This window comes from Hylobates moloch, unplaced genomic scaffold (genome assembly GCF_009828535.3).
Source record: "Hylobates moloch isolate HMO894 unplaced genomic scaffold, HMol_V3 SCAFFOLD_2, whole genome shotgun sequence".
In the NCBI taxonomy this organism is placed as follows: Eukaryota; Metazoa; Chordata; class Mammalia; order Primates; family Hylobatidae; genus Hylobates; species Hylobates moloch.
Window position 1 is genome coordinate 135,455,510 of NW_026652277.1, and position 72,089 is coordinate 135,527,598.

Here is a 72,089-nt window from a genome sequence, read left to right on the forward strand (position 1 = left end):
CTAGTTGAAAAAGTGACAACGTTAGAAAAATTAAGTCACATAGCCAAGACGTGAACAGATGTTTCCCAGGGGGAAAGAGGCTTTAGCGAACAAAGAATAGGTAGATATTACAAAAATGCAACTGTTTACACACACACGTGTGTAAATGTATGTATACGTGTGTGTATGTGTACAGCTGCATTTTTGTAATACCTCCCTAATCTTTATATATGTACTTATATAAATACAAATAATGTAACTATTATTATTGCACACACGCATATATATGATGATAGAGGATGTAGCATGTAGGATGAACCTTGAGAAATGGGTTGGAATGTGGGCAATACCAAGTTGGCAATCAGGAGTTCAGGAGAAGAGCTTGAACAAAAAGGGCAAAGACAGTACAGACTTACCGCGGGGAAGTACAAAACCATTCTAGAGGACCACTTCGAAGTCCAGACGGACAGAAACATTAGAGTGTTAAAGGGGATGATAAGGCTTGGATGGGCAGTTTACTTCAAATAGTGGCGGTGATTGAAGTCAGGCACAATGTCTATTTTTCTCCCCACTCTAAACCTAACCCACAGCGTTTGGTCAAAGTCTTGCCAAATAAATGAAACAAAACAAAACAAAACAAAACAAAAAAAAAAAACAAGAATGAAGTGACTAGACTGCCAAGCTGTAGAGCCTCTCTTTTATGTATTAAGCAATGTACAGCCAGGAAAGGATACCTTAGACGAGAATGACATGGGTAGAGGGGTGTTTCAGGAACATGGCTAAAGAGCCTCCCTCTCAGCCTCAGCTGGGAGGCTGAATAAAGGACAGTAGCAGAACCACTCCAGCCTTTGAGGACACTTTTGGAAACCCTGGTGGATTCCCAGCATCAACACTTACTGAGGGCTACTTTCCATTCCTAGGTTCTTTCCGGCATTTGTAATTTCCACTTAGGACACTTCTACTCCTCAGAAACCGTTTCTGTCGGGGCCGTGAGAGGAGACAGTATAAGACGTTCTGGACCCAAGGGACGCCGTACCCTGGAAGCGCACATCGCATTGAAGACCCCGTGTGCCTTGCTGGGGTCCCATTCAGAAAGTCCAGGGTCGTTCGCTCATCGCCCTCCACACGACCAGGGGGCGCCCGCGGTATCGGCCCGGCTAGTTCGCAGGCGTGAGCCTTCCCTCACTGCGCCCGGCTGGGCCATATTCTCGGACCCAGAAGCCGCGTCAGAATTCCACGCTGGCCAATCAGAACTGTCCATGTACAACTGGGGGCGGGGCTGCCAAGGGAGGAGGAAGATGGCGGCGGGGGCGAGGTGAGGTGTTGGCAGTGGAAAGGGGTTCGGGCTCGGGGGGCGGGGGGACGCGGAGCGATGGCCCGCGCCGGCCGCAGGGGCGGATAAAAAGCCGTCGCGCCGCGGGAGTGGGCGGGAGGGAGAGGGGGTGCTCGAGGGCCACAAGAGTATGACGGGGCTGTACGAGCTGGTGTGGCGGGTGCTGCACGCGCTGCTCTGTCTGCACCGCACGCTCACCTCCTGGCTCCGCGTTCGGTTCGGCACCTGGAACTGGATCTGGCGGCGCTGCTGCCGCGCCGCCTCTGCCGCGGTCCTAGCGCCGCTCGGCTTCACGCTCCGCAAGCCCCCGGCAGTCGGCAGGAACCGCCGTCACCACCGTCACCCGCGCGGGGGGTCGTGCCTGGCAGCCACCCACCACCGGATGCGCTGGCGCGCGGACGGCCGTTCCTTGGAGAAGCTGCCTGTGCATATGGGCCTGGTGATCACCGAGGTGGAGCAGGAACCCAGCTTCTCGGACATCGCGAGCCTCGTGGTGTGGTGTATGGCCGTGGGCATCTCCTACATTAGCGTCTACGACCACCAAGGTGAGGCCCGGTGCGGTGGTGGGGGGTGGCCGAGGCGTCTTGGACCGCTGGACCGCTCGTCTGGCGGTGGTGCCCAGGGCGCGAGTTGCCGCGGCCTCTCTGCAAATCACAGCGCTAGCGCTTTCGAGGAAGGGAGATCAGCTGTATTGAACACCTACTACGTCTCTGGATTTGACTCAGTCGCTTTTTAACGTTTTAAAAATATCCCTTGGCCGGGCGCGGTGGCTCATGCCTGTAATCCCAGCACTTTGGGAGGCCGAGGCGGGCGGATCACCTGAGGTCGGGAGTTCGAGACCAGCCTGACCAACATGGAGAAACCTTGTCTCTACTAAAAATACAAAATTAGTCGGGCGTGGTGGCACATGCCTGTAATCCCAGCTACTAGGGAGGCTGAGGCAGGAGAATCGCTGGAACCCGGGAGGCGGAGGTTGCAGTGACCTGAGATCGCGCCATTGCACTCCAGCCTGGGCAACGAGAGCGAAACTCCGTCTCAAATAAATAAATAAATAAATAATCTCTTATTCGTTATAATACCGCAGTAATGTAGATGGTGTTTGTATATCCTTGCCAAGGTTTAAAAACATTAACTGATTTGCCCAAGGCCACAAGATCGTAATGGGGCCACAAAGATCGGAATTTTAGCCATTCTGTGCTTTTTCACAGTCTTTGCCTTTGGTTACACCACACTGTTTCTTTTAAGAGAGCTTCCAGGCGTGAGGCTATAGAGGACTTAGGCATGGGCTGTGTGATAGGTACTGCAAATGGGAGCGGCGGGGATCAGGTGGTATTTGAACTGGGTTTATGAAAAATATGTGAGAGATTGGATGGGCAGAAAAGAAAATGGTCCCTTTCTGTCTTGGAAGCCTGGGATGGTTTGTGATCCTTCATCATCAGTGCCTAACACAGTACTTGATAGAATTGTCCTCTCATACGTTTTGATTGAGGGAACGAATTTCACCATAGAGACTTTTTGTATGTACAAAGATTCAGTACTTATTGGGTAGGTACAAACCTAAAGCACTGTGCTAGGCATATTCCTTGGAATCTTGCATTTAATTCCATGGACTCTCAGGCTTGTTAGGAGGTAGGCACACGCTCACATATTTGACATGGTTAATAACAAGAAGTGTTGAGAGTAAAATTACTATTGTGAGAAGAAAGGAGAGAAATTGTGAATGAAGGAAGTTGAGAAGTTCATGCTGTGGAGGTGGGATTTAAGCAGGACCTTGAAGAATAGTTAGGAGATAAGTTGAGGAAGACTCAGGTTTGGGATGTCAGGTTTGAGTTTCAATCAGATCTTGAAAGCATTGGAATTTCTTTAAAGATAAAGATGTGAGAAGAATGATTTAGGAGTATTGGTATGAAGGGAAGAAAACGAAAGTTTTATTCTCTGTTCAATAGATTACCTGTGTGCTCTAGAGAAGCATAAATCTTTGTCAGATAGGTAAATTTAAGTGCAGGGTTTTGTCAGAGAGGGTAGGCATATGCCAGACAGTAACGCTTACAGGGTGATCTCTGATTGCCCTATCATCTTTCCTGCAGCCCGCAAGGAACATGATGACGCAGTAGCCTGTCGTCACCAAATGATGATTTGCCCTGTAGGGTAAAGTTTGATATATTCAGGGACTGACGTTTATGGAACTTGCTAAAGAACTCAGCAGACCAATAGAAATCATGAGACTGTTAGGAGATGACACAATCCATGCCTAACCAATGCAACCAGTTTTGCTTGGGGAAAAAAATAAGTGAAGCAAAAGTAGACATCAAAGACATTAAGCATTGTGATAGGTGGGTTGATGTACAGCCAGGTGATTCTTTTAAAGCAAGTATCTTTATCTTCCAGTAGGGAAGGAAAATGTATAGCTAAATTGTTTGACTTGATGACCGTGCCTACTAGTACAGACTTAATGTTGCCACATTTCCTTGTTCGGGCAAGTCCTGTGTTTAAATTGCTGATGTGATTCAGAAGTATCCTGTGTCATAGTTGCTAAAAGAAAAATGATTAGTAATTAAAAGGAAGAAGTAAGCTAAGCCAAGTTTTGGCTGAGAACTGAAAGGCACCTTAAGGAGCATTTTCAGTGAAAGGGCTTACAGGATTTTGTGTCCTAACTGTAAAAGCAGTTTTTTTGTTTGTTTTTTTTAAAGGAATAAGAAATATTCCTGAAATAAGAGACCTTCAATTAGTCCATTCTTGGTTTTGATTCGTTCATGCATTCATTTACAGGTGACAGTTGGGGTCTGTTAAGTACCAGATACTCTTCCAGACATGGGAATGCAGCAGTGTACTCATGGAACTTAGATTTCAGTGGGAGTCTGGCAAATAATATACGTGGGTAAATATGTGGTAATGTAAGTGCAATGAGGAAAAGTAAAGCAGAGAAGGGAAGATAGGAATGTTGAAAGTCAGTGGTGTAGGAAGGGGTACAGTTTTAAATAGGGAGGCCAAGGAAGGGCTCTTTGAATATAGACTTGAAAATATAGGCCATGTGGATACGTAAGACTCACTCAGAGGGAGTATAGACATGTAAGCTTTATTTAGTGTTTCTTTTTCAGTGTTTTTTTTTTTTTTTTTTTTGAGATGGAGTCTCGCTCTGTCATCCAGGCGGAGTGCAGTGGTGTAATCTAGGCTCACTGTAACTTCTGTCTCCCAGATTCAAGTTCTCCTGTCTCAGCCTCCCCGAGTAGATGGGACTACAAGTGCTGCGTGCCACCACGCCCTGCTAATTTTTGTATTTTTAGTAGAGACAGGGTGTTGCCATATTGGCCAGGCTGGTCTCGAACTCCTGACCTCAGGTGATCCGCCGGCCTCAGCCTCCCAAAGTGCTGGGATTACAGGTGTGAGCCACCTTGCCTGGCCATATTCAGTGTTTCTAAATAAATGTCTATTTAAGCTTATTTCTAGGTAGATATTTAACATATGAAAAATCCTATTGAATACTCATAAATGCCACTGGGATACAAGAAGTACAAGAAATGGTGTCTCTTAAGGAGTTTCCACTCAAGGATGTCCATTAAAAATTAACACAAGCTAATATACAAATGCTAAGTGAATGGCAGATACTTTATTTAAGGAGAAAAAATGGAAAATTTCCCGGGTTACCTCCATATTTGTCTGTTAAGGAAGGGAGCAACACCTGAGCTGGACCTAGTCAAAAAGATAGAATTGGGATTGGCGTGAATAGTGTTCTCTGTGTGTGTGAATGGGGATTTCCCTAATGGCAGCATTCCCATTAGACTAGCTTCAGTAATAGCATTGAGTAGGGTGTTGGGAGCAGTAGGTTAATTTATGTAATGAACAGTTGGGAAATGAGGTAGGATGAAGTCTTGGACAGCTATTCTGGTTATCTACTGCTTTGTAGAAATCTACCCAAAGCATAGTGTTTTAAAACAACAGTTTATGTATTGTCTTAATTCAGTTGGGCAGGTTTTCCTTTGGGTCACTCATAAGCTTTCATTCAGATAGAGTCTGGGACCTAAAGGTTTCTCCTTATGTCTGGTGCCTGGTTTTCCATGGCTGAAATAGATGGGGCAGGTTGGTCATCTGGCTTCACATGGTCTGGAGGTTGGCTTCAGGGTAACCAGTTAACTAACTTCCCCCAGAATGAATGTTTCTAGAGACTTGGCCAAAGGCTGAAGCTGAAAGATGTCTTAGGACCTAACCTAGGAAATCATGCAGTGTTATTTTTGCTGTGTTCTCTTGGTCAGAGAAGTCTCATGTCTGTTCTGCATCAAGAAAGTGGAGAAATAGACTTCACCTCTCAATGAGAAAATGGCTTGTGTAGAAAGGTTGGGTGAGGATTTGAAGGGAGATGGATGGGCAGCCACTTTGAAGACAAGCTTACCACCTTACATTTTGTTCTGTCCTACACCCCTTTGCCCTCAAATTTGTACTTAAATTCGTTCTAATTATGGTTGGATCTAGATAATAATATTTAATCCTTAGACTAAAAGATCTATTATATTGACCTTGATTTGACTGCCAGCAAACTGATCTTTTTGTTTTTCACTACCTACAATATTTCTTGATTATAATAGAGTCTGCAAGTAATTCTTTCATCTTTCAAAAATTCGAGTTGTTCTCTCAGGACAGTGATCAGGAATGTTTTGAGTTCAGAATTCTAGTGAGATTTGGCTGTTCTATCTATATGATTATAATTTAAGAAATGACCATAACTGGGATGGTACAAGAACCAGGGGTTGGGGTAAATGGATTTTATTGTTCTAGCCTTAGCAGTGTTGTTTGCCTGTGTCTCACATGCAAGTACACTTGGCTCCAAGTTATCTGGATATGTATTGTTATCTTAAGTGACAGAACTTGTTCTTATTTCCTGACTTTATTGTGCCTTGCTGGGAACCTTGCTGTTGGTCAGTATTTTTCAAAACCTGTCTGTGGACCATCTGTGAATTAGTCATTGGGGATGCTTATAAAAAATACAGATTCAACACACTTAGTAATCAAACTTAATGAGGGAACTGGGACCTGGGCGTCTCTTTGTTTTTGTCAAGCTACCTATATGATACTTCTGCACACTGGAGTTTAACGCTAACGCAGATCAAAGGATACTCTGCTACTTGCCTTACATTAGATTATTTATATTTCATGTTGCTTTTCATGATTGAGGATAATTTGGGGTAAGCCTTAGGATTATTTGCTGTAAATTGGAATGATCCAGAATAAGGCATTGCCTTCTGTGTGAGAATTCAACAGTAAGACGACAAAATTTTTTTTGTGCTGCTCTTTCTAGTGTTATTTCCTTGGTTTATTTAAATCGAAGCTAGGTTGCTTTTGAAATGGTTTTTGGGTACAGGTTTCTCACAGTAACATTTTAAAAGTCTGCCCAGTGTATCCCACCTTTTCAACCTATTTCTCAATGCTTTGCGTACCTTTTACTACGTCTGTATTTAGATTATTTAATGTTCCGTCTTCCTGGAATTCCGTCTTTTCCTTTTTCTGGCAAATGGCTGTATACCTACCAAGAGGCTATTGTTCATCTTTTCTGAGTCAATCCTAAATATCACCTTGTATATTTTTGCCTTTCTTGAGTATTCACTCCATTCCCTATCTTACTGTATCTCTGAATCTCCTCAGAACTTCAAACCTCTCTAAAGGTACTTCTGTTCTCTGCTTTGTGTAGTCATATTTATATGTATATGTGCACAAACTTTCTTACTCGATTATAAGCTCCACAGATGCTATCCATCCTTCTCATTTTTGCTTTTCTTACAGAGTGTATCTTGGTGTTATGCATGTAATGAATAGTTAATGTGTGTTCCTTGAATTCAAAGAAGGGCTGCATTTCCTGTAGATAAGAATAATGAACTGAGTTGCACTTTCTGCTTCCCAACACAATACCCAGAAGCCTTAAAGTAATGGAGGAAAATGAACATAGTTTACCTTAGTTTACTTAGTTGGCACAGTGACACAGATACTATTGAGAAGTATGATTTTCTTAAATTTAGTCTCCTTATGTTGAAATACAGAGGTGCCGGAAATGTTGAAAGTCTAAATATAAATGTGATTACATTTGACATGCTGAATAGTGCAACCTAGTGTTTATCTTCCCTCACGTGGAAACTCATGTAAGGGAGCATTCTGTTCTTAATCTCTACTTTTGTGTAGTTGACTTCTTGTACAGAGTTTCACAATTATCTTAACATCCTTACAATTGTGAAAAAAAGTTTCACAATTACCTTAACAGGTAGCTAGGCAAAGGGCTAGCTACCTGTCAAAAGACTGTTGATTCTTTTTTTTTTTTTGAGATGGAGTCTGGCTCTGTCGCCCAGGCTGGAGTGCAGTGGTGCAATCTCGGCTCACTGCGACCTCTGCCTCCAGGGTTCAAGCTGTTCTCCTGCCTCAGCCTCCTGAGTAACTGGGATTACAGGCATATGCCACCATGCCCACCTAATTTTTTGTATTTTTAGTAGAGATGGGGTTTCACCATGTTGGCCAGGCTGGTCTTGAACTCCTGACCTCAAGATCCACCTGCCTCAGCCTCCCAAAGTGCTGGGATTACAGGTGTGAGCCACCATGCCCAGCCTGTTGATTCTTGTAAGTCCATCCTAACTATCATCTCTGAAGTAGCCTCTCTAAACTATTCCATCCCCAGTCTTACTCTGTCTTTGAAAAATTCTATCTGCTTTTGTTAGCTTTTTAAATGACCTTATTCTCTATGTACCCTTTTGTTTAACTATAGTACTGGATCAGTGTATTAAAGTAAACCTTTGCTGAGTGTGGTGGCTCATGCCTGTAATCCCAGCAGTTTAGGAGGCTGACATGGGAGGATTGCTTGAGCCCAGGAGTTTAAGACCAGCCTGGGGAATATAGTGAGACCCCATCTCTGAAAAATAAAAATAAAAAATGAGCTAGACATGGTGTGTGCCTGTAGTCCCAACTACTTAGGAGGCTGAGGTGGGAGGATTACTTGAGTCCTGGAGGTTGGGGCTGTAGTGAACCATGATTGTACCACTGTACACTAGCCGGGGTGAAAAAGTGAGACCCTGTCTCAGTCAATCAATCAATAAATCAAACCTATATCTTAATAAAATAATTATCCTTGGTTGAACTTTTAATCTGTACTGGATACTATAGAAAAGTGCCTTAAGTCGTTAGCAGTTTTACAGATAAAGAAACTGAGAATTAAAAAGCCAGGTTCCAAATCTAGTAAAGAGCAGATCTAGAATTTGAACCAGATTTTTATTCTAGAGCTTTTGTGCTTAACCATTACATTATTTTGATTTCCAGTGGTAAGAGAATGTGACGACAATAGTCACTTTTAGTGCTGTTTCTGATCTTTTGGGTCATCTTCAAGCCTTGGTAAACAGGCACTTATCTACAGGTCATAGAAATTATTTGTAAAAGATATTTAAAGACTAAGAAATTTCTTCATCCCACTAGTATACATGTTCATCCTTTGAATTATAGGACACATTTTTTTAAAAACCAGCTAAAAATTTAATGTTATGGTGCTCCAGGTTTGTGTTAAGCTGTTAGTTTGTCAGGTGAGCAGATTGTAAATATATTCTCATTTTAAAAATGTCCAACAAGATGCCGAAAAAACCCACATGGATTGTTCATTTTACATATCTCTTGTGCTGACAAGCTAGGACTTAAATCCAGCCCTCATTTTGTTATATACTTTGTCACCATTACACATACCTGTTCTCCTACTACAGCACTTCAGTATAATTTTCTGCAGTATAATTGTTGTTCTGTGAGGTGTCCTGAAGGGCTCTCTCCTGAAATAAAATAGCTTTTAATGGCCTATGTATTTTGTTATGATTTATTTTCTTATGACTACTTCAGTCATGTAAAATTTTAATGGTAGATTTTTTTCATTTTAAATAATTGCTCCATAAATATATGTTTTCTTCTCTGAAGATTGCTCTCTGGTCATTTTATAATTGAGTTGTTAGAGGTAACTTAGGTGACTAGTTTAAAAAGAAAAAGAGGGAGGCCAATTTTTAGAACTGGCGTTTATTTATAAATAGAGATTACTTTAATTCCATAACCAGTGAAGTGCTTAATAATGAGGAGAGATTGTTTCAGTGCTTATCTCATTTTTTCTCTTGTTTGTTCTTGTGAGTACTTGCTATTATTTCTTAAGTCTGTTTCTGTAGAAGGGAATAAATAATCACAGTAAAAATTCCAGTTTCAGATTTAAAAGAGATAGTAAATGTATTTTAAAAGTCTCATTTTATAGACTTGATTATACATTTCACATACCTTTTAAAATAATCAGTATTTGAGGAATGCAGATAAGATTTGCTGATGGAATACTTGTCTAATTAAACTCCTTGTGACTTGGTTCCCTTAATTTAAAAAAAGTATGCATGTCATGACTTTATTATTCAGTTAATGTGTAAGACTGAATACAGTATGTAACCTAATAGGTAGATTAGGCAAATTAACTTCTACTCTACTCTGCTTTCTTCTTCTTTTTTTTTTTGAGACGGAGTCTCGCTCTGTCGCCCAGGCTGGAGTGCAGTGGCGCAATCTCGGCTCACTGCAAGCTCCGCCTCCCAGGTTCACGCCATTCTCCTGCCTCAGCCTCTCCGAGTAGCTGGGACTACAGGCGCCCACCACCACGCCCGGCTAATTTTTTTGTATTTTTAGTAGAGACGGGGTTTCACCGTGGTCTCGATCTCCTGACCTCGTGATCCGCCCGCCTCGGCCTCCCAAAGTGCTGGGATTACAAGCGTGAGCCACCGCGCCCAGCCTTCTGCTTTCTTCTAGTCCATATGTCTGGCTTCTCCTCTGTTGTACTTCCAAATGTTGTGGTGTCCTAGAGTTTGGAGCTGTATGTATGCCTTTGTCTTTCTGTTATTCACTTTGTTGCAACTACTCAACTCTGCTAGTGTAGCCAAAAATGGCCATAAGCAAATGTGGCTATTTTCCATACCAGTAGTTTGCTGACCCCTGTCCCTCAGATAATCTCCCCAATCCCATGGCCTTAAATGTCATGTGTGTGCTGACACTCAGGTTTGGGCTGGAAATACAGTCCTGATATCTCCCATAATTCCAGACTTCTGTATCTAACTCCTTGCCTAAAATCATTTATTAGATCAATCCTATGCCTTATATGTCTAAAACAGTACTTTTGAGACCTAATCCTTGTTTTAGTCTCCATTGCGGCCACCCAAGTTTAAATTACCATTGTTCTTTCACCTGGATTACTGTAGTAGCCTCCTAATTGATCTCCATTTTTCTATCCTGGTCCCTGCATAATCCATTCTTCACCTACCAGCGAGGTGATCTTTTTTTGATGGCATCATTCGGACTGAATAAAATCCTCCAACAACTTCTCGTTGTAGTTGGAATGCTTTAGAAATTCATTACCAAGGCCCACAGGCCCCTTCATGTTATGGCCACTGCTGCCATTTCTGGTCTCCATATGATACTCTTCTTTCCTCACATGTGATGAGAAACCTGACTGCTGAGAGAGAATATGCAATAGAGTGATTCCTATAATAGCAATCACCTGGGGAAGTATTGATTTTTATATTTTAAGAACTGAAAAAAACAGCAAAAAACTTTTTGTTTAATACAGTTGTTAAAATAATCATGAGACTAGCACCAAGGAAGGATACATATTATACAAGTAAAAAAAGCAGGATGCAAAATTGCATAATCGCATACACTAGGATTACATATGCATGTAGACAAAGACTAGAAAATATTGAGAAGTAGAAATAGTTGTGTTACAATGGTAAGGTTAGGGACATTCCAGTAGTTATGGGGAAGGTTAGGGAACATTCCCTTATTATCTAAACATTGAACATCTTATGTTTTAAGACTAGAATTTAAAACAAATGTTTCTTAGAATCTAAAATGAAGTCTTCATTTGGCCCCCAAAATGCATACCTGCTGTTTATTAAGAAATAACAAAAGCATGGTAGTCTTTCTGAGGTATAACTTTGCTAGAATAATTTTCTTCTTTCATGGAAGTTGAAGATTTTGTGGTTTTACTTTTATTTTTTTCAACTTTTATTGTAGATTCAAAGGATATGTGTGCAGGTTCCTTACTTTGGAAATTGAAGATTTTCTTGTGTGTGTTTTGTCATAAATGGCTATTTGATATATCTTTTCTTTCTTTCTTTTTTTTTTTAGAGACAGGGTCTTACTTTGTTGCCCATGCTGGAGTGCAGTGGCGCGATAATAGTTAACTGCAGCCTTGAGCTGCTAGGCTCAAATGATCCTCCTGCCTCAGCCTCCTGAGTAGGTAGTACTACAGGTAGTACTACAGGCACAAGCCATCATGCCTGGCTAATTCTTTTATAAAGACAGGGTCTTGCTACATTGCTCAGGCTAGTCTCAAATTCCTGGCGTCAAGTGATCCTCCCATCTCAGCCTCCCAAAGTGTTTGGGATTATAGGCATGAGCCACAATGCCCAGCCCATTTAACTTTTTTCTTTATATTTCGTATAGTTTACATTTGGGAAATTGAGAGTACATGAAATATAATTTTAAAGCAACAAAACATAAAAATCTTTAAGCCATTATTGCAAAATCTTATTTTAGATTCCCAAGTCACTCCTGAAGAATTCAAATATCTGTTTGCCCTGTGAAACCTCCTTAAAAGCCTTTTAAAAAAGAGCTCTGGAGTCAGGAGAATCACTTGAACCCAGGAGGTGGAGGTTGCAGTGAGCCGAGATCGTGCCATTGCACTCCAGCCTGGGTGAGAGAGTGATACTCCATCTCATTAAAAAAAAAAAATAGCCAGGCACCGTGGCTCACGCCTGTAATCCCAGCACTTTGGGAGGCCGAGGCAGGCGGATCACGAGGTCAGTAGATAAGACCATCCTGGCTAACACGGTGAAACCCCGTCTCTACTAAAAATACAAAAAATTAGCCGGGCGTGGTGGCGGGTGCCTGTAGTCCCAGCTACTCGAGAGGCTGAAGCAGGAGAACGGCGTGAACCCAGGAGAAGAGCTTGCAGTGAGCCGAGATTGCGCCACTGCACTCCAGCCTGGGCAACAGAGCAAGATTCTGTCTTAAAAAAAAAAAAAAAAAAGCTCTAGTCCTAGTTTTTTCGAAAAATACTACTCATTTATTAAAAGATAGGTTGTATTTATTTTATAAAATTCAACTTTTTTGGAGGGGAATTCAAAATTTAGTTGTACAGTGGAGTTTAGTATTGTTCCTTTATCAGAGTTAGAAATAGTAACTGAACTAAATAATTAGAGGGATACCTGGATTTCAGGCCAAATTCTTAGATGCTTGGCCAAAGACAATTGCTTGACCTTTCTGGATCTTTTTCCTCACCTGTAAAAGGTTGGAATAAAGTGATTCTTGAGGCGCAATAGTGTATAATTCTGTAAAATACTGTTTTCTTAAAAATTTGAGTATTTTCAAGTGTTTTCCCTAAATCAGTTATTTCTGAATGAATATGGCCTTAGCTTCCTTTTACATAAAATAACTTTTGTAATAGTTTCTTTATCATTTTTGCTTTAGTTTGGATTCTAGAAGGGAAACAGGATGAATTATAATATGAGAAAAAGAATCTGTACATATACTATGATATTACTAGAGGAATTGCCTGTTTTAGTCAAAGCCAACCTTATACCTTGTATTTCTTGTGTATCATGTGAAGTTTGTGTGTGTGTGTGTGTGTGTGTGTGTGTGTGTGTGTGTGTGTGGACACTGAATCCTGAAGCAAATTGTAAGCTGTAATATTGCTTGTAAGTATAATCAGATTTCTGGGTGGGGCCAAGTTATGAGTTGTTAGGAATCATTTTGCCCATAGTGTCTTGTCTACACTCTTAGCAGTTCTCAGAGACCATACCTTTAAATTTCATTTCTGCATCCAAATCAGCCAAGACAAAGATTCTGTTCCAATAACTGTATGAAAGTCTTTATAAGAGACATTTTGTAACTGTGTCTCTCTGTAATATTCTTTCCTTTTAGTGGAACTTCTGCCTGTGTGCAATAAGGAAGTGTCTGCTTTTCTTGTGGGATGTTCCTGGAAACCGAAGAAAAATTCCATTCAGTGACATGTTCCTTTTTGTTTCGTTATTGTTAAGCGGCACCTTGTACATTGGTAATTCAGTTGATTAAATAAACATTGAACTGCTATATGGAAAATATGGGAAAAGAGATGAGTAAGACACACGTTCACAAATAAGACTACAGTTGAGAGGAGGATGGAGAGATTTAAGCTATAATAAAAAGTAGAATATTCGTTTATTAACAAGTTTAAATGAGTGTATGTGGAGGAGTTGAGAGTGAGGGTAAGTCAGAGGAGGAATGGGGCACATCTGGCTGGGGAATTGGGAAAGGCCTCTTGAAGGTAAATGACATTTCAGCTGGCCTGTGAAGAATTAGGAGAATTTAACAGGCATGAGCTTGATGAAGTGGCATCAAGGATGGAGGTTGGAGTCACTCCATGTGTTTTTGAGGAACATAGGCAATTCTGATTTGTGGGGATAAAGTATTACTGAGAAATGGAAAACTTCATTTGATTTCTGTTCAACAAGCATGGAAGCATAGGCTGGAATGTTAATGTTGGGCTGAGCAGTTTGTTCTTAATACACTAGGCATTTTAGGAACCGTTTAAGATACTGAAGTTGGAATGTGCCAGGATTGAATAATCTGGTGGTGAAGCTAGCAGTACTTAATAGAAGGGGGCAGGAACACCCACAGAAGTTGCTTATAATATTATAAGGAAGTAGGCTGGGCCGGTTGCTGATGCCTGTAATCCCAGCACTTTTTGAGGCCTGAGGAGGAAGGATCACTTGAGGGCCAGGAGTTAGAGACCAGCCTGGTCAACAAAGCAAAACCCTGTCTCTACAAAAATGAAAAATAAAAAAATTAGCTGGGCACAGTGGTATGCACCTGTAGTCCCAGCTACTCAGGAGGCTGAGGCAGGGGAATCACTTGAGCCTAGAGGCTGGAGGCTGCAGTCAGCTATGATAGCCCCACTGCACTCAGCCTGGATGACAGGGTGAGACCCTGTTTCTTAAAAATAGGTATGTGTATATATAATAAAGAACAGCACAATGGCTTGGAACAGTGTGGGCAATGGACAGAAAGGAATATGGATATAGGAAACATTGCTGTAAAAGAGTATATGGGCTTAGCATAATTAGTAGGGCTTTGGGGGGTGATAATGGGAGAGTAGAGAGGATGCCTGGGTGACTGGGCAGATACTGATGCCTTTTTTAGAAATAGTGCGTCAAGAAGGAGGACTTTTTTTTTTTAATTATAAACCATTTTATAGCAGTTACGATTTTATATCACCTGCTGTCCTACTACCACTGTACATTTACTGTTCTCATTTTGCTTGTCCCCTTCCAGTCTTGTTCTTAAATGCATGTAAGTTATACACTTAAAGTCCTGCTCCTTTTAATTTATTTTCTAACCTTGATGTCATATAAGTGTTCTGAGAGCTAGCTTTATTAGATAAGCCGCCAAGGTTTGGCTTTGTTCACTCTCGGATGCCTACAGAACTTCAAGGTAGAATTAGATGTTTGAATGAACTAGAAATGTTAGGAACCAAATGATCCTGTTTCTACTTACAATTTTAATGTTTTGTTCATCATGGATACTTCGGCATTTTAATTTTTAAAGATACTGCATTGTTATTCATTATCTTAATTACTGAGTTTTTTTGGCACCCCCTTAAATTTTTGCACCCCAAATTTTACCTCACTTATTTTTGTCTGGGCTTTTTTTGTTTTCAAGTCTTGTGAGTGACTAGAATCAGAAAAGAAGGAGCACATGGACAGAAAAAGAGGGCTGAGACAGGAACCCTGAGGAATAATCTTTATTTAGGGTGAAAAGAGGAGGATTCAGTGGAAAGTGAGAATGGGCCATTCAAGGAGCCAGGTTACTTGTTGAATCAGGAAGAGAACATTGAGACAAGTTGGGATAAAGATAGAATTTTGAGAAGGAAGCATGGTGGTCATTAATGGTAGTGCTTCAGAGAAGTTGAGGAGGGAAGAATAAAGATTGAGGAGAGGTAGTGAATATTCTGATGATAAGATTGTCATCCATTGCTTTGAAGAGGGCAAGAGTTCCTGAAAAGATTTACCATTTTAGTCTGGAGGCTAAGGTAAATATGAACAAATTGGTGAGAACTGAAGGCTAGGTTTTTAAAAAGAGTATCAAAGGAGGGGATTAGTGTGATGTGAATAGACAAAGCAGGCTTTCCTAGTATTACCCAACACTATTAAAATGAATAAATCTTAGTTTTTATGGGAAAGGGAGTCATTTACCATTTGATTTTTAATAAACTTATATGTCCTGGCTGGAGTGTTATGGAGATTTTACTTTTTTTTTTTTTTTTTGTCTGTTTTAAAGAAAAGAGTCTTTCTCTGTTGCTCAAGTGGAGTGTAGTGGCATGATATAGCTCACTGCAGCCTTGAACTCCTGGGCTCAAGCGATTCTCCCACCTAGGCCTCCTGAATAGCTGGGACTAAGAGCATGTGCCACCATGTCCAGCTAATTAAAAAACATTTTTTTTTGTAGAGACAAGGTCTTGCTATGTTGCCCAGGCCAGCCTCTAATTCCTGGCCTCAAGTGTTCCTCCTGCCTTGGCCTCCCAAAGTGCTGGGATTACAGGTGAGAGCCACTGGCACCCAGCCCATTGTTAAATTAAGAAATTTTTGAAATTAATATGACTTCCACAATTTATACATATAATACAGACCAAAGTGTGGTCTAACTTGTATAGATGGTTGGAAATCTTGTAAAATTTATAAGCTGGCATCATATATTTTATATGCTGTTTCAGAATATATGCTTTTTATATACATGTGAATTTTATGATTGATTTGGGGATATGATTATATCCTACACTTCTGCATTACTCCACAGGTATTACTGTTCTAAAGATTGCCATTCAAATAGCTCCTGATATTAATCACCTTCCTTTAAAAATTTTGCTAATATTTAGTGATAAATTTTTTGCTTAATCTTGTTCTAGATATGGCTGTTTCAAAATGTTCACTTTTATATTTCCACGCTTAGAGTCTTATGATTGTGGGCTTTCGTAATAATTGTGGGCATTCATATGTAGTGCCATCTTAGCCTTCTACTTTTCTCTATATATACCTACTTATATTTGAAATCTTATTAATCGTTATTCTTGTGTATATGGCTGTCCCACTTTAAGGAGGATGACTCAAGTGTATATATATCTGTGTCGCAGTTTCTGAGCTCCCATATTCTTTCAGCAGACATTTATTTACTGTTTGCTCTGTGCCAGGTACTGTGGTTGGCCCTGGTGAGCAAAACAGATAAGATCCCTACTCACATTGGTGCTTATATGACCTCTTTTGGACTCCTTCTGTGTCATTTCTCTTAATCACTTCTATAGTAATCCTCACCTAAATTTTCTATCATCAGCTGTCTAAAACCGAACTTATCCTTTCCTTCAAACCAGTTCTCTTTGTGGAATTTTCAACTTTTAAAAATGTTATCGGCCGGGTGCGGTGGCTCACGCCTGTAATCCTAGCACTTTGGGAGGCCAAGGTGGGCGGATCACGAGGTCTGGAGGTCAAAACCATCCTGGCTAACACGGTGAAACCCCATCTCTCCTAAAAAAATACAAAAAATGAGCCGGATATGGTGGCGCATGCCTGTAGTCCCAGCCACTCAGGAGGCTGAGGCACGAGAATCCCATGAACCCAGGAGGCAGAGGTTGCAGTGAGCCGAGATTGCACCTCTGCACTCCAGTCTGGGCGACAGAGTGAGACTCTGTCTCAAAAAAAAAAAAAAAAAAAAAAAAGATTATCATTTTCTGCTACCTAGGATAAAAGCCATGGAATTTTCTACATTCACTTCTAAGTCAGTCATATACCATATTCTCTCAATTCTTCCTTTGTGGTAAATCCTTTTTCCCCTCATCGCCTCAACAAATTATGTATGGACTAATACAGTGGTCTGCTTGCTGCTTGCCCTTCTGTATGCTGTTGCCAGATTAATTCTTCTAAAGATGCAAATTTTTACGTATTCCCATTATTGCTCAGAAATTGTTGCTTATCCATTTGATAGGCAGAATGAAATAAAAACTAGGAGTATCCTCTTACCAGTTTTTTCACATCCTTTGCATCAGCAGTATTGGTCTGTTTTTTTTAACATTCCAAACTCATGCTTTTTCTTAAGCATTTTTTCCCACCTGATATCTTCTCTAGTTTCTTCTGTTTAACCTTCTGAGTTCATCTCAGCTCAAATCTTATAAAGCCTTCCTCAGCAAAGGAGACTACTTTTGTAACTACTGTTAAACATACACTTCTGGCTTGGCATTTGTATACAGTATATTCAGCAGATTCTGTGCCATAGAGATATATATATATATAAGTTGGAAATTCTACAAAGAGACCTGGTTTGAAGGAAAGGATTTAAGCAGCTTTATATGTATGTATTTATTATATATGTGTGTATATATTAGCCTGTGTTCTCTCTCCCAGTTATTTTGTTAAACTACTTTAAAGTCACATCTGACTGAGAGTGCAGAGTAGGAACATTTGATAAAGATTAAAAAGGCAATGGCTACTAGAAAGCTGCCTCTGCAAATTGTCAAAGACTTGTTCCTTTTTTTAGTTAGAGCTCTTACTAGTTTTACATTAAATGTATGTCACATATTTCCTTTGTCTTTCTCATCTTTCTCAATAACATGGCAGTAGTTAACAGTGTTAACTTTTCCCTGCATAGAGGACCAATTATTGTTTTATGTATTTTATTTCTGTGCTTTGTTTTAATTTACTAAATTGTTTTTCTGTTCTCTACTTTTTACGTAATCCTTATTACTTCCTCTTACGATTTAAAAAACTAATCAAATTGAGGCAAGAGTATTTAATACAAGTAGTAAATCTGCAGAAAATGTACATTAGACTGTGAGTGAGGAACATAACAGGCCCTAGACCACTGCTGCAATTTATAATTGCTTGGAGAAGAACCTTAAAGAGTTTAGGCCTCAGTTTCTGAATCCATAAAGATTTTAAGTAAGTGATCTCTTAAAATTCCTAAGTCTAAATTTCTGTCATATTCACATGCCACTACTTAAGTAGTTACCTCCGTTCTTTTTTTTGCTGGAAGCCAGACTCTTGTATTAACAAAGTTTTGTTGTCATGTCTTCCTTTTAGATTCTAGTTTAGGACTAGTCATTACAGCTTTGTTTGACATTTGTTTAGTTCTGGATCTACTGTTGTTTTCATAGCAAGCATTCACTTGAAGAGGAAAAATTAACCTAGTTGTGTTTTACTTGCCTTTTTCTTTTTTAAAGGTATTTTCAAAAGAAATAATTCCAGATTGATGGATGAAATTTTAAAACAACAGCAAGAACTTCTGGGCCTAGATTGTTCAAAATACTCACCAGAATTTCCAAGTAGTAATGACAAAGATGATCAAGGTAAGCATGAGTCTATAATTGAACATGTAACATATGAAGATGTGTGTTTTGTGTTTCATGGCAATTTCTGTTACTCTGTCATTTATTCTTTCACGTTACTCTGTTACTCTTTATTGTCAAAATCTTTAATCATCAGATTTAGACTTTCCCGTCTTAATCTTGGTAAAAAGTGAACACATGGTAAGGATCTTATTTAACCAGGCAAATTTTTTAACTGGTTCCACAGAGAATCCATAGAATGGACACATTTGTAGGGATATTGAAATGAATATATAAATAGAGGTACAACTGGTTGTTCTATGGGGTGAGGAAAGAAATTGAATCTTTGCTGGACAAGAAAGAATTTGCATGTCTATAGATAAGAATTTTGCAGTGTTATCTGAGAATCCCATCAGTTGTAAGATAGCTCCTATAGAAGTAGAATTGATAAAGGTGTGTATGCTATAGGCAATGCATATTCCACTCTAACAGTTTTTTCTTAGTCTTTATTTTTTCTTTTATTCTGTGTTACTGCTAACGATATCGCAATTATAGAGGAAATTTTAGATGCGTGAAAATTTGTTAGCTAGCCTATAAAGTTTCTGTTTTCTAGAGGATGTAGTCACAATGTATAGTCATTCTGAACACTTTGAAAAGAAGGCAGTGTATAAATATATACATGGATGTGATTTGGGATATATGGATCCTTTCAGAGGAGAATAGCTAAGTATGTTTTGATATTGAAATTGAAGGGCTTAAACAATTCTTGTTTACTGTAAGAACTGTATGTTTATTTTGGTTTAACCTTGTATTTCTTAAACTGATTTTGAAATATACCCGGAACAGAGCATTTTTAAAATACATTGTTTGTTTTTTCTTCCAGTTTTAAATTGCCATTTGGCAGTGAAGGTGCTGTCTCCGGAAGATGGAAAAGCAGATATTGTAAGAGCTGCTCAGGACTTTTGCCAGTTAGTAGCCCAGAAGCAAAAGAGACCCACAGATTTGGATGTAGATACGTTAGGCAGTTTACTTAGTAAGTTTTTTTTTATATATATACGCATATATATGTATATGTATGTGTGTGTGTTTAGTTTTGTCACACAAGGATACAGTCAAGGATACAGTATGAAAGAAAATATTTGTTTGTTTCACACCATAAAGCCTGATTCTTTTGTTGTTAATACCTGTTAAATTTCTGAAATTTAAAGACCTATATGAAAGTGGTTTCGAGACAATAAGATTTGTAGCCACTCACTTGCATGAGGATTTAATGGTAAAGGAGACGACCTTTGAGGATCTTTTTTGTAGTGGTGAATATTCTTGAAAATAGGACTTCTGCTTGTTAGCCTTCCTCTCCCTCTTCATAGTTTGAACTTTCCCATAACTTTGAACTTAATCTTTTTATGAGGTGATCCCAGGAATATAATCTTACTGTTACCGTGATTCCTTTTTAATTATTCTTTCTATTATGCTATACCAAATATACAACTGTATTTGTCATGTTATACCAAATATAACTTTTTTTCTTGAGCTGTTTAAAAAAGCATTTGGTTTGCATATTCTCTCTAGAGAATTCCCTCTAGGACCTTTTTGCCGTAATGTCATGGTCCTTCTTGCTTACTAGCATTAGCCTTGATCCTTTTGAACAAAGACAATCTCTCTAGTAAATTCATGTTCATTAATAGCTTCTATAGGCATACAGTTTTAGACATTCATTCATTTTTTATTACTTAGAATATCCATTTACTTATTAATCATGCATTTTCAGGCTGGATGGGGTGGCTCACACTTGTAATCCCAGCACTTTGGGAGGCAGGTGGATCGCTTGAGCACAGGAGTTTGAGACCAACTTGTGCAACATAGCAAAACCCCATCTCTACAAAACATAAAAAATTAGCCAGGCTTGGTGGCTCACGCCTGTGGTCCCAGCTACTCAGGAGGCTGAAGCAGGAGTATAGTTTGAGTTCAAGAGGCAGAGGTTGCAGTGAGCCAAGATCGCATCAGTACACTCTAGCCTGGGTGACGGAGTGAGACCCTGTCTCAAAAAAAAAAGAAAAGAAAAAGAAATGCATTTTCTATCTTATTTACTTAACTCTCCATTCTTTGTTTCTTCCACTTTGACATGTGTCCGTCACAGAGCAAAGTCCATCTCCCACTTGGTTTCATTGACTTCCTACTTTTGTTGACTACTTGCTTCTTACCCTACCCTGTCATTGCCTAATTATGTTCAGGCTCAGTGAGTAGTAGACCATTATGGGGCCTCTCTGCTCAGATGTTACTGGGATGTTGACTGTTTCCTGCACCCTCTGAGGCCCTAATAGGAGAATAATTTCATAAGGACATTCTAAAAGTTGATGGAGATCCAAAGATGACCTTCAGGTAGTCCATGGGAAAGTGCTAATGTTTATTAAGCCCAGGTATTGCCTTCAGGCATTGTAGGCTTAGGATAAATGAAAATATACACAATTCTTAACTCATGAATTTGACAGAAGCAAGCATTCTGAATACCATCACCCCCAAAGTTCCTTTGTGACTGCATTTAGTCACCACTCCTGCCCCCTAAACCAGCAACCACTGGTCTGGTTTCTGACTGTACTTTTGCTTTTTCTATAAATTTTATGTAAAAGGAGTCATACAATATATAGTCTTTTATGTCTTGCTTTGTTTACTTACCGTAATATTTTTGAGGTTCATCTAGGTAAAATGCATTAGTTACTCATTATTTTTTATTGGTGAGTAGTATTTTCTAGATATACCACATTTTGCTTATGCATTCATCGGTTAATGCACATTTGGTTTGTTTCCAGTTTTTGAATAATGCTGTATGTCCATTTGTGTACAAGTTTTTGTGTGGATGTTTGTGTGTTTTCAAGAATTCAGAAAGTCAGAATTCTATCAGATAAATTTAACAAAGAGAGTGAACTAATCAAAAAGAATCAAGCAGAAATTCTGGAGTTGAAAATGCAGTTGACATACTGAAAATGCATCAGAGTCTCTTAATAGCAGAATTGATCAAGCAGAAGAAAGTTACAACCTTGAAGATAAGCTATTTACAAATAGAGGAGACAAAAGAATGAAACACACCTACGACATCTAGGAAAAAGCCTCTTGAGGGCAAATCTGAGTTATTGGCCTTAAAGAGGAGATACAGAGAGAGAACGAGATGGGTTACATTTATTCAAACCTAGAGAACTTCCCAAACCTAGAGAAAAATATCAGCATTCAACTACAGGAAGATTATAGAACACCAAGCAGATTTAACCGAAAGATGACTACTTCAAGGCATTTAATAATCAAACTACCGAAGGTCAAGGATTAAAAAAAAAAAAAAGGATCCTAAAAGCAACAAGAGAAAAGAAACAACATACAATAGAGGTTCAATATATCTGGCAGCATACTTTTCAGTAGAAACCTTACAGGCTGGGAGAGATGGCATAACATATTTTTAAAAGTGCTGAAGGAAAGAAACTTTTACCCTAGAATAATAGTATATCCAGTGAAAATATCCTTCAAACACAAAGAAGAAACAGACTTTCCCAGACAAACAAAAGCTAAGAGATTTTATCAGCACCTCACTTGCCCTGCAAGAAATGCTAAGGGGAATTGTTTAATCGAAAGGAAAAGATGTTAATGAGCAATAAATCATCTGAAGGTACAACTCTCACTGGTAATAGTAAGTACACAGAATATTACAGAACTGTAACTGTGGTGTGTAAAACTGTCAAGTAAAAAGACTAAAAGATGACCCAGTCAATAATAATAACTAAAACAACTTTTCAAGACATAGAACAATAAGATACAAATAAAAACAACAGAAAGTTTTAAAATGGGGAGATGAATGTAAAGTGTACAGTTTTTATTAGTTTTCATTTTGTTTATTTGTTTATACAAGCAGTGTGGTAATCAGCTTAAAATAATGGGTTATAAGATAGTATTTGCAAGCCTCATGGTAACCTCCAATCAAAAAACTTACAAGAGATACACAAAAAATAAAATGCAAGAAATTAAGTCATACCACCAGAGAAAATCACCTTTCCTAAAAGGAGGACAGGAAGGAAGTAAAGAAGGAAGAGAAGACCACAAAACAACCAGAAAGCAAACAACAAAATGGCAGGAGTAAGTCCTTATCAATAATAACATTGAATGTAAGCAGACTAAACTCTTCAAAAGACATACAGTGGGCGGATGGATAAAAAACAAGACTCAATGATCTGTTGCCTACAAGAAACACACTTCACCTATAAAGACACACAGACTGAAAATAAAGGGATAGAAAAAGCTATTTTATGCCAATGGAAACCCAAAAAGAGCAGGAGTTACTATGCTTATATCAGACAAAAGATATTTCCAGATAAAAACTCTTAAGAAGAGACCAAGAAGTTCACTATCTAGTGATAAAGGGGTCATTTTAGCAAGAGGATATAACAATTGTAAATACATATGCACCCAACATTGGAGAACCCAGATATATAAAGCTAATATTAAAAGAGCTAAAGAGAGAGAGAGACCCGAATACAGTAATAGCTGGAGACTTCAACACCCCACTTTCAACACTGGACAGATAGAGACAGAAAATCAACAAGAAACATTGAACTTAATCTTCACTGTAGACCAAATGGATCTAATAGATATTTACAGAACATTTTATCCAATGGCTGCAGAATATACATTCTCCTTGTCAGCGCATGAAACATTCGCAAGGAGAGACCATATGTTAGGCCACAAAACAAGTCTAAAACATTCACAAAAATTGAAATAATATCAAGCATCTTCTCTGACCACAATGGAATAAAACTAGAAATCAATAAGAGGAATTTTGGAAACTATACAAACACCTGGGAACTAATCAATATGCTCCTGGATTACCAGTGGGTCAATGAAAAAAGAAGGAAATTGAAAAATTTATTGAAACAAATAATAAAAATACAACATACCAAAACCTATGGGATGCAGCAAAGCAGTACTAACAGGGAAGTTTAAAGATCAGAGCAGAAATGAATGAATTTGAAATGAAAAAGTGTATACAAAAGATCAAAAATTTGGTGGTGTTTTAGAAAAGATAAAATTGAGAAATCTTTAGTTAGACCAAGGAAAAAAACCAGAAGACCCAAATAAATAAAATCAGAGATGGAAAGGAGATATTGCAACTGATGTTACAGAAATTCAAAGGCTCATTAGTGGCTGCTATGAGTAACTATATGCCAATCAATTGGAAAATCTAGAAGAAATAGATAAATTCCTAGACCTACAACCCACCAAGATTGAAACATGAAGAAATCCAAATCTCGAAGAGACCAATAATAAGTGATGAGGTTGAAGCTGAAGTAATAAAAAGTCTTAGAGCAGTAGAAACCTCAGGACTTGATGGCTTCATTGCTGGATTCTACCAAACATTTAAAGAAGAACTAATACCAATTCTACTCAAACTATTCTGCACGATAGAAAGGAGGGAATGCTTACAGATTCATTCTGTGAATCTAGTATTACCATGTTACCCAAACCAGACAAAGACACATCAAAAAAGAAAACTACAAGCCAGTATCACTGATAAATGTTCATGAAGAAATCCTCCACAAAATAATGGCAAACCAAATTCAACAATATATTAAAAAGATCATGACCAAGTGGGATTTATCCCAGGGATGCAAGGATGGTCGAACATACACAAATCAATGAGTATGATATATTGACAGTATAAAAGATAAAAATCATGATCATTTCAATTGATAAGAAGCATTTGATAAAATTAAACACTTGCATGATAAAAACACTAAAAAATCTGGGTATAGGAACATACTACAACATAATAAAAGCCATATATGATGGACCCATAGCCACTATCTTTCTGAATGGGGAAAAACTGAAAGCCTTTCCTCTAATATCTGGAACACAAGGACGCCCACTTTCACCACTGTTATTTAGCATAGCACTGGCGGTCCTAGCTAGAGCAATCAGACCAGAAAAAGAAGGAAAAGGCATCCAGATTGGAAAGGAAGAAGTCCTTCTTTGCAGATGATCTGATCTCAAATTTGGAAAAACCTAAAGATTCCACCAGACAACTATTAGAACAGATAAACACATTCAGTAAAGTTGCAGGATACAAAACCAATGTACAAAAATCAGGAGCATTTCTATATGTCAATAGTGAACAATCTGAAAAAGAAACCAAGAACAATCACATTTATAATAGGTACAAATAAAATTAAATATCTAGGAATTAACCAAAGAAGTGAAAGATCTCTACAATGAATACTGCGAAACATTGATGAGAGAAATTAAGGAGGACAGCCAAAAAATGTAAGCCTATTTCCTGTTCATGGATTGGAAGAAGAATCAATATTGTTAAAATGTCCATACTCCCCAAAGCAATCTGCAGTCAATGCAACTTCTATCACAATCTCAATGACATTCTTCACAGAACTAGAAAAAACAATCCGAAAATTTATATGGAATCACAAAAAGACCCAGAATAGCCAAAGCTATTCTAAGCAAAAAGAACAAAACTGGAGGAATCACGTTACCTGACTTCCAGTTATACTACAGAGCTATACTTATAGTTACCAAAACAGCATGGTACTGGCATAGAAACAGACACAGACTAATGGCAGAGAATAGACAATCTAGAGACAAATGCATACATCTCCAGTGAACTCATTTTTTGACAAAGGTGCCCAGAACATACAATGGGAAAAACCAGTATCTTCAGTAAATGGTACGGGGAAAACTGGATATCCATATGCAAAAGAATGAAACTAGAACCCTATCTCTTGCCATATACAAAAATCAAATCAAAATGCATTAAAGACTTAAATCTAAGATCTCAAACTAAGCAACTACTACAAGAAAACATTGGGAAGCTCTCTAGGACATTGGACTGGGCCAAACCCTACAAGCACAGGCAACCAAAGCAAAAATGAACAAATGAGATCACATCAAGTTAAAAAGCTCCTGCACAGCAAAGGAAACAGTCAGCAAAGTGAAAAGACAACACAGAGAATGGGAGAAAATATTTGCAAACTACTCATCTGACAAGGGATTAATAACTAGAATACATAAGGAGCTTAAGCAAATCTACAGGAAAAAGATCTAATCTGATTTTTTAAATGGGCAAAAGATCTGAATAGATATTTCTCAAAAGAATACATACAGATAGCAAATAGGTATATGCAAAGATGCTCAATATCACTGATCATTGGAGAAATGCAAATTAGACCTACAATAACATATTATTGTAAAAATGGCTTTTTTCTAAACAGGTAATAACAAATGCTAACGAGGATGTGGAGAAAGGGAATCCTTGTACACTGTTGGTGGGAATGTAATTGGTACAACCAGTGTGGAGAACAGTTTGGAGGTTTCTCAAAAAACTAAACATTGAGCTACCACATGATCCAGTAATCCCACTGCTAGGTATATACCAAAAAGAAAAGAATCTGAACTCCTATGTTTATTGCAGCACTGTTCACAATAGCCAAGATTTGGAAGCAACTGAAGTGTCCATCAGCAGATGAATCGATAAAATGTACATATGGACCACAGAGTAGTATTCAGCCATAAAAAGAACAAGATCCTGTCATTTGCAGCAACATGGATGAAACTGGAGGTTATTATGTTAAATGAAATAAGCCTGTCACAGAAAGACAACCATCACATGTTCTCACCTGTGGGAGCTAAAAATTAAAACAATTGAACTCATGGAGATAGAGAGTAGAAGATGGTTGCTAGAGGCTGGGAAAGGTAATGGGGGAGTGAGCTGGCGGGGAAGTGAGGCTGGCTACTGTGTACAAAAAAAAATTGAATAAGATTTTTTTTTTTTCAAAGTTGTTGTGTCTATTCAGGGTCCTTTGCATTTTTCTACAAATTTTGGGATTGGCTTTTTAATTTAAAAAAAACTCTGCTGGGGTTTTGATATGGATTGAGTTGAATCTATAGCTCAATTTGGGGAAAGTTGCCATCTTCACAATATTGAGTCTTCCAGTTCATGAACATAGTATATTTCTCCATTTATTTGGGTTCTAGTTTTCTTTTTTTTTTTTTGAGATGGAGTCCTGCTCTGTCACCCAGGCTGGAGTGCAGTGGCGTGATCTCGGCTCACTGCAGACTCCGCCTCCTGGGTTTACGCCATTCTCCTGCCTCAGCCTCCCGAGTAGCTGGGACTACAGGCGCTCACCACCACGCCTGGCTAATTTTTTGCATTTTTAGTAGAGATGAGGTTTCACTGTGTTAGCCAGGATGGTATTGATCTCCTGACCTCGTGATCCACCTGCCTCGGCCTCCCAAAGTGCTGGGATTACAGGCGTGAGCCACCACACCCGGCTGGGTTCTAATTTTCTTAAATAATATTTTGCAATTTCAGGTATAGAATTTCTACTTTTGTCAAATTTACTCCTAGGTATTCTTTTTGATGCTGTTGTTAATGGAATTATGTTCTTAATTTTCAGGTTGTTTGTTAATACTTAGAAATATACTTGTTTTTTAATACTGATTTTATATCTTGCAACCTTGCTAAGATACAAGTTCACCTAATCTAGTAGCTCTTTTTATAGAGACTTAGGATTTTCTAAATACAGGATCATGTTGTCTATAAATAAAGATTACTCCTGCTGTCTCTGCTCAGGTTATTTTTTTATTTTATATTTTAGTCTGGCGTATGTCTACATAACTTAGTGGTTAGCCAGTGATTTCCACAATGGTTATGCTTAGATACCTTAAATTTGTAAGGCTTCCATGATCTCTGGTATTGGAAACTGAATTTAAAGTTGCCACCAGTTCTCAAGTTTCCTTGGCTTTTGATTTTCACTGGACTTTCTTTCTGCCCTGTCCCCTACCCTGCTTCCCCTCCTAGTATGTATGTTATTTCCCAGTCGGCCATGGATATGTGAGAGTTTATCTGGGCCCTTATTTCCTGGATCTGACTGTTACATTTCTTGCCATTGTATTAACTGGGGCTAAAACCTCAGGCAAGTAAAGCTGTGAGTTTTCCTATTTGTTCTCTTTTGAATTTCCCACCTTTAACTGTCAAACCATGGATTTTCATTGTTCCTTTTCCTTCTTGCCTACACCCTCCAGTTCCAAATTGAGCCCATATCTTTTGGCAGCAAGTAGCAAATCATCTAATTTCTGCTGTCAGAGCTATACTGGTAAAATGTAAGTTCTCTCCAGTTGATTGGGGTGGGCATTGGGAGCAGTCCCAGGTAAGAAGGCCATAGACCTTTGCCATTCTTACTGAAAGCTCTAGCTTTTTTTGGTTGTTTTCTTTAAGAATAATTGTCCGCCTTTGGTCAGTATCTAGTGTTCTTGAATGGTTGGTTTTGTCCAATTTAACACGTTTTTTATACAGAAGATTTGCCACCTTCTTTACATCACTATTGGTTTAGAGTTCCTTCTTGTCATTTTTTATGGAAGATAATTTATTGCTTCTTAGGTGATACAGGAATGTGTGTTCCTCTGCTTGGCCCATTCACTCTACCAGTATGGACTTTTAAAAGGACTTTGTTAGGGAAATAATTTTTTCAATATTACTGCTGGACAGGACTGCCTAATCCAGTCTCCTTATTTGACAAATGAAGGAATTTAGCACTGGAGAGATTGTATAACAGACAAGTTAGTGGCAAAACTGAGGATATTAACAACTATTGGAACCTTAGTCTCTTGGATTATAGTATCTTTTTTCTATTCTCTTCAAATTTTATTTTTAAGCTATTGAAATACCCTTAACCTTTTTTTCCCCAAGTCAGGTCTCATATGGAAACCAGTTCATGAAAGTGATAAAAATTGACCTTGCCCTTGTTGAAGCAGATGCTTGGTCTCCTTTTCCTCTCTGAGGCTGCTCTGGCTCTGGGGAGACTGAAGACATTTGTAGTGTATGGCTAGGAGTTGGTCTTTTTGGGTTCATAGCTGTAAAATGAGGTGCATGAGGGAAGGAAGGAGAATAGATACTTTTTAAATTTCCTTTTCATCTCTGAAGTTATTCGATTCTGTGGCCAGAATCAAGCAGTCATGGCTTTAGAACTGTAGTACCTTTCCCAGGATTCCAAGAGAACACCTACATTGACTCTTAAAAGATATATGTGATTTTGGGGGCACCTATTGGGTATAGTGTGGGAGGTGGGTTACCCTTTCTTATCAGGTAATCAATCCAGTTAAACCGGCTTTTGAGAAAACTTCCACATTTGGAATGAGCATAGATACTAAAGTATGTATTACAGAGTTGGGGGTGGGGCATGGAGACATACAGATAAAACTTCTGAAGAAAACAGGTAGTTTAAGAAACCAATTTGATTAATACATTTTGCCCTTGATCTGTGTGTTTCTGTGTGTGTGTGTGTGTGCACATGCAGTGCATGTTAAGTTCATGTGTATTTATTTATTTCCAAGGTTCAAATGGTTGTCCTGATCCTGATTTAGTATTGAAGTTCGGTCCTGTGGACAGCACATTAGGCTTTCTTCCCTGGCACATCAGATTGACTGAGATTGTGTAAGTAATTAAAAGCGTACTGACTTTGTTTAGATTCAGCAAGTGTTTCTTGAGCTCAGCACCGTACTAGATCTCGTGGGGATTTCCAAAGAATTATAATACTGGATCCTTTACCTCAGTTATTTCACAGTACCACTGGTAAAATAAAGTCATACATAAATGAGTTAGACACAAGAGAGTGTATAGTTGTGCAGATGTTTGGTGTTGCCACTAATTACCTTAGGAGATCAGGAGTGAGAGATAACTGTAAAGGGTGTGGCTTGATCCGCAGATATATAAAATGGGTACAGTTTTCTTATTTAGAGAAAAGGCGAAAAGGGGGGAAAAAGAAAACCTGGGGTGTGTTTTAAAGAAATAAGGAACTAGCCACACCAGAGCAGACAGTGTTAGGCAGTAGTATGAGATGAAATCAAATAGTTCAGAGGTGTCAAGGCTCAGAAATCTTTAAATGCCAGCATAGGAATGTGTATAGTGGTAGGCAGGCAATAGGAAACGTGTTGAGCCTGTATATTATGTGGGAATAGTGATTTTGGAAGATTTGTTTAGCAGCTTATGCACTAAAGTGGATTGGATTTGGGAAGGGATGAGATTAAAAAGACAAGTGAAGAGGCCATAACTATAAGGGAGAATACATTGAAGAGAATGAAATTGCTTATTTAGAACAGTTTAAGCAAACTTTTTCTGTAAAGGGCCAGATAGTAAATATTTTAGGCTTTTCAGGCTGTATAGTCACTTGCAACTGCTCCTGTCTATTGCAGTGCTATAGCTAAACAACCATGGATGATATGTAAACAAGCGTGACCATGTTCTGATAAAACTTTGTTTACAAAAACAAGTATCAGGCTCCTGGGCTGTATTTGCTGACCCCTAATTTAGAATAAAGGAGAGACATAGTAGCCTTAAAATATATTTAAATGCTGGGTCTTGGAGAATACTACAAATTCTCTCTCATGACAAGTATTTACCAAGTATAATTGCAGGCATAGCACTTTACTAATTGTGATAAAATTAGAGAAGAGATGAAATGACTCCTAAATTTTTTTTTTTTTTTGAGACGGAGTCTCGCTCTGTCGCTCAGGCTGGAGTGCAGTGGCGCGATCTCGGCTCACTGCAAGCTCCGCCTCCCGGGTTCACGCTATTCTCCTGCCTCAGCCTCTCCGAGTAGCTAGGACTACAGGCGCCCACCACGACGCCCGGCTAATTTTTTTGTATTTTTAGTAGAGACGGGGTTTCACCGTGGTCTCGATCTCCTGACCTCGTGATTCGCCCGCCTCAGCCTCCCAAAGTGCTGGGATTACAAGCGTGAGCCACCGCGCCCGGCCTATGACTCCTAAATTTTTAAGCTTAAGTGACTATGATATTATTGAGAGGAAACCAGAAAGTGAAGGGAATATTCATTTTTGAAGGGAAGATGCAGATGATTTTGAGGCCATAGTCTATTTGGATGGATACACTTAATGTAGAACAGATAAAGATGTAGAATTGATGCTTGAGTGAGAAGTCAAGGCTAAAAATGTATGTTTGGGGATCATCATAACCTAGGAAGTAGTTGAACCTATGAGAATATAGAGTATCTCTCCAGGGTGTATGAAGGGGTCTTTTAAGCTTGCGGGCGGGAGGGACAAAGTATGAAAAAGAGAAGAGAACGTGTAGCATGTTAGAGTTGGAAAGGACTCTAAATCATCTGGTCCCACCTTCTCATTTTATAGATAAGGAAAATAGGGAAGAGAGACATTGTTCAAGCTTGTCACAAAGTGAATTAGAACCCAGATCTCCAGACTCAGAGTTTCTTTATGGTGGGAGTATGTTTCTCTTACCTGGTTTTCTCCAAGGGTTTTCAACTCATTTCAGGTGGTCTCCAAGTATGGCAGCAGTGACACCGTGTACAGTTGGGAGTGGTTTGGAGGGAAGAACAGAAGGATTTTGGTTTGAATCTTGACTGTGCAGCTCAATAACGTGACTTTGGAAAGTCATTTAAACTTCTCTATATTTATACAAAGGGCATGTTAATGTGGAGTTGAGAATTTAAATCTGATAATGGACAAGATACAAAGCACATAACAGGCTCTTCCTTTGACCTGTGTACATGTCTATGATAGCTATATCACATTATACTGAGGTTTGCTTTGTATTTGTGTACCCTCTACGAGACTGAGCACTATGACGGCAGGGAAAATGTGTTAATCATAATACAGAGAAGGGAAGGGTGGAGTTCTGACAGAACAGACTGAGAAATAGCAACAGAGCTTCTGAGGCATCGAGGGGTAGTGGCACTATATTTATTGAAGAGTCGTAGGAGATGAGGTTGATTGAAGGGGTAAGATGAGGAAGACTTAGGAAAGTTGAGAGTTTGAGGACATTTGAAGCAAGCTTTAGCAAGAAGAATGCATTAAATTTGTTCTTTGAGCATATTATTTCAGAGGCGTGAATAAGACTTAAGATTGATAGAGATTATTAAGAGATGATGAGGAATTAGAAGTGGGTGACTTATTTCAGAACTTCTGGCAGTCTGAGGAAGAATAAAGAAAAGTATAGCTAAAGACGGGCAGGAGTCCTTTCAAGGTAGGTTTGTTCACTCTTTTTTTGTGGTGCCTGTGACTATAGGACTCTGACTGTGACTCTTCTATTCTGACCAGGTGTTTGACCATGATACTATTTGGAATTCCTAGATTATATTTGGAATTCCCACATTATAAAGCTACATAAATTATAGATGTTTTTCATGTTACTTACTGAAAATTAATAGTTACTTCTAATACATAAAAGGAAACCTTCTGATTATGTATTCAGTCTATCTTTAAAGTGCTTATTTTCACACTGTAATTGCCCTTGAGTAATTGGAAATGGTAGAGATAAGTGTTGATTTCTAGGTTGCTCACAACATGGCTACAATATTTCATCATGTTTGGATGCTGTGTGGCTCTGCCCAACCTTAAGCATGGCTTTCCTAAACTAAGTAATATTGGCTTTACTCTGACCAGGAGAAATTCTTTAATGGATTTAAATGAGATCCTTTATACATAGATCTCTAGCTTTGCATTAGTCTGAGCTTACGCTTTAACAAGTTATGAATCTCTCATTACTAGTTGCTTTTCTTGTGGAAAAAGAGGCATATTAATTTTTTACTTGAACTCTTTCACAATGAGCTGAACAATCTTAGTAGAAATTGTTTGGCATATTCTGCTTATAATTTACCCTCAGAGCAGAGGGAATACCTATCTTCAGTGAACACTCGCCAATAAACAGTGAGTGCCACTACCCCTCGGTGCCTCAGAGGCTCTCTGCTATTTCCCAGTCCATTCTGTCAGGGCCCCACCCATTCAGTCTACATATTATGATTAAGACATTTTCCGTGCCTGTCGTGGTGCTGTCTGGTGGAGGGTAATTTGGTGTATTCTATTCTTAACCTCTTTTTGGTCCTTATCTTCTGGTTCCCCCTACATTACAGTGTATATCTAATTGCTTTTTTCCCCCATGTTTTCTTTTCAGCTCTTTGCCTTCCCACCTAAACATCAGTTATGAGGACTTTTTCTCTGCCCTTCGTCAATATGCAGCCTGTGAACAGCGTCTGGGAAAGTAGTGGTCATTGGTTGCATAATTTGATTTGAGGCTTGTGGAGGAAAGGACCCAAGTGACTCTGATGTTTACAAAGCACCTATGAAACCCTGTACACACCTAGTTCATAATCCTCATAATTTATCAACAAACACAAAAAAGTGTCTTACTTGAGAGTGTGTGTGTGTGTGCGTGTGCACGTGCACACATGTGCACGTTTGTATGTATGGAAATAAACTTATAAATGGGGACGTATTGGAGAAGGAAATACATAGACCTACAACTTTGAGCAAATAGCAGCGATGTTTTAGGAACTGAAATGTCACACTTAAAGTCTTCAGCCCAGCTACTTCCCTATTTTTGTGGGGAGAAGAGGGCCTGATTAGAACTGTTCTGGTTGTGTTTGGCGGGAGGGGAATAATTTTTGTTCAGTCCTTCTTAAGTGACCAAACTTTAATTTTTAAGAATAATATATTGACTTACTGAACTGAAGCATTCTGAGTTGAAAGGAGCTCTAGAGGAGTGGAGTTCTGTGTTGCTCACATGTTAAAATCTTGCTCACCTTCAGAGCAGAGGGAATACCTATCTTCAGATATCCGTCCATTTTCATCTCTTAATTGTAGTCAAAAGTATGACTTGAGAGTGTTGCTCTGGTGTCTGTATTCTGGGTTCTGAAGATTATTTGAAAAATAACTCACTACATTGAAATGCAGACTTTTAAAAATTTAAATATTGGATTAGGCAGTCAAAAAAACCAAGCAAGCATAAAAGGTCAATAAGTTGTAATCGTGATAGTGAAGGTGGAAAACTTATTATAAATGGAAAGAAAGTTTTGATTTCCTTTTTTGTTTGATGGGCAGTATGCCATATTATACCCAAAGTTCGTTTAAAAAATATTTCCATCAACTATTTTTATTTAAAATAAACATTTGAGGGAAGTTACCAAGGCAGCTTTTTTCCTCAAAAGTAACCTGTTCCTCTTTGGAATAGCACATTTTAGGGGCATGGTTAATACCTGAGATTTTTACTCAGTAAATCCTGACAGTTACTGTGTGTAAAATATCTTTAGGATTGAAGGCCTCTGTGGGGAATAAAATATTACCAAAGTCTATAAAAATAAGTTTTACATGTTCTCTTTTATGACAGAGCAGCACTGGTTCTGTTATTTTTAAAATGAGTAATTGATTTCTTGATAGGTGTTTAATATTTCTTCCCTTACTGCTGATTCTTAGATAGAAACCATTCTTTATATTTGATAAACTGTTTTCAGAAAACCCTTATCAACAAGTATACAATACTTATCTAAAACTATACATTTAGAATGGTGCAGTTTAATACTAGATCTCAGAAGTTTGAAAAATAGCAAAGAAGACTGGATTTGGAAAGCATGGTCTACAATTGCTTGTCAAATTCTGAAGCTATGAAGAATAAATGTTTCAACTTTGGATTATGAAACCCCATTTATGATTTTTTAAATACACTTGAAATAAAAATGATTAAAATAAATTTTGGTCCAGTGACATTACTTTGCACTGCATAATCCATTATACATTGTACGACTTTTTTTTTTGTTTTAATTTATTACTGAGAGTTTTGTGTGAAACTACAGCATATCTAATCAGAGAATTTCTGATTCCTTATACTGTGATTATGTTATATTGAGGCATTTGTAGTGCAGCTTAAGACTGAATTTATGCCTTTTGTAAACATGATAGGTATAAATGTCTTATAAACGTTCTGGAGTATGTATAGCTTTAATGAATGAAATTTAATGGACCTGATTAAAATGAAGGGATTTAATCTTTGTTAAGTTAGTCAAATAAATTACCTACTGGAATATAGCCCAAGCCAGTAAAGGTTTAATATTTGCATTTTCATGCTTTTATTTTCTCCTTCCATTCATAACTATATACTTGAAAGTACATCTGTAGCCTATGATTTGAGTCTCTTGAAGTTCTAGGAAGAGGCAAACTACAAACTACTAGGATTATGATTTCAGATATAGTCATTCCAGAACCTTCTCTTTATGAGTTCACCTGCTAGTACAATCTCCACAACTTGAATGGCATTGGTTGTTCCTGCCAAAAGCATCACAAGTTGTACATCATCAAGGCTCCCTTTGCACTCCCAAGAAGAGCTGGTAATTTTAAACAAAAGTATGTCTTTATTTGTATTGGAAAATATTGTCTTTAAATTGTTTCTTGTTGACACTCCCCACAATGGAAAAATTACCGAATTAAACCTGTTTTATGGATGGCAGCTTGGAGCATAGCAAGAAGTTGGAGGATTTGAATTCCATTCCTAGTTCTCATTGTGTTTTGTTTCTTAAAACTATAATAATCGGTTACTGTTATAAAGTTTAAAAGGTGGTTTTAATGTGAATACCAAATTCTGGTATATCATGACTAACGCTTAAGAATGCCTGTCTTTGAGAGGAAGGTGTTATAATATTAATGAACAGTGCCAAATACACTGTGCATATCTGCAATTTAATCTTTGAATGTATGTTACTGGATTAGCTCCCTTCTCCTGTGTGATGGTACCATGCATAGAGTCAATCAAATCCTTGTGATGTTTTGTATGGACTTTGACAACATGTAAATAATGTGTAAAGCCAGTTTTTATGATTAAGGAATCAAATTTATTGAATTTTATTATTGAAAGTTGAAACTTAACATGTATGAACAAAAACCAATAAAAGAATATACTCTTTTCATTGACTATAGTATTATGTGAATGCTACATTTATTCTGAACACTTAGGGGCTGCAAAAATGTAATAAGAAATGCATATGACTAGATAGCAATACTGTTTTTTTTAGGTGGTATGCTCTTGATTGAAATATATTCTCACTTTTACCAGGTTAAACATTTGAAATCTTATAATGTTACTTGCTTTTTGATAGATAATAGTGAAATAAATTCAGCTTTGCCATTGCTAGAGTTGTCAAAATTCCACAGTAATTAAAATTTGAATTTTCACCAAATATGAAATTTCCAAATTAAAAACGTATATGTGTACTCTTTTAAAAAGGAATTTGATAGTTCTTGTCAAATGAGAAAATTTAAAGGTAAGAGTTACGGTTTGTCTTATGCTGCATAGACTATTCACCTCCTAACTTGAAGGTCTAATCATAAGACAATTTTTTTTGTGCATAATTTTCATCTAAAATTAAGTTTACCAAAGGCAAATAACTGCTTACTAGGAACTTCCTTTAGCAAAAATTACTATAAAGTTCAGGACAGTTTGAAATAAAACCCAGGAAACAAAATTAATGTGAGCAGTTCTCCAAGATCCTAACTGGTAGGACATAAACTATGATACAATGGATAGGAAAAGGTAGTGCAAAAAGAATTTCTTAAGATTTAAAAAATACACTTTTCATTATAGGAAAAAGAAGATTCAGAGAAACAAAGGAATGTAACATTATTGATTACATTTTTGGTGATCACCGAGAATTTTTTGTACTTATATTTTAAAAAATGTATTCTACTGTAACAAGTTAATAAAGAGATTTTTTTAAAAAACTATAAACTAGAAATTGAGAGTCTTGCATTCTCTTTTGTATTTGATTATTGTGTCTGGATTAAATCACAATAGAACATGAAAATAAAATGTTTTAAAAAATAGTCCACATTCAGTTATTCTTAATATTTAATGTTATTCTTAATATTTAATGTTGGCCCAAATTCTTCAAATAATTTTATGCTCATCTCTTCTCTCCCTCATCTAGTGATTCAAGGACTGTTAAGTTAATTTTAGCATGACGTATCCAGATGATTGCAACAAATAAAATTAAATGTACTCTGAGGTCAAACTATTAGCAATATCTGCTATTGACTGTTTATAGTCCCCTTCATTAGTATTAGTAATTTAAGTTGCTGTTACGAGGACAAGAAAAATGGCTTGGAAAAGGCAATCCTGGAAAAAAATGAAAAATTCAGAATATGGATAAATGCTAACAGCATAGTTCTATCCTTGAATAATGTTTCCATTCCAATAAAGATTTGTTTCAATTGCTATATCTTATGGATTTGGTTCTGTGAGTGCTTTATTTTAATAAATGTGTATTTTTCAGTGTTAATTATCAGTAACAGCTATACTTAATAACTGCCTTAAATTTCTTACTTCTTTTTTTTAGAGATGAGATCTCACTATATTGCCCAGGCTAGGCTTGAATTTGGTCTCAAGTGATCGTCCCACTTCAGCTTCATGAGTAGCTGGGCTGACAGGTTGTGTGCCACCGTGCCAGGCAAATTTTTTATTTTACGTGAAATAGAAGTAGATATAGGTAATGATAATAGTAACCAACTGTTGTCACCATGTATTTTAATTAGATTTCAGACCATTAGAAAATGGGACATCCAGAAAAATGTGGAAGCTACTTACCTGGGGATGTTTGACATGGCGTTCATTTTTCTAGTGCAGTGGTTCTCACCTGGAGTGATTTTGCCCCCCAGTGGACATTTGACAACTGGAGACATTTTTGTCACAACTCAGGAGGTATACTAGTGGTATCAAGTGGGACGAGGCCAAGGATGCTGCTAAACATGCTGCAATACACAGGACAGCCCTTGCAACAAAGAATTAGCCTCAAATGTCAGTAGTGCTAAGTCTCAGAATGTTTGGTCTAGTGTGATTTCTATAATTTTGTCACTTAATTTGTGGGAAGGTGGGGTGGTACTGGATGTTGCCTAAAATTTATCCTATAGGTTAATTTTTTAAAACATCAGATTTATTTAGAATTCATTCTAGATCCTAGAGATAAAATATATGTGCATATTTTAATTGTATGAAATGATATATTAACATTTGCCCACTCATTAATTATATTTATTATGTTCACATTTATCTTTGACATTTGACCTACCAGTTTTCCAAAGTCTATTGGTTTGTTGTCTTAAGTTTATTTGAAAGAAAATGTGTTCTTTGACAGATAGTAATGTTTTATCTGTGTACAAAGTTATGAGAAATCTCATGCTTCAGATAACCCATTGTGTAAACATTAAATTAGTAGTTTCTCCCATTCATTCTGTAGGTAATTGTGATTTCCACAGTTTAATGAGACAGGGTCTTACTCTGTCAACCAGGCTGGAGTGCAGTGGTGCAATCTCTGACCCCCAGGCTCCCACCTTGGCCTTCTGAGTAGCTGGGACCACAGGTGCACATTATCAGGGGAACCTGCCCCCGATAATTCTTCATGGGTTCTTTTCTATTTTCCCTAAGTGTCAGCTGCTCTGAGAAATAAAGGGAAAGAGTACAAAAGAGAGAAATTTTAAAGCTGGGTGTCCGGGGGAGACATCACATGTCGACAGGTTCCGTGATGCCCCCCAAGCTGCAAAACCAGCAAGTTTTTATTAGTGATTTTCAAAAGGGGAGGGAGTGTACGAATAGGGTGTGGGTCACAGAGGTTACCATGCTTCACAAGGTAATAAAATATCACAAGGCAAATGGAGGCAGGGTGAGATCACAGGACTGGGGCGAAATTAAAATTGCCAATGAAGTTTCTGGCATGCATTGTCATTGATAACATCTTATCAGGAGACAGGGTTTGAGAGTAGACAACCAGTCTGACCAAAATTTATTAGGCAGGAATTTCCTCATCTTAATAAGCCTGGGAGCACTATAGGAGACTGGGGCTTATTTCATCCCTTATCTACAACTGTAAAAGACACATCCTTAGAGTGGCCATTTTAGAGGCCTATCCCTAGGAACACATTTTCTTTCTCAGGGATGTTCCTTGCTGAGAAAAAAGAATTCAGTGATATTTCTCCTATTTGCTTTTGAAAGAAGAGAAATATGGCTCTGTTCCGCCTGGCTCTCAGGCAGCCAGACCTAATGGTTATCTCCCTTGTTCCCTGAACATCGCTGTTATCCTGTTCTTTTTTCACGGTGCCCAGATTTCATATTGTTTAAACAATTTGTGCAGTTAATGCAATCACCACAGGGTCCTGAGGCGACATACACCCTCAGCTTACGAAGATGAGGGGATTAAGAGATTAAAGACAGGCATAGGAAATCACAAGGGTATTGATTGGGGAAGAGATAAATGTCCATGAAATCTTCACAATTTATGTTCAGAGATTGCAGTAAAGATAGGCGTAAGAAATTATAAAATACTAATTTGGGGAACTAATAAATGTCCATGAAATCTTCACAATTTATGTTCTTCTGCCATGGCTTCAGCTGGTCCCTCCGTTCGGGGTCCCTGACTTCCTGCAAGACAACACCATGCCTGGCTATTTTTTTTTTTTTTTTTTTTTGTAGTTTTGGAAGAGACAGGGTCTCGCCATGTTGCCCAGGCTGGTCTCAAACTCTTGAGCTCAAGCAATCTGCCTGCCTCAGCTTCCCAAAGTGTTGGGATTACATGCATGAGCCACTGCGCCAGGCCAAAAATGATCTTTAAAATGTGTGTTTGTAACACAACTATGGCTTGTTTTTGAGGTCACATCTCCAAGAACAGACTAAATCACTGTTAAATTTCTTTACCTCTTGTTTTTAAATAATTCATCTGGTGGTCTTTTTTTAGCCTTCTGAAAGCACGACATTGATTGAGATGGTTTCAACCTTCTGTGATTTCCACAAATAAGTAATTAGAGTGTTTTTTTATAAAGGAATTTTGCTTGCCCTGGAGATAGATGACTTTTCTAGGGGTTAATAAGAGGGAAATAAACCTGCTATTGTTCAGGTACGTACGAGATGTAAATATATATGAGAAACTAGTCCTCATAACTGTCATTGACTGGAGTGTGCAGGGGACACCAAATGTAAAGAATCCAGGAGATTAATAGGAAAGTACAGAAAATATCCAGGCAAATGATTTCATTAAATATTAATTTATGAGTTACTTGGAAGCTGAAAGCTATCTATACATGAGTATGCAGAATATCAAATTGGTTGCAAATCCAAACTCTATCAGATGTACTATAAGGTATTAGATGCCTACAGATGTTAAGACCAGCTACAATGCTCATAGCATATCAGTTGGTGATGCCTTTAAAGGAAATAATCAATTTCCTTACTGCCTACTCTTCTGAGCACTGGAAGAAAAAAGCAAAGTTAACAAAATGAGCCTGTGTGCTTCAGAATTTGGATTTTTGTCAATTAAAAGGAGAAATAAGTATTACACATAAAACAGCACTACTTAGTTACTAAACTGGTGATTATGTCCAAGAATTCTCTATTTTAAAAAAATCTAATGTCCAAAAAGATGAACTTAGCTCTTGGTAGTTAAGCATGCTGCAAGGAGGCCTTCTGTAACTCATGTTAACATCATTTTTTCCTACCCCCAAATTCCCTGCCCTGTGTGAAGAAAAAAAAAGTTTATTCCTTTTACTCCTTATCACAAGTAATAAGTAAGTTTACTCCCTTTCACAAGCAAGCCTCACATGGTACCTCTGATACTATTTCTTCCTCTTTTCAGGATTTTTTTTTTCCTTTCCAGTCTCTGTGCTATATTCTTCCCCTCAGCTACAGGTATTTTAGGTTTTTAACCTTTCTAATTCCTCGAGTCATGGCATCTCTCCTTTTCCCGCCACTGTTAAACGTCTTGAAAGCCTTTACCTATCTCCTTGTTTCCTCAGAATTCCTGATCCTCTTACCCTGCTCCCGTATTACTTATCACTTTCTAACATATTATTGTATTTACTTATTAAGCTTATTTTTTAATAGCCTGCCTCTTACTAGAATGTGAGCTCAAAGTCAGGGCAGGAATTAAAAAAAAAAATTGATTGAATTGACACATAAAACTTAGGTATTTGTATTGAATACAACATGATGTTTTGATATATGTGTACATGTAGAATGGCTAAATTGAGCTAACTAATGTGCATTAACTCACTTTTTTTGTGATGAAAACATTTATAATCTCAGTGATTTTCAAGATGACAATACATTCTTATGAACTATAGTCACCATGTTGTACAATAGATCTCTTAAACCTATTTGTCCTGTTTAACTGAAATTTTGTATTCTTTGACCAACAGCTCCCTAACTGCCTCCATCCACTTTCCCACACCCAGCCCCTGATAATTACGAGTCTACTTCTTATGAGTTCAACTTTTTTAGATTCGACATGTAAGTGAGATCATTTGGTATTTGTCTTTCTTTGCTTGGTTGGTTTCATTTAACATGATGTTCTTTAGGTTCATCCATGTTGTTCCAAATACCAGGATTTTTGTCTTTTTAAAGGCAGATGGTATTGCATTATGTATATATACCACATTTTCTTTATCTGTTCATCCATTGAACATTTAGTTTGATTCCATGTCTTGGCTATTGTGAATAATGCCGCAATTAACATGGGAATGCATATGTCTCTGACATACTGATTTCATTTCATTTGGATAAATACCCAGCAGTGGGATTGCTGGATCGTGGTAGTTATATTTTTATTTTTATTTTTTTGTTTTTGGAGACAGAATCTCACTCTGTTGCCCAGGCTGGAGTGCAGTGGCATGATCTCAGCTCACTGAAACCTCCACCTCCTGGGTTCAAGCAATTCTCCTGCCTCAGCCTTCCAAGTAGCTGGGATTACAGGCACCCGCCACCATGCCTGGCTAATTTTTTGTAGAGATGGGGTTTTGAAATGTTGGCCAGGCTGGTCTCGAACTCCTCACCTTGGCCTCCCAAAGTGCTGGGATTACAGGTGTGAGCCACCATGCCCAGCCCTATTTTTAATTTTTTAAGGAACCCTCACTGTTTTCTATACTAATTTACCTTCCCTTAACAGTGTAAAAAAATTCTGTTTTCTCCACATCTGCCTCCCAACACTTTTTTTTTTGAGATGAACCATTCTAACAGGTGCGAAGTGATATCTCATCGTGATTGTAATTTGCATTTCCCTGATGACTAGTGATGTTGACCATTTTTTCATGTACCTGTTGGCCATTCGTATGTCTTTTAAGAAATATCTATTCAGGTCTTTTGCCCACTTAAAATCCAGTTATTTGTTTTCTTGCTATTGAGATATTTGAGTTATTTATATATTCTGGATATTAACCATTTATTAGATATATGGTTTGCAGATATTTTCTCCCATTTCATATGTTGTCTCTTCAACTCTTGATTCTATGGCTGTGCAGAAGCTTTTTAGTTTGATGTAATCTTATTTGTTTTTGCTTTTGTTGCCTATGCTTTTGGAATCATATATAAAAAAAATCATTGCCCAGACCAATGCCATGAAGAGCTTTTCCCTTATGTTTTTCTCTTAATAGTTTTACAGTTTCAGGTCTTATGTTTAAGTCTTCAATCCATTTTGAATTGATTTTTGTATACGGTGGGAGATGAGGGTCTAATATTGTACATGTGGATATCCAGTTTTCCCAGCACCATTTATTAAAGATTGTTCCATCTCCATTGTGTGTCCTTGACACTTTTGTCTACAATTAACCAACCATAAGTGTATGGATTTATTTCTGGGCTCTTTGTTCTGTTCCATTGGCCTATGTGTCTCTTTTTATGCTGGTACCATGCTGTTTTGATCACTATATATAACTTTGTAGAGTATTTTGAAGTTGGTAATGTTATGTCTCCAACTTTGTTCTTTTTGCTCAGAATTTCATTGGCTTTTCACAGTCTTTGTGGTTCCATATGAATTTTAGGATTTTTTTTTTCTATTTCTGTGAAAAATGTCATTGCATTGAATCTGTAGATCACTGGGAAGTGTGGACATTTTAACAATATTAATTCTTCCAATTCATGAACATGGGATAGCTTTTTGTTTATTTGTGTCATCTTCAATTTCTTTCATCAGTGTTGTGTAGTTTTCACTTTACAGGTGTCTCACCTCTTTGGTTAAATTTATTCCTAAGTATTTTTTTTTTAGTATTGTAAGTGGGATTTTTTTTTTTAATTAAAATTTTGCATTGGTGTTCTTAAGTGGGGTAGGTCTAAAATTTTCTGTCCTTTGCAGTATAATTCAGGTTTGGAATCAATGTTATGTTTTCTTTATAAAAATTAATGGAAAGTTTTTTCCTCTTTTAGAAGTGTTTAAATAGCACTGGGAGTATTTGGTTCTTGAAGATTTGGTAGAATTCCCCTCTGAAACCATCTAGGGCCGGTGCTAGTTAGGTTAGTTTTTGATAAGTTTTTACATTTCAATTTTTACTTTCTATCTTGTCAAATTTGATAAGAGATATTTTCTGAGGAAATGTCTGTTTCATCTAGGTTTTCAAATTTATTTGGAAAGATATGTATTAAGCAGTCTCTCATTTTTTAAAATATAGCATTTGTTTCAAAGTCATTTTTCCCTCTTTATTTCCTGTTTTGTGTGTTTGTGTTCTCCCTGTCATCTCTTCCCTCCCCACTTTGACTGGTTAACTAGTGACCATGTATTTTGTTGATGAATGTTTTAAGAGTCAGATTATTTATTGTTGTTTCATTTCTAAATAATTATTTGTACCTTGTCTTTATTGCATTTCCTCTTTCATCTGTTACTAATTTTTTTTTTAGCTTTTGAAATGAGTATTGAATTTAGTACATTGATTCTTTAATTTTTATTGATATAAGTATATAGACTCTAAATTTTCCACTATTCACTGCTTTAATTTTATACTATACATTCTAATATATTATGTTTTAATTATGATTTTTAAAAAAGAAATTTGGCGCCAGGTGCGGTGGCTCACGTTTGTAATCCCAGCACTTTGGGAGGCCGAGGTGGGCGGATCACGAGGTCAGGAGATCGAGACCACGGTGAAACCCTGTCTCTACTAAAAATACAAAAAAATTAGCCAGGCGTGGTGGCGGGCACCTGTAGTCCCAGCTACTCAGAGAGGCTGAGGCAGGAGAATGGCATGAACCCGGGAGGTGGAGCTTGCAGTGAGCTGAGATCGGGCCACTGCACTCCAGCCTGGGTGACAGAGCAAGACTCTGTCTCAAAAAAAAAAAAAAAAAAAGAAATTTGGCAATTTTTTTCACTCTGATCTGAGCTGTTTGTTTAATGGATAATTGTTTGTTTTTTTTTAATTTCCAGGGTAAAATGACATTTTTGGTTTTAAACAATTTCTAACTTTTAGTTTTACTATATTGTGACTGAAGAATGTTGGTTGTATTCTATTTTTGAATTTTTGTGACATATAGTACATTTATTTGAATGTTTCACATTGTTTGACAGAAAGATAAGATTCTCTAGCATCAGTATATTTTGGATATATATAATATTGACATTATTGGTTCTGTTTTTAGGCCTTTTATATACTTAATGTGTACTTTTTTCACTTGTCTTGGACTGATAGTGATCTCTTAGTATATTTCTGTTCATTTCTTCTTGCATCTTCTGTAGTTTCTGCTTTATGAAGGTGGCTGCTGTTATTTGGTATGTAGATATTCAAAATGATTATATCTTCATTATGATTATGTCTTAATTATGGTTATAATACTATAAACTATCTTTATTTGTCTTGTTTACTGCTTTGAGGCCTGAATTCTACTTTATCAGATATAAAGCTCACAACCTTGCTTTACTTTTTTTTGCAATTGCCTACTCTACTTTTCCTATTCCTTTACTTTTTGGCCTTTTTTGGAAACAAGGCAAATGGGTTAGGCCTGTCTACATTTATTGATACAACTTACTGGTGAGTCTGTGCAGTAGAGAAAGTCAGCCTGAGATTTCCAAATTCATGTTAGAGCTACCACTTATTACAAATCTCTAGCAATGCTAAATATTTTACTTTTGTAAACACATTTTACAAAACTGATGATCTTGTCTAACCTTCATTTTCTTAAATTTCATAAGTAAGAAATATTTGCCAGCTTTATCAAAAGAATATGACCACCCCAAGTTAATATTTTTAAAAATGTAGTTTTAAAATTTCTTAAGAGAAAATACATTTTTGAGTAGGAATATTATGCTTTTATTACACAAGCAAGCTCAAATGGTCAGGCAGTACATTGATCAAGTCTGCTAGAACAGCATTCACTGGGAGAAAACTACCAAAGACAAGTAATATCCAGGGGATGCCATTGTCCATCCCCTCTAGAAAATGCATAGAGATTTTAGCAGGGATTGGTATTCTATTCAGAAGGAATACTTAGATTGTTGGCCTTCTAACCTGCATGACTAGGAGGGCACTGGCATCCTGCTGGTTGATCAGGGACCAGGGGGATCCTGGCCCTATCCTAATAGCTCAGGCTTTGTGGTTAGGGTGTGTGTGTAAAGGGATGGGGGTTGTTCTTTTTCCTCCCTTGTTGTAATCAGGGGCCTGGTTCCAAGTGATGTGGCAATCTGGTAGTAGGATTCACCTGCCTCTTTCCTGGCATGACCAAGACACTGAAGTCCAAGATTTGGGGTTAACTGAGAATGATTGCCTTAAGTGCTAGGCATAGTCAGTTTCTATGTAGCTTTGCAAATTCCAACTCCCTCTCTGGGAAACTAGACTCAGGCAAGTTAATAATTAACTTTCAATTTCTATTACAGAAACATCATTATGTTAATTTTTTATCTCAGAAGCAATTTATGTTTATATAAAGTAACTTACATTTTTTATATGGTTTCCATCAATAGGTAACTGTATCATGATTTGTCTGGTCAGTTGTGAGAAAGTTATTTTTGATTTTGTCATTTAAATTTGGATGTTACTATGGGAAAATGGAAAAGTACAACTTCTCTTTAAAAAGTAGTAAGTGGTTTGGATATGAAGGTTGCTTCCCTTGAGGGGAAAATATGTTAGTGCAAATAATTTTCTGCACACGACGTGCTTCTACAAAGTTGTTACACATAGTTTTTATTGTACTTCAATTTTTCTAATAAATGGCAGCAGGTAAAGCATTTTTAATATATCTTTAAGCTATAAACTGATTCACAATAGGAAATAAGACAGGAATAAACTTTAGTTGGGGTCTGGGATGGATGGAGTTTTAACTCAGTTTTTCATATATTTGAAAGTAAAATATAGATAACTTTCCTTTCTATGTTTTATGCCTCCTAAGTTTTCAATAATTTGTAGTATTTTAGTAAAGGAACACCTGTATAGCATACTTCATATTGAAAAAGTCAGGATTCTATATTTCATCCACATAGTATATATTTTATTCTACTTACATAAAATTTATAAACTTTTTTGAATTTTAAATATTTGATATGGATTTTGCATTTTTTTGGACAGGTAAAAACATCAAATATGTGTGGTATTTTCATTGGCATTTCCTTTTTCCTTTTTTATTGCACCATTTTCCACACCCATAACAATGACATGCTTATGGTGGATGCTTGACAAATATTAGATAAATAAATGACTGCAGTATGTCCTCCCTGAGGCAACCTTAATCCTTATTCGAATGTGTCTGCTGGAATCAAATTTGTGATCTCCTAGAAGAATGAATTCTCTTCAACTCGGCATGACGTGATGTAACTGTTAATTTTATATGTCAACTTGACTGGGCCACAGGGTGCCCAGTTACTTGGTCAAATGTTATCCTGGGTGTGTCTGTGAGGGTATTTTTGGAAGATGAACATTTGAATGGGCAGACTGAGAAAGCAGACTGAACTTCCTAATGTTCATGGGTCTCATCCAGTCAGCTGAAAGTCTGCATAGAGCAAAAAGGCTGATCCTCCAGGTGAGTAAGAGGGAGCTCCTCCTGCTTGACTATCTTGATCTGGGACATTGGTTTCTTTTCTGCCTTTGAACTTGAACTGAAACATTGGCTCTTCCTGGGTCTTAAGGCTGCAGGCCTTCAGACTGGAACTTACACCATTGCTGTCCTGTCTCCAGCTTGCCAACAGCAGATCTTAAGACTCCATAATCATGTGAACAAATTCCTTATTATAAATCAGTCTCTCTCCCTCACCCATCCCCCACAGCCTATTCATTTTGTTTCTTTGGAAAACCCTGGAAATACCTGGCTACCATTCTGTTTTCAAACATAATTAAAAGTATTAATGCTCATCATTTCCTTGAACCTAATTTCTCTTTAAACCAGTCTTATTTTACTGGGTACTTTAGTAATATACAGGAATAGATTATGATGGTATAGTAGGTTCAGTAATGGCCATCCAGACATCAAGTCCTAATCCGTAGAATTTGTAAATGTTACCTTATTGGAAAAGGGGTCTTTGCAGATCTAATTAAGGGTCTTGAGGAAAGGGGATTACTCTGGATTATCTGGGAAGGCCTTAAGTACCATCACAAATAGTCTTAAAAGAGACAAAGGGAGATAACATGAACACACAGAGGAGAAGACATACAGATGAGAAGGAAGCGGTGTGACCATGAGGCAGAGATTGGAGTGATATAGCCACAAGCCAAAGAATACCTAATGCTGTCAGTAGCTGGAAGAAGCAAGAAACAGATTCTCCCCTAGAGTCTTAGGAAGGAATGTGGCCCTGTTCACAACTTGATTCAAAGTTCAGACCTCCAGAACTTCAAGAGAATAAATTTTTGTGTTTTAAGCCACTAATTTGTGATGATTTGTTACAACAGCCACAGGAAAGTAATACAGATGGAAAAACCTACAGTTACTTAGGTGATCATTAAAAATGCTATTGTAATAGAAAATAGCCTGACTGGTTTGTGTATGTGTGTGCGTTTGTGTGTGTGTGTGTGTGTGTGTGTGTGCGAAAAATGCGCAAATAACCATTGTGCTTTACTATGTAATTATTTAAATTTTACAAACTTGCTATTTGTCTGCATACTCTGAATTGATTCAAATTATTGTGCTGTACAGACTTTTTGAGGCTCAGTTTGGATTTCTAAGATAAATGAGGTATGGATTGCCCTCAAATATTACTGAACTACAGTCACTTGGTAAAACTTACTTTTCGGACAACTAGTCCTAAGGTGGATGCCAGTCTAATGTTACTATGTCTAACAATTCAAAGGTGTAGCGGACAATCAGTGTTTGGGTGGCTGTCCACCCTCCAAATATTCCCTCTTGTTTGGAATAGTCCACCATTGGTATAATCTTCATGGAAGATAGGATACTACCCCAAAATATAGTAGCTAAAATGTTTTCCTTTTCCTCTTCCCTCTCCTGGAGCCAGGAGTTGGTCATGGGATCAGGGCTCAGTTAATCAAACACTCTCACCCAGAACTTTGCATCTTTAGTGACTAACGTATCCATAGGAGGAGTTAGGCAAGATTCATGGTGGCAGGGGCAGCTATTTCTGCTCTTCAGCGCTGCCTTTGTTGGCCCATATTCCAAGTTTGGTTTGCCAGCATCTCATCAATAATGTGAGCTCTCAACATTCTTCCAATAAATTCCCTTTTTACTTGAAAGAACCAGTGTTTGTTCTGTTACTTTCAGTTGAAAGGCTTATAAAAGCTATAATGGTTCTTGGTATCCATCTTAGTTCATAATAGTTTCTTAGCAGTTCAAGGTTTATTAATCCAACAGAATTTCTGACTCAGAGATGGTAAAAGTGAAACATCTTGTATAGCCTTAAACTTATAGGTGTTGATTATCTTTTCAAGCTATACCAGATTGTAAAAAGTAATTGAAACATGTAAGCAGCTTTGTCACAAGCTAGCTAGTGTCTTTGCATCATTATAACACCAAAGGTAACAAATTCTGCTTGCAACTTAAGATGAAATGGAGCCAGGTGCAGTGGCTCATGCCTGTAATCCCAGCACTCTGGGAGGCCGAGGCAGGTGGATCACAAGGTCAGGAGATCGAGACCATCCTGGCTAACACGGTGAAACCCTGTCTCTACTAAAAAATACAAAAAATTAGCCGGGCGTGATGGTGGGCGCCTGTAGTCTCAGCTACTTGGGAGGCTGAGGCAGGAGAATGGCATGAACTCGGGAGGCGGGGCTTGCAGTGAGCCGAGATCGTGCCACTGCACTCCAGCCTGGGAGACAGAGCGAGACTCCGTCTCAAAAAAAAAAAAAAAAAAAAAGAAACTTAAGATGAACTGATATGATATTTTTTGTTGCATGAATAATGTGACATATATAGGAAATTATATAATAGATAAACTTATTATTGAAGCTTTACTTCATGCCAGACATTAAGCATTTAGACATTTATTTAATCCTCATAACAATCTTATGAGGAAGTTACCATTAAAATTCCCATTTTGCAGATAAGGAAATGGGGGCATTTGCAAAATCAAAAATAAAAGGCAGCCGATAATTTGTTACTCTGTAGTGCTTTTAACTTCATCGTTATTAGTAAGTCAGTTCTGTAAGACTCTGCCTTCTTAAGTGCAGCCAGGTCCAGACAGCTCAGCCACTGCAACTTCATGTATCCTTTATCTGCTGCTTAAGTATGGATCTCAAAATAGCACCACATACAGATGGTGCAGCTGGCCTAGCAGATGTAGAGTGAAGCTATCTGCAAAATTTCGCAAATGAATCTGTAGTTTAATATGTTACAGATATATAAAAATAATAAGAGTGCACTATTTTAATGTATAATTTTTTAAGGAACACCTTCCTCATCTAGAGAATCATTTGGGATTATTTAAGGCAATCTCAATTTTATAGCTCAGCTGAAAACCATAAGGAGAATCTCAATACAGAAGTGTACACCAAAAATGACTTTTAAAGAAGTCAGTATGGGTTAGGTTTCATAATCAAGCTGGCACAAATAGCTTTTTAGGCATTTCTGCCCTAGTACCATCCTTTGACCTAGTGATATTTTACCTCTTTGCTATGGCAGGCTAAAGGCATCATATAGGTAGAAAGGATTGTCTGAAGCATAATTCTGTGTTTCTGGGATTCTCCTGTTTCTTCAGTATTATATGTATCTGCCTCAATCTCCTTTGTTCTTTGATTTTCTGTTCATTCTCATATTGCCTCTTACCCCCTTCTCCTGGCCTCAGCTTTCCCTTGGCAGCTTATCCCATTAGGTGTCTTTCAGCTATCTAGTGCTGCATAATGGAGTACCCCAAAATTTACTGGCTTAAAACAACAGCTGTTTTTATTATTTCTCACTATTCTGTGAGTCAGGAATTCAAAGAGGGAAGAGCAGAGATAACTAATGTCTGCCCCATATCATGTCTACTAGAATGTCCAAAATGGTTTCCTCACTTTCATGTCTGGTACCTGCACTGACTAGCCTCTAATGGTAGGAGCTGGCTTGAGTGATTCTGCTGAGGTCATAATATTTAGGGTCTTCGGTCTAACTCTTGGCTGGGTTCCTCAATTCTTCGTGCAATCTAATGACCTCTCCCTCTCCACATGGTGTCTCCATAGGGCTTCTATATGTGGTGTCAACAATGGGGTAACCAGACTTCTTATGTAGCAGCTCAGGACTTTCAAGAGTACAAAAGCAGAAGCTGCCAGGGCTTCTGCCTTATTCTGTTGGTCAAAAGAGGTCATTGGGCCAGGTGAAATTCAAGGGGAGGAGACTATAAAAGGACAACTTTGGGAGTCACCAAAGAACCAGGGTACCACGTCGTGTAATGGCAGCATCACAACCATGTTTGTGTTCAAACATTGTGTGCATGTACATGATGGACATTTGATAAAAGCATTTTCTCCATTCTCCTTGCATTAGGCTAGATCCTTAGTTCAGTCACCTATACATAGATGTAAAAACAATTATCTTGCATATCATGGTTATTACTGCTTCTTTGGGTTAGGTCAGATTTGTAATAATTTTGATCAGGGTTTAACACAGAATTTTGAGAGCAGTGAGTTATGCCTTATCTTCAAAATAAAAGTAAGACCAGAACAAAGTGAGAATATATTTTTGAGTAAAAGAATTGGGAGATCCTATGGGTTGATTCTTTTTTATTTTATTTTATTTTTGAGATGGAGTTTTGCTCTTGTTGCCCAGGCTGGATTGCAATGGCACAATCTTGGCTCACTGCAACCTCTGCCTCCCGGATTCAAGTGATTCTCCTGCCTCAGCCTCCTGCGTAGCTGAGATTACAGGCATGTGCCACCACGCCTGGCTAATTTTGTATTTTTAGTAGAGACGGGGTTTCTTTATGTTGGTCAGGCTGGTCTCGAACTCCCGACCTCAGGTGATCTTCCCGCCTTGGCCTCCCAAAGTGCTGGGATTAGAGGTGTGAGCCACCGCGCCTGGCCGGGTTGATTATTTTAAAATCAACATTCTTGGTATATAACATGTAATATAATTTAAGGTATAACTAACCTAAATATAATCCATGAATCTTGTGTTTTTTTCCTCTGAGTTTTGACAATTTCATATACTTGTGTAAACATTATTCAAAACAAGACATAAGTCATTTCTAGCACCTCAGAAGGTGTTTTCATGCCCCTTTCCGGGTGGCTTCTTCTCACACCTAGAAGCAATCTTTGTTCTCATTTCAACTACCACTGATTAGCTTTTCTAGTTCTTGAATTTCATGTAAATGGTATACACTATGCAACCTCTTGTGTTTGGATTTGTTCACTTATGATGTTTTTGAAATTCTTCTGTTAAGTTCTGTGTATTCATACTTTATTCCCTTTACTAATGAGTTTTCAATTGTATGGCTATAGCAAATTTTGTTTTTCCATGTGCCTGTTTCCACAGGCATTTTGTTAACTTCCAGTTTTAGGCTACTTTAAATAAATTTTTGCATAAAAGCTTGCTGGGATATTTGTAAGAATTGCATTAACTCTACAGATCAATTTGGAGAAAATAAAAGTCATCGAGGCGGCTCTCGTGGAGGCAGCTAGCGCGAGGCTGGGGAGCGCTGAGCCGCGCGTCGTGCCCTGCACTGCCCAGACTAGCAAACAATACAGTCAGGATGGCTAAAGGTGACCCCAAGAAACCAAAGGGCAAAATGTCCGCTTATGCCTTCTTTGTGCAGACGTGCAGAGAAGAACATAAGAAAAACCCAGAGGTCCCTGTCAATTTTGCGGAATTTTCCAAGAAGTGCTCTGAGAGGTGGAAGACGATGTCCGGGAAAGAGAAATCTAAATTTGATGAAAAGGCAAAGGCAGATAAAGTGTGCTATGATCGGGAAATGAAGGATTATGGACCAGCTAAGGGAGGCAAGAAGAAGAAGGATCCTAATGCTCCCAAAAGGCCACCGTCTGGATTCTTCCTGTTCTGTTCAGAATTCTGCCCCAAGATCAAATCCACAAACCCCGGCATCTCTATTGGAGACGTGGCAAAAAAGCTGGGTGAGATGTGGAATGATTTAAATGACAGTGAAAAGCTGCCTTACATCACTAAGGCGGCAAAGCTGAAGGAGAAGTATGAGAAGGATGTTGCTGACTATAAGTCGAAAGGAAAGTTTGATGGTGCAAAGGGTCCTGCTAAAGTTGCCCGGAAAAAAGTGGAAGAGGAAGATGAAGAAGAGGAGGAGGAGGAGGAGGATGAATAAAGAAACTGTTTATCTGTCTCCTTGTGAATACTTAGAGTAGGGGAGTGCCGTAATTGACACATCTCGTATTTGAGAAGTGTCTGTTGCCCTCACTAGGTTTAATTACAAAATTTGATCACGATCATATTGTAGTCTCTCAAAGTGCTCTAGAAATTGTCAGTGGTTTACGTGAAGTGGCCATGGGTGTCTGGAGCACCCTGAAACTGTATCAAAGTTGTACATATTTCCAAACATTTTTAAAATGAAAAGGCACTCTTCGTGTTCTCCTCACTCTGTGCACTTTGCTGTTGTGCCAAATTGTAAAGACCATCAAGGCTAGGAAGAAACTGCATCAACTAACGAGCAAAATAACCAACTAACATCATAATGACAGGATCAAATTCACACATAACAATATTAACTTTAAATGTAAATGGGCTAAATGCTCCAATTAAAAGACACAGACTGGCAAACTGGATAAGGAGTCAAGACCCATCAGTGTGCTGTATTCAGGAAACCCATCTCACGTGCAGAGACACACATAGACTCAAAATAAAGGGATGGAGGAAGATCTATCAAGCAACTGGAAAACAAAAAAAGATGGGTTGCAATCCTAGTCCCTGATAAAATAGACTTTAAACCAACAAAGATCAAAAGAGACAAAGAAGGCCATTACATAATGGTAAAGGGATCAATTCAACAAGAAGAGCTAACTATCCTAAATATATATGCACCCAACACAGGAGCACCCAGATTCATAAAGCAAGTCCTGAGTGACCTACAAAGGGACTTAAACTCCCACACAATAATAATGGGAGATTTTAACACCCCACTGTCAACATTAGACAGATCAACGAGACAGAAAGTTAACAAGGATATCCAGGAATTGAACTCAGTTCTGCACAAAGTGGACCTAATAGACATCTACAGAACTCTCTACCCCAAATCAACAGAATATACATTTTTTTCAGCACCACACCACACCTATTCCAAAATTGACCACATAGTTGGAAGTAAAGCTCTCCTCAGCAAATGTAAAAGAAGAGAAATTATAACAAACTGTCTCTCAGACCACAGTGCAATCAAACTAGAACTCAGGATTAAGAAACTCACTCAAAACCGCTCAACTACATGGAAACTGAACAACCTGCTCCTGAATGACTACTGGGTACATAACGAAATGAAGGCAGAAATAAAGATGTTCTTTGAAACCAATGAGAACAAAGATACAACATCCCAGAATCTCTGGTTTTTAGATTTCAACAATGTTTTATTATGACTGTCAGTAGAAAATATATAGTCAGTTCTGCTATAACATGATACACGCCTTTCTAGGAATCATTGCAGTACTGGACTGCTGGAATGCTCAGAACTAAATTTAGGTTTTACTTCTATTGAGCATTTTTATAAACTCTTCATATTATAATTTTTAGCCATATTTTTCATTAAACTCAATTTCTTTCGACTATATCACTTGGGCTCTCTTGCCAACAGTCTTGAGTTCTGCCAGTGGGAGACTACAGAAGAACATTAAACTGGTGGAAGGAAAAATGGGACATTTTCCCTGCTCCTTACCTACTTGAGCCTGCATTTCTGCTGGTGCCAGCATCCATGCACACTTGTATCTCCTGTTGAGAGGGAGGCCCTTCCCCCTCAACTCTAGCTTTCACTGGATTCTGATAGCCCTATTCTCCCTTGCTCCTTCAGGTCTGGAGACTCTTGCCAGTGTCTGAGTGCAATATCTCTTATTGGTTTCCCTTATTGATTAGGGAATAACCAATATGGGAAAACCAATTGGTCCTGGCTTCCTGCTCTTGCCAGTGAGTGCAGAATCCCTTATTGGTTTCCTTGGCCCTCTGCACACATGGGAGGAGTAGCGGGGTAGTCTTTTAATTAATATTTTTTGAATTATCAGAGTTCGACTCAGTTTCCTATTAGGTACCTGACTGATACCCACCCCTTCCTCAAAGACATTTTACTGCCCTCTATTGAAACCTTTCTTAAGCGATTGTATACACGTATCTCCAGTGTGAACCGTGCCACTTAGATGTGGGTTGGAGTAAACAATCCAAAGCACAGCAAAATGAGAGGGACAGAAGTTTTAACTTAATAAGGAATCCATCCTCCATACCTCTATAAAGGAACACCGAAGCCTCTCCACTTAGTCTCAGAGTGCCACCTGCGTATGCTTCCTCATTCTCAAAGTTTCTCTCTTCAGTCGTTTCTCTCGTCCTCACTCAGCAGCTTCTTTCAGTTTTTCTCACTGAGTATTTTGTCTCTCCCTTGGGAAACTCCACCCTTCACCAAGTAGAGTTGTGCAAGCCACAGTCCTTTCGTCTGTCTGGTAAGTTCCACCTCAGATTTAGCTGGAAGGAAATGTTAGGGGTTTATTTTTCTTCTCCAAAGAATATGCTGACTCTGAAGAGAGGAGAGTTGAGTTCTGATCCCACAAGCATGGGGTTGGAGTTGCAGATAGAGATGGACAGTGAATGCCTTTATTCTAGCTTGGGTTTCCACAAGGTATGGCTGTGACCAGTTGTTTCTCGATTCGACAAGGGTATCATTGTGAAGAAAATTAATTTTTTCTGGAGATGACATTTTATATTCTCACCAGTGATTATATTTCTTCTATTAACAGTATTTTAACCCTATTCCTTGCATACACACACACACAACTGAATATTGTTGTATTAAGGTAGCATTTTTTCTTAGGTTTTCATGATATAGAAACCTACCTTCAGCGAAGTTGCTGAATAATCTGAGCTGGGTGGTGCCATGTTCAAATAGTTTTTCCTGATTGCCAATCTCAGCTACCCATCTTATAATGCAATCACAGATTGTACTAATTCAGTGTAAAATACTCTTAAAGTATCTTGATGCAGATATCAATTAAGTTAATGGTTCTCAGCTGGGACCAATTTTACTTCACAGGTGACGTTTGACGATTGAAAACATTTTGGAATTTAACTGAGGGGAAGTGGTTGTTACTAGAGGACAGAGGCCAGGAATGGTCCTAAACATCCTACAACGCACAGGACAGGCTCACACAACAAAGAATTATCCAGTTCAAAACTTCCCTCAGGGAGCTTTCATCCATGTTTTGATTAGGGAGGTAAAATCACTAAGACTTACTTTTGGACATGTCCTTATGGGATTATGCTCTGATTTGAAGCAGAACCACTTCTGTGGATAAAAGGCCAAAGTGTCCTCATTTTCCAAATTTCTCCCTTACAGTAACTCACACACACACTCATTCACTCAGAGGAAATCAAGATAAAAAGCAAGAAGCTTCAAAAGCTCATCCTGACAGACGATGTGTGTTGAGGGTTAGGGGTCAATTTGCTCCCTTCATCTTGGAGACAGGGAGGCACGTTTGGACAGTACTGGTATTAGAAGGGATTCCTTCCTACTCCTCTCCCTTCTTCACTCATATCTGGCCTCACTGGCAGAGTTTCCAGATAAAATACAGGATGTCCTATTGTCTTAGCTCAGGCTGCCATAACAAAATACCACGGATTAGGTGGCTTAAACAACACACATTTATTTCTCACAGTTTTGGAGGGTGGGAAGTCCAAAAGGAAGGTATCAGCAGGTTTGGTTCCTGGTGAGGGCTGTCCTTCTGGCTGCCAGGTGCCCACCTTATCACTGTGTCTTCACATGGCCTTTCCTTGGTGCATGGCTGTGGAGAGACCCCTCTCTCTCCATATAAAGCCACCAATTCCATTAGGTAAGGACCCCACCTTTATGTCCTTATTTAATTACCATCTAAAAGTTCTGTCTTCAAAGATAGTCACAGTAGGGGTTAGAGCTTCAACATACGAACTTTAGGGAGAACACATTTCAGTCTGTAGCACCAGTTAAATTTGAATTACAGATAAACAACAAATAATTTACTGGGCATACTTATATTAAACATTATTCATTGTTAATCCAACATATAAAATTTAATTGGAAATCCTGTATTTTTATTGGCTAAATCTGCCAGCCCTCTTCCTTGGGCCATTAGCTGGCACTGGCAATACAGACCCTATTCTAGGATCAAAAACACAGGAGGAATGTGATGGATTCCAGAGTCACGTTTCTACAGGATAGGTCTGATTTTGCCTAAAAAACATATCCCCTTCCCTTTGCTTGTCTGTCATTTGGAGAAACTTTTCTTTACTGACACCAGTGTGTGCTTGTTACAAGTGCAACTGTGCCCTTTCCAGAATGTGAAAAGAATAAATGTTGCCATTTACAATTAGAGTGTTAATTTTATTTTTTTCTATGTGATACAGATGTTGAATAATTTGGAAAGTAAAGGGGAATGTTTGTTATGGCTTTTATAATTTTCAGCCTCAAATTTAATAACTATTATTTATTGATAATAAGTCATCATTTTATTACTTCATTTTTCATATAGCATTTTGCTCATACTCTGCCATAAATTTTCATATATTATCATTTACCTCAAGGACCTTATTAAAATACTGTCAGTTACTCAATTTTCTACAACTTTCAAAAAAAATTATAAAAATACCAACAGAATGACTCCAGGTCTTTCTCTGTGGTGTGTCTGTGTTCTGGTTATTCTTATATTTTCTCATTCATTCGACAAATATTTTTTAGTACATACAGTGAACAGGACATTTGATAAGCGTAACTAAGACCCTCTTACTAGATTTCTGAACTTCACACTTTGACAAAAGTAACACAATTGCTTGGCAGTTTGTATTAGTTGCATGTTGCTATGTAACAAATTAGCTCAAATCTTGAAGCAATAGCATTTCTATGTCACAGTTTTCCACAGGTCAAGAATCTGGGTACAGCTTATCTGGGTCCTGTGCTCCAGAGCCTCAGAGGTTTCAGAGTTGACGAGGGCTATGGTCTTATGGTGTGAGTGAGAAAGGAACCTTTCTAAGCTTCCTCGTGTGGTTGTGGCAGGATTCAGTTCCTCAAAGGTTGTTAGACTGAGGGCCTCAGTTCCTCACTGGCTGTTGGCCAGAAGCTGCTCTCAGTTTCTCACCACATGGGCCTCTCCATATGATAGTTCAGAACATGACTGCTAGTTTCTATTAGAGAAGTCAAGTGATAGGGCCAGAGAGAGAGTGCCAGCATGACCAAAATAATCTTTTGTAACCCAACCATGGAAGTGACATTCAAAGACTTTTGCTATATTTTATTTGTTAGAAGGAAGTCTCTAGGTCCAGCCCTTAGGAGAAATTAATGTTAGGGGCAAAAACTGAAGCCATTTTTAAGATACTACTTTAATTTCTGACCTTTGTTTTTCAAAAAGTCTAACTCACTGAAGTGATTAATATAAATTATCTTGAAGGACAGAGGAGAATAGCGGGGAGCAATTTTCAAGTTAAGGAGAGAGGGTGGGAAAGATTTCCCCAGGAGTAAAGAGGCTGGAAGTCTGACAGCCTGTTGAGAGCAATTGCCCTAGGGGTAAATGAGATGAGGGACCAGAGCTGATTCTACCTGGATGTAAAGGCAATAAATGGACATTTCTTACACACCTGCGTAAATCTGTACACCAAGAGTCTTTGTTGTTTTTGATATTTATCAACGTTTATTCACTTTAGGAGTTGACGTGTGACTAAGAGGGGACAAACACCAATGTTTTAAACTAACTGCATAGTCATTTTATGGATTTAAATCTTAGTGTGTTTGATTTAAATGGGTTGTAGAATTTGGTAAGACCTTTTAAGTTATGTTAGAATTTGTTCCAGAACAATTAATGATTCTTGCGGCCGACTTAATATTCATTTTCATAATTATTTTCCAATACATGAAATGCTGTAAAAAGACCAGAACAAATGAATTTTTGCTCATTTAATTTGCTATTTTTAGTGGTCAGGATATGGTGTTTATTAGGCTTGTGAAATGAAAATGTTACATGTTCAAATTCGAGATAAAATCTTAGTAAACTGAACAAAAATTATGATATCTCCCATGCTTCATTCTTAATTCTACTGCTCCTTCCGTTTGAAAAAAATTCAAATATTTTAGTCTTACTTGTTAGTTCCTCTGCTTCCGACCTCTTAGCAATTCCTGCATTCCCAATGCTGTGATTCTGGTCAGAGCATGTCTCTCTCTGCTGGTGTCCTGCCGGAGCCTTCCAACAGCTCCCCATGAATGCTCCTCAAACCCCTCCTCTACACAGCAAGAGAGTGATCTGAAAACAAATGAACAAACAAAAAAAGTCAGACCACACCTTTCCCTTTGCAAAACCCACCTGAAGCTTCCTATTCAACTTTGAATAAAACACAGACTCTTTAGATGTCTTCAACCTGCCTGTTCAATGCCAGTTATACTCCCTCCTCACGCTACTCCACTTTTGTTCTGGTCCTCATACTTACTAAACTCTAGAGCCTAATTCAGGTGAGTCAAGCACACCAATAAACAAATAAAAACAGGCCACGTGTGGTGGCTCACGCCTGTAATCCCAGCACTTTGGGAGGCCGAGGTGGGCGGGTCACCTGAGGTCAGGATTTTGAGACCAGCCTGGCCAACATGGTGAAACCCTGTCTCTACTAAAAATACAAAAATTAGCTAGGTATGCTGGCAGGCGCCTGTAATCCCAGCTACTCGAGAGGCTGAGGCAGGGGAATCACTTGAGCCTAGGAGGTGGTGGATGCAGGAAGCCTAGATCATGCCACTGCACTCCAGCCTGGGAGACAGAGCGAGACTCCATCTCAAAGCAAACAAACAAACAAAGAACCACACACAAATAACAAAAAGCAAATCTGCTTGAGGTAATCAAAGTTCTCATAATGATTATTTTCCGTAGATTAGCTGTTGTCTGGATGGAGTCAGATTCTGTCTCATGTGTTTGATTCTAGTTTCTTCGTCAAATGACTGATGATAATTGAAGACTTCCTGTGGCAAGCAGATTAACAGAGCTTTCTCTGCCATTACTCTCCAAAGCGTGTGAAGATGACCTGTTTAGCTGTTCAGCTGGTCTTTTGCTCAGAGTTCAAAGCCTCCTGTTTCTTTATTTGATAAAGTTTAGCAGTAATATCTGTGGGTCAGAAATTTCATGGTATTTAGAGACTGGGCAGTGGACATGTGAGCCTGAGGCAAATTTGTTTGTTATTAATTTCTCTTTCCTTCAGCTCACCAGTCCTCATGAGCAGACATGCCCTACTTATCAATATGATCTATGCATCAACAACATTGGAAGCCCCCAGTTGGCTATATCCTTAGAAAGGAGATGCATTTTCTTGATTAAACAATATACCATTACAATGGGTAAGCTTGAAAGAGATGGAGAAAATGAAGTTACTAATCATTCTTCATGCTGTTCAGAAAATGCAATGTCTGTTTCAGTAAAGCAAATAAATTCTCTTTGGTAAGAAAAAAAAAGGAACTCTAAATGCTCCTCACCTGTGGGTCATACCTGAACGCCTCAGTCTATCCTATGGGATGCTCTGCGTTCCTTCTGTATGGCATTCTTTCTCCCAGTTGTTTCTAAGTGGTAGACAGAGTCGAGGCCAAACTTAGGTCATTTTTCCTGGAGATTTTATGTTATGACTCTTGTAGTTCTCTCAGAGCACACCTGGACTAAAGGCTTCAAGTTCTCAAAAGAAAAATAAGACTATGTATCAGCCATAGAAACATATATTAAGAGATGATAAAAGCAAACAAAATGGTGTATTAAAAGCTCTTGTCACTTCTTCCAGAGAGCCAAAGAAATGCCCATTAAGCATCAACTGTGTGCTCAGCACTTTATTAGGATGAACAGATCATTTATTTGGGATTGAACAATGACATATATACTACAATGAAGAACATGAAAAATATACAGCATAATAGAAGGCAAAATCAGAGACTGTAGGAGCCAAAAGGCGGGGAGTCAAGAGAACTGAGATGACCAGCAACGCCTTCAAGAGTCTTCAGTGATGAGAATGATTTGCCTAGGAGCCAAAGCCTTAGTCATTCTCCTTACAAAGCCTATGTAGCAGCTTCCCTGTTAATTTTTTCACAGATAACATTCCATCTCCTCAGAAGTGTGTGACCCTTTGGGCCACAGCTGGCTCCTTTCAGAGAGGAGAGGCTTAAGTCCTGATTTCCCTATTTACCTGGGGACTCCAGATGTTTGCAATACAAAGTCAAGTTTATAGCACCACCCAATACCATTTCTGTCTTCAAATATGGGCTCAGGTTTCCTTGGAGGCAACATAATTATTTCTTACCAGCACTCATTTAAAACCTGCACAGGACTGATTACCACAGGACTGATCAGTCTCTTCTGTCCATATACCCCAGCATAGGGGCTGAAGGGCATTCTCCTAACTCCCAATACCACTTGTAAACCTAAGCACTTATGCAAAAATCCTTCCTCTTTGGACGTTCAGGTTTTCCATCTTTTTCTTCTTAATAGCTGTCATCTACAGAACTCCTGGCCACTTTTCCATACTCAGTAATGACTGTGGGCTCTGAATCCCTGTCATCCTCTTCATCCCAAACACCACCATCTTTCTTGAAATAAGCACAGGCTTTGTAATGAAAAAGAAGTAGGTTTGAGATTCAGCTCTGCTATGTACCAGTTGTGTGACCATGGGCAAGTTATATAATTTCTCTGACCCTTAGTTTCTTCATATGTAAAACATAAGAATAGTGCTTACTTCAAAAAGGCTGTGCAATTACGCATGTAACTTGCTCACCACAATGCTGAGCCATAGACAGTGATAAATAAATATTGCTTATGAAGATTGCTATGAGCAACAGCACACCCAACACCCTTGTTTATGGTTCATTGATCTTAGCTCTACCATCTCATCCTATGCAGCCCCACCTTCAGCTTTGGGCTTCACCTTCGCAACCTGGATTGTTCCTTCTGCAAAATCTTAAACATCTACATTTTTATACCACCTTTTTCTATTATTCTAGGCCTTATTTCTATACTCACTTTACACCTGTTCTTCAACTTTTTTTGATCTTCAGTTCCTCTTTGTTCTTCTTTCTCTCATTTCTCAAAAATATACAGACATCATAATGTTATTTAATTTATAACTGTCTTTGACAACTCTCTTGCTTTTTGGTTTTTCTTCTGCATCTTTCTGGTAAAACCTTATTCATAAATCAAACCGGTGACTACTTCTTCTGTTTTCGTACCCAGTTTCCAGAGAGCTATTAGAAAAAAATACATTTCAATGAGAATCTGTAAGTTTACAGTTTCCAACCTGGCTCTGGTGAACTGCCTCTGCCAAGCGTCACCTCATCGTCTGCACCTTCAACACTCTCTTGGAGTTCCCTACGTATCACCTCTCTTGAAGCTTCCAGCTGAGCTGCTTGACATCTACTTCATGAGAGGAACTTTTTAAACTTTCTGCTACTTCCGCTCTCTTAGCCCTTTCCTAGCTCCTCCCGCTCCAATGATATAGTAACACTTGCTCTTACAGTAGAAAGTTCTGTATCCCATCCTTCCCTGTTTCATCAGGGATGTCATTCCATTGTTTTATCTCAATCCTCTCCTGTTGCTTTACCCTTTTTTCACTTAACGTGCTCTTTCTCTCAGAATGTAAATGTGTTCAAGATCTTCCCTTCTTCATACACTCACCCTCTTCAGACACTATTGACTAGACTCTGACACATTCCTCCTGGTGTTTCCTCGTATGAATCCCTGCCTCTCTGGCCAGGCTTTCTCAGCTGTTATTGTTTCTTCTTCTTCTCTTCCCATTCCCCTTCCCCTCCCTCCACTTCTTTGTTTTCAGGATTCTATCCTCAACGTCTCCCTATTGTTAGTCTGAATCCTCTTATACAGGGGCGATAGCCACAATATTTAACAACGCAGAGTTGGGTACTGACAAATCAGAATAGATATGGTCGTAAGCAATTCATAGCCATGCCATGGTGTACTGGCTGAGCATTAGCCCTGACTCCATGGAATCAACCTCCCCTGTAGTTTACATCTGTACTGCCATCTCAACTCTCTTTCCATAAATCAAAGTGAACACACACACAGGAATGTATTATAAGCACCGCAAGTTTAACATTTCTAAAACAGAGCTCTTCTTTTCCTCTTTTCTATTCTCCAAACGTTTCTTCTCCTGTACTCCCCCTACTGCTACTGATAGGGAACTGGCATCGTACTATATTCTGAGTGTTACTATACCACCACTATGACCTCAGGTCCATTTTCTACTTTTGCTGTGGGAAGAACACAAATCTCAAGCAGTAAATTCCCTGCTAAAAAATGCTATAATAGCTTCCTACTGCTTTTAGAATAAAATCCAAGCTTCTTGGAAATATAAGGCTCTTCAGGATTTGGCCTGTGTCTCCCTCTTTAACCTGGCCTCTCAGCACTTTCCTTGCCACCCTTAATCTTTTGTGCCCTCCACTTTATCCTGGATAGATATCTGCCTCCAAAAGTCATGCTAATGACTTTTGCCATGTACTTTTTTACAGCATCTGTCTACTACCTGGCCCATTGTTACCACCACCCACTCACCCTAACTTCTTGGTTAGAATAGCTCCTGCTTTAAAAGCTTCGTCAGATATGTCATTTTTAAAGGAGGACTTATTGAGCTCCCCACTCTCCAGTATGAGTTAAGTACACCCCCCTGCCCCCGCTCCCATTGCCTCATGACTACCTCTTCCATTTCACTTACCAGAAAGTTTTGTACCTGACCATTACCTCTCTAGTTCTTCACTGCAATGTGATATCCTTGAAGGCAGAGACTATGAGTCTCAGGCTGAATTAGTGCTTAGCATACAGTAGGAGTCAATGGGGTCTTGTGGATTGAAAGGCTGAATGCACCAAGCAGGAAGATCATAGATGATGAACATAAGTACATTGGGTCTGTTCATTGTTGGTATGTGCGTTCTGTTTATCATTTGAAAAAACTCGAAATTAGTGATGCAGATGACACTGCCTGGTCTTTGATCAGTGTTTGGAGGAACTATCAGGATACACAGAAACTGTCCCTCAGGAGTTTCTGAGCATCTACAACTGATCAGAGGGCTCTGTGAGCACCTGCTGCCTTCCCCTGGGTACCCATGGCAGCTTAATGAATCTTGACTACTGACTGTACCTTTCTCTGTGCTTTACCAAAACAAGTTCATATGCTTTAAGTAAGTTGCATTTGCCACTCTCCCCCTTTCTGTATTTTTTCTTTCATAGAGTAAGAAAAGCAGCAAAATAGACATAGGTAACATTCTTCAAATCATCTTGTTTTATATTTTGGAGGCTTTTTCAAATCCTGCCTATTTTTAATCGTTTCAGTAAAGCTAAATAATTTATGTTTTTTAAATGTTTCTCTGTTGTCCTGTAATTTTATTGTATCCAAAGTGTATTCCAGACACAAATTGTGATTTAGTTTGTGATTCTGGATCCTCAATTGCCTGCATCCATTTAATTTAAAATTCTATGGCAGGATGCTACACTTATTAGAGGGTCAAACCACCATGTCTCTGGCGCCCTGGGGGCGGTGGTGAACGTGTTGGGGGAAGCACAAGTCTGAGTGGTAAAGGAAGAGGTCGTCTTCAGTCCCCAGATCAGGCCAAGTAATTTGGAGCTGATGAACTGTGCAGTAGTAGTAAAAGACTCTTCCTTCAGAATCATCTTTTAAATTATTGCTCAAATTGTGGTTAAAACATCCCTTCATTTGCCCTTCCCACTCTCACCTTTCATTGCCCACTCATGATGATTAACAAAAAGCAGGAAAAATTAATTTCCTAAATTCTGGGAACAAAATAATTTCAAGCCTGTTATATTAGATGATTTTATCCTTCTTGTGCAAATACTGTTGATGGTAATCTGAATTTTGCTTATGATTGAAATACAAAGAAACTTTTCTTCTATCATGTGATCCTTGCTGGGGTTTCCTCAACCTATCTGTCTCAGATCATGATCATTTTCTTTTTTTCACAGCTCGGCCTAGTGTTATATTAAAAATACCCAAATGGCAAGGCAGGTGTTTATTAATTTCATATTATCATTAAGAAATGGAAGGGAAGTAGGATTTATTGATCACACATGATGTGCTAGACCCAGTGCTATATGCCTTATATAAGCTACCTAATTAAATTCTTATCACAATCTAGTGATGAAGAGATTATTTTCACCATTTTAGATGAATATATGGGAGTTCAGAGAGCTTAAGTAATTTGGCTAGTAGAGCACAGAACATAAGAACACCAGGATTTAAATCTGATTATGGTTAATTTCAGAAGTCCATTGTTATTCTACTACACAATGCTATACCCTAGTGTGATTGAAGAGTACCATAAAGTTTAGTATTTAATTTCCCTTTTGCTTCCTATTGCTTTTTCTTGTAAAAATCTTACTGTGTTCCTAATGGATTCTCTATGTCTCCTGCAAACTGCTGTGGATGGTACTGTTGTGTGTGCATGTACATACATGGATATCCATTAGAAGTCACACATACTTTTGTTTATGTATTAAGATATTTAGCCAATAGCACTTTCTAATGAGAATTTTTCCCTTTTCTACACCCGCAATTTGGGAGTTTTATAAAATAGTCTATAATCTACAAAATCAAAATGTGCAACAAATGACTTATCTGTGCAAATTTTGGAGCAGTTTGTGTGGTCTAAATTTTTTTGCTCTTCTTTATCTGCCTCCACCTCCTTCCAACTTACTTTCGTCTACTCATGGTGTTTCCTTCCAATTTGCTCTCAGTTCGTACTGATTCCTAACAGCTGACCCCACCCCTTTTTCTCCTCCTCTTTTCCTGGGCCAGTTTATGTCCCTTCCAGGAAAACTTCCTCTACCTCCTTCCCTCTCTGATCTCTTTTAGTCAGGACCACACAGCTGAAACAGTGAGTTAAAGGTTAAGTGATTGTTAGCGATCATTGTACAACTAAATTAAAAGAACAAGGACACTGGTTTATGGAGTTGTGTGGGTTTTTTTGTTTGTTTGTTTTGAGACAGGGTTTCACTCCTGTCATCCAGGCTGGAGTGCAGTGGTGCCTTCACAGCTCACTGTAGTCTTGTCCTTCAGGGCTCAAGTGATCCTCCCACCTCAGCCTCTTGAGTAGCTTGGATTACAGGTACGTGCTACCTGCTCAGCCAATTTTTTTTTTTTTTTTTTTGATATAGAGTTTTGCTCTTGTTGCCCAGACTGGAGTGCAATGGTGCAATCTCAGCTCACCGCAACCTCTGCCTCCCAGGTTCAAGCTATTCTCCTGCCTCAGCCTCCCAAATAGCTGGGATTACAGGCATGTGCCACCACACCCAACTAATTTTGTATTTTTAGTAGAGACGGTGTTTCTCCATGTTGAGACTGGTCTCGAACTCCTGACCTCAGGTGATCCACCCACCTCGGCCTCCCAAAGTGCTGGGATTACAGGCGTGAGCCACTGCACCTGGCCATCCAGCCAATTTTTAATATTTTTGATAGAGATGGGGTTTTGCCATGTGGCCCAGGCTGGTCTCAAACACCTGGGCTCAAGTGATCTGTCTGCCTTGGCCTCCCCACACCTGGCCATGAAGTTATTTCTTTTTAAAACTCATCCACAGTGGTTGGACAATGCTGGCATATGGTGGCTTTCAATGAATATTTCCAGGTCATTGGCCCAGGCTTCCTATAAGGTTACACAAACATGGGGGCTATACGAAACGGTGTGTTTTAACTGTTGTTGGTTTCTACATCATATACTTTGAAAGTGACTGACCCAGGGCATAGGGTGAGGCCTACCATCTGTCAGGCACATCTAGAGTAGGGATCTTTGGTGAGGAAAGGATCCTTAGAAAAAGGGACAGTTTAGCATTATTTAGTGTCACGTTAGCTAATGATGTGATAGAGATCACAGGCAGGGTCTCACTTTACAGTCTTTGCAATCTTATTGTCCTTCTGTCTTAACACTCCTGCCTTGACCTCCTTACATTTGCTTTGTGCCATCCACCACAATCCCAATGTCTTTCTCCATTTTCTTGCTGAAACTCTTTAAGGCCTGTGCATACTTTCAGAACATCCCATATTTCTGCTAGCAAAGCACTTATAACCATTTAAATTATATGTGTGGCTGGAGAGTATGTCAGGAGACTATTATATGCTCATTGCTTCAGAGAAAAGCTGCGGAGGGCAGAAAGCAAAGATTTCTTGTCTTTCATCTTCCAAATTTTTAATCTGTGGGGGCAGGAAAGAAAAGACTTACTGGTTTAACTAACATTTTTGGAGGGACAAGGCCTTGTCCCTTTTGGCAGAGTCTGCTATTGTGCTCAGCAAAACCTGTTTCGTTTTTGACTTGGACACAGAGCTAGATGACACTGTCTGGACTCCCTTGTAGGGAGTAAGGTCCTCATCAAGTCTGAACCATGGAATACTGACCGAGGTGATGTGTGCCTCCTCCATACCTGGACTATAAAAACTCCCAAGCAGGCCTTCTCTCCTCATCTTTCCTCCTCTGCAGGCTGCATGGCATGGACTCTAAGGACTTAGAAGATAGTGGAATCACGAAATGAAAAGAAAGTGGGTCCCTGAATCACCACAAGGGAGGTTTCCTGCTGAATACTTCCAGTGAACTGTTTAATCAGGGCATAGGGGATGTAGCAGAGAGACCTGATACAGGTTTGTGGAATCTGACAATAGATGTGGAACTCCAGTTTGGTGGCAGAATTTTACCAAAGGAAGAAGAGGTGTATAGTGAATCTAGGGCCCACCACACAGCAGAATCATTTCTACCTCCATAAGCCCAACACAGACACAGTATCCAGAAATGCTGAACCCATGTAGATGGGTCAGGGCCATTTCTCAGAGATGATGTCATGAACTGATATCAAGCATTATATGTAATGCTGAATGTCTCAGAGTGGGTAGATAGTCTCAATTGGCTTCAAGGGACAGGGCTGCCCTTCCTCATCTCTCCCTACCCACTCCTCAACACTTTCTAAGACCTACCTCCAGAATTATATGGAACTCATGGAAAGAGAAGTCTCTAGTGATCTGAGACAGGGTTTCTGCTACTCTAGTAGAATGGGAACTTGAAATAGAAAGTAGGATGAATTATAGAAAAATTAAGAAATATATACATTTTTCACCACTGAGTATGAGGACTGAAATTTATCTTCTCTCTCCTTGTTTGCTTGTCTGTCTTTCCCTCTGTACTGTGAACTCCATGAGACAGAGTGTACCCAGTTCACCAGGATGTCCCCAGGTCCTAGCACATGGCAGGCACCTAATGACTATTTATAAATGTGTGAACAAATGAGCAGACTGTGGGTGAGAGAGTGGTTCCATTTCCATCTATCAGTAGTGGTTGTAGAAAATAACTTCACATCAATAAGAGCGGAGAACCAAGTTGGGAGAGCCTTCTGTTGGGGATTTTGTTCTTTTCTTCTAATGGCCAAAAAGTTAAATGTCACTGAATCTATTTCCTGGAAGACAGCATCGGCTACTGGGTCTTAAAATAAAAATTACCAGTGAGAGAATACTGTCACCTTTGTGAAAGACTTCCTTTCATCCATGTTTAACTCGTTAGGGTACTAAGTTTGGAAGACAATAAGCAGATGTGTGGTGGCAGACTTCCACTGCAGTATTTGTTTTCATGAAAAAACAAGCTTATACATTTTACATGCTGTGTCTCCATACTTTGATTTCAACCATAATGAGCACGAGCAAGTATTAATAGCATTTTCATATAAGATGGAAATGCTACACTTGTTAATGACTTGAGAGTGGTTATTCTGATGTACTATGAAAGATAATTTTATTCCTAGTTTTTCATTTTACATGATAATTATCATAATCACATATCAAAAATAATTATATATCATATAATTATTATCATATCAAAAATAATTATCAATATTTTTCTGGTGGGGACTGTTTATTGAGTGCTTACTTAGAGTATCCATTGTTTTAAAATTATTATTATTATTTTTTAAAGAGACAGACTTTCCCTCTCTCACCCTGGCTGGAGTGCGGTGGCCCCATCATAGCTCACTGCAGCCTTGAACTCTTGGGCTCAAGTGATCTTCCTGCCTTTGCCTCTCAGAACACTGAGATTACAGGCATGAGCCACTGTGCCTGGTCTTAATTACTTTCGGTTTTGAACCTATCCTTAGGGAAGAAGGAGGTGTTATTTCCCTTATTCCTCTTGGGATCACATCTTGAGAGGTGTATGGGGGCAGCAGAAACTCCCAAAGCGATCTAGAGAGATCAGAGTATCAGAGGCTAGTGCCTCTCCTGAGCAAAGGCTGGGGAGATACCAAGACCAAGAGAAGCTCTGAATTTAGAATAAGAGTGGGTCGAATTGTTGTTCTCAAAGAATATGTCCACCTGGAACCTCAGAATATGACCTTACTTGGAATAAGGGTCTTTACAGAAGTAATTAAAGTATGAATCTTGGGATGAGATCATGCTGGGTTCGGTTGAACACCAAATCCAATGACAAGTGTCCTTATAAAAGATAGAAGGAGAGAGATACAGAGAGAAGGCCTTGTGAAGATGGAAGCAGAAATTGGAGTTCTGTGGCCTTAAGCCAAAAAAAAAAAAAAAAAAAAAAAAAAAAAAAGCCAAAGGTTGTTGGTAGCTACTCGAAGCTTGGAGAGAGGCATGGAACAGATTCTCCCTCAGAGCCTACAGAAGGAACCAACTTTGCCAACACTTTGATTTCAGATTTCTGGCCTCTAGGACTGTAAGAGAACAAATTGCTGCTGTTTTAAGTGATCTAGTTTGTGATGATTTGTTATAGCAGCCCTAAGAAACTACTACATACAAGAATGGAGCCAACAAGAGCTGCAGTGGCTAGGCAAGGGGACCTACGGGCAGCCTCACAGAGTCTCATCCTGCACACTGCACAGAAAGCAGCGAGGCTTCCCAGCCCAAGGGGTACAGAGAGTGAGAGTGGCCTGGAAGAGGCTTTAGGCCAGGACAAGAGAGGATCAGAGCATGAACAAAATGGGCCTGGGACAATGGCTTTGTGTCACTGTTCTCAGTGACAGATGCCAGCATGATGCAAGAGCAGTTCTGCCACTCCTCAGGGAAACTGGGAAGGGCCCCAGTATAGCAAGCTGCCAGGAGAGATGAGGAACATCATGGAGGAAATCATGAGGCCCTTGGTGTATAGCATATAGCCCACGGACCTCTCTGCCCGCTGACAAGTTATGGCATGAGCTGCCTCTAATGTTTTGTTACCCAGGAAGAAAAGAAAAGATTGGGAGAGGGAAGAAAGCCTGAAAATCAAATATTTACCAAAAGAGGCCAGGTACTTCCCTGAAACTATTTTACACTGAAAGAGAAAGTTACTTTTAACTGGCATGTTTAACTTAACTCCAGTATTAGCCAAATAGGAGGCTCAAGGAAAAAGTGAAGTGTAGAAAATATTCTATGTTTCTGTACATCGGAGTTGTTTGTGCAAATTCAAGAGTTCTATACTTCATCTCCATCTTTTGTGGTATGAGGTGTTTCTCAGGCTACTCTTCTGCCTTTCATGACAAGATTCCCCGGTGGTTCCAACCACCTTCTCCCAAGTCTTCCAGATGGCTCAAATATAGTAAAAGCCTAGAGAGAACCCACTGTAAACTCCAGATGAGACTTTGTGTAATGCATAAGATTGCTCAAAAGGGATGAGTTTCTTTTTTTCTTTCCTCTCTCCAAATTCATTTTATCATGAAAACTTTAAAATATGCAAAATAGTTGAGAAAACAGTTAAGTAAATATTCTTATACTCCTCACTTAGATCCAACAATAAATTTTGGATTGCTAACATTTTGCTATTATCTCAGTCTCTCTCTGTATCTATCTATCTATCTCTAGATATAACTATTTCTCTGTATAGATAGATAGGTAGATGACAGATAGACAAATACTCTTTAAATGACAGGCAATAAGCAACATATATTTAAAGTGCAGAATTTTATGACATTTGCTATATGTATGCACCCATGAAACCATCACTGGAATCAAGTAATAAATATAACCACAAGTTTCACCCGAAAATTTCCTTCTGCCCCTTATACCTTCCTCCTCAGCTCCTCTCCCTTCTCACCATTCATCCCAAGACAGCCTCAGTTCTGCTTCCTGTCACTGTAGATTAATTTGCACTTTGTAGGTTTTTATAAGAATGGATTCATACAGTATATACTGTTTTTTTAGGGGTGGCTTCTTTCACTTAGCATAATTATTTTGAGATGCATCCAGGTTGTTGCATGTGTTAATAGTTTATTTCTTTTATTGCTGAATTGTTTACTATTGCGTGTAAACCGTAATTTATTTATCCATTGAACTGTTGACGGAAATTTTGGTTGTTTCCAACAAGCCAATCTACTGTGAACATTTCTATACATGTCTTTGTGTGGACATGTTTTCATCTCTTTTGGGTACATATCTGTGAGTGGAATGGCTGGGTCATCATACCATGTATGTAAGTGTAACTTTTTTTTTTTTTTTTATACTTTAGGTTTTAGGGTACATGTGCACAATGTGCAGGTTTGTTACATACGTATACATGTGCCATGTTGATTTCCTGCACCCATTAGCTCGTCATTTAGCATTAGGTATATCTCCTAATGCTGTCCCCGCCCCCCCCACCCCCCACCCCACAACAGTACCCGGAATGTGATGTTCCCCTTCCTGTGTCCATGAGTTCTCATTGTTCAATTCCCACCTATGAGTGAGAACATGCGGTGTTTGGTTTTTTGTCCTTGCGATAGTTTACTGAGAATGATGTTTTCCAGTTTCATCCATGTCCCTACAAAGGACACGAACTCATCATTTTTTATGGCTGCATAGTATTCCATGGTGTATATGTGCCACACTTTCTTAATCCAGTCTATTGTTGTTGGACATTTGGGTTGGTTCCAAGTCTTTGCTATTGTGAATAGTGCCGCAATAAACATACGTGTGCATGTGTCTTTATAGCAGCATGATTTATACTCCTTTGGGTAAACTGGATCCCTTCCTTACACCTTATACAAAAATTAATTCAAGATGGATTAAAGACTTAAATGTTAGACCTAAAACCATTAAAATCCTACAAGAAAACCTAGGTAATACCATTCAGGCCATAGGCGTGGGCAAGGACTTCATGTCTAAAACACCAAAAGCAATGGCAACAAAAGCCAAAATTGACAAATGGGATCTCATTAAACTAAAGAGCTTCTGCACAGCAAAAGAAACTACCATCAGAGTGAACAGGCAACCTACAGAATGGGAGAAAATTTTTGCAACCTACTCATCTGACAAAGGGCTAATATCCAGAATCTACAATGAACTCAAACAAATTTACAAGAAAAAAACAAACAACGCCATCAAAAAGTGGGCAAAGGACATGAACAGACACTTCTCAAAAGAAGACATTTATGCAGCCAGAAAACACATGAAGAAATGCTCATCATCACTGGCCATCAGAGAAATGCAAATCAAAACCACAGTGAGATACCATCTCACACCAGTTAGAATGGCCATCATTAAAAAATCAGGAAACAACAGGTGCTGGAGAGGATGTGGAGAAATAGGAACACTTTTACACTGTTGGTGGGACTGTAAACTAGTTCAACCATTGTGGAAGTCAGTGTGGCGATTCCTCAGGGATCTAGAACTAGAAATACCGTTTGACCCAGCCATCCCATTACTGGGTATATACCCAAAGGAGTAAGTGTAACATTTTAGGAAACTGCCAAACTGTTTTCTAAAATGGTTATACCAAGTTATATTTACACCAGTAATGTATGAGAGTTCCAGCTGTTTCAAATTCTTGCTAACACTTGTGTTCAACATCTATAATTTTAGCCATGCTTATAGGTGTGTAGGGAGTTCTCCTTGTGGTTTTAATCTGCGTTTCCTTAATGCCTAATGACACTGAGCATTTTTGTGTGTGCTTACATACTTCCTCCATATGTCTTCTTTGGTGAAATATCTGTTCAAATCTTCTGCCCTCTTTTAAAATTATGTTTCTTGTCTTATTAGTAAACTGTCAATGTTCTTTTTATATTCTAGAAAAACATTATCTACTGTATATATGCTTTGCAAATATTTTCTCCAAGTGTGTGGCCTGCCTTCTCATTTTTTATAACAGAGTCTTTTGAAGAACAAAGGGTATAATTTCATAATGGTGAGGTATCAAATATTTGCTTTTCTTTATCTGTTTTGCACACATTGCCAGTAAAGAAAGCAAAGTGTAGTTAGATAGGCGCATAAATTTTAGAGTCAGACAGGTCTGAGTGAATTTAACTTCTCCACTTACAGATTAAACTCATATGAGCTCAGTTGTC

At 38.5% G+C, this 72,089-nt stretch overlaps 2 protein-coding genes across 2 annotated transcripts; both read left to right on the plus strand.

Annotated features, from left to right (window-relative positions):
* Positions 1–1,278: 1,278 nt before the first annotated feature.
* NUS1 (NUS1 dehydrodolichyl diphosphate synthase subunit) lies at positions 1,279–36,398 on the plus strand. The gene is made up of 5 exons (XM_032157725.2): positions 1,279–1,857; positions 18,582–18,707; positions 19,570–19,719; positions 29,064–29,163; positions 32,653–36,398. Exons 1-5 carry the CDS (start codon positions 1,443–1,445, stop codon positions 32,741–32,743), a joined length of 882 nt encoding a protein of 293 aa, XP_032013616.1. The 5' UTR covers positions 1,279–1,442; the 3' UTR covers positions 32,744–36,398.
* Positions 36,399–51,277: 14,879 nt separating this feature from the next.
* On the plus strand, positions 51,278–51,943 carry LOC116475870 (high mobility group protein B3-like). The gene has a single exon (XM_032754405.2). It carries the CDS (start codon positions 51,362–51,364, stop codon positions 51,941–51,943), a length of 582 nt encoding a protein of 193 aa, XP_032610296.1. The 5' UTR covers positions 51,278–51,361.
* Positions 51,944–72,089: the final 20,146 nt, after the last annotated feature.

Bases quoted from the DNA above. Each gene is read 5' to 3' on its own strand.
- NUS1 (XM_032157725.2), top strand. From the start codon at position 1,443: ATGACGGGGCTGTACGAGCTGGTGTGGCGGGTGCTGCACGCGCTGCTC. The intron at 19,720-29,063 runs GTAAGTTTTTTT...TTTATTTCCAAG, and splicing joins TACGTTAGGCAGTTTACTTA to GTTCAAATGGTTGTCCTGAT. The intron at 29,164-32,652 runs GTAAGTAATTAA...TTTTCTTTTCAG, and splicing joins ATCAGATTGACTGAGATTGT to CTCTTTGCCTTCCCACCTAA.
- LOC116475870 (XM_032754405.2), top strand. From the start codon at position 51,362: ATGGCTAAAGGTGACCCCAAGAAACCAAAGGGCAAAATGTCCGCTTAT.